We start from the raw sequence: 72,089 nt of genomic DNA, 5'->3' as shown, positions 1-72,089 counted from the left end.
AAAAAAGACCCAAAAGGATAAAATCACAAATGAAAGAGATCACAACCAACAACACAGAAATACAAATAATTATAAGAGAATACTGTAAAAAATTATATGCCAACAAAACTGGGCAACCAGGAAGAAATGGACAAATTCCTAGAAACTTACAAACTACCAACACTAAAACAGGAAGAAATAGAAAGTTTGAACAGACCCATAACGAGCAAAAAACCTGAATCAGTAACATAAAATATCCCAGCAAACAAAAGTCCTGGGCCAGATGGCTTACCAGTGGAATTCTACTAGACATTTAAAGAGTTAATACTTATTCCTCTTAAACTGTTCCAAAAAATAGAAATGGAAAGAAAACTTCCAAACATAAGAAATAAACATTCGATAATCAAGTTAAGCATCAGCAAAGTTGGAATACACATATACTTGGTAAGCACACCTTACTGAATGATATCTGGCTTTGACTCAAGAAAACCCATGTAGTACTAATTTAGATTAAGATTTAGATGAAGGTGATTGGATATTTGTGATTTTTAAGAGTCTTTTTTTAAAAGATTTTATTTATCTATTTGTCAGAGATCATAAGTAGGCAGAGAGGCAGGAAGGCGGGGTTGGGGAGCAGGCTCCCTCCTGAGCAGAGAGCCCAATGTGGGGCTTGATCCCAAGATCCCAGGACCCTGGGATCATGACCTGAGCCAAAGGCAGAGACTTTAACCCACTGAGCCACCCAGGTGCCCCAATTTTTAAGAATCCTATATGAGATTATTTATACAAAATGTAGATGCTTTTGTTTTCAAAGAAAAGAAATTTAATGATTTATTTAACTTAGAACCCAGTTTTTTTAAATACTCAATTACAGTAACCCTTGAACAACTGGGTTGAACTGCCTGGGTCCACTTACATACAGATTTTTTGGTAAGTACAATACTGGAAATTTATTTTCTCTTATGATTTTCTTAGTATTTTCTGTTTAATTCTTTTGATCCATGGAAAGACATTTAACAAGCTATACAAAAACATTGTTGTCCTATTTCTCACTTGCTTCATCTCTATTTTTGAGGTAGCACAATTATCTTTATATGACACTAGGAACTCTAATTTGGAAGAAAGCTCATACACTTGTGTATATCCCCTGGCCATAGAATGCACGTCAGAATGTCACCTCTTTTCTGTAACTTCTCCTCACCTCCCACAACTGGCTAAAGAAAGGACTCCTAAAAGCTCTCCACAACATTTGATGAGTACCTACTGCAGTATACTCCATTTGTTTGTCTAGATGTCTATCTCTTCTTCTGAAGCATAGACTTTTTTTTTTCAATTTATTTATTTTCAGAAAAACATTATTCATTATTTTTTCACCACACCCAGTGCTCCATGCAAGCCGTGCCCTCTATAATACCCACCACCTGGTACCCCAACCTCCCACCCCCCCCGCCACTTCAAACCCCTCAGATTGTTAGCATAGACTTTTTAATGGCAAGGATTATGTCATATCCATCTCCATATTTTCAGTTACTAATTTCTAATTAGTAACTATCATTACTAATGTAACAGTAATAATGTTCCTGACATATAGTAGTCACTCAATAAATATTTGTTAAATTGTGTTAAGAGTAGATCAACACAGTGAAGGCTGCTTTATCTGTTTTGGTTTGGTTTATACAGTGAAGAAATTACTATGGCAATTTTTCTCTTCCATGTTGTAAGCATAGCCTTTATGTTGTACAAACATAGCCTGAACTTAAATTTGTTTTGATCATTCAGGGGGAAAAAATAAAAAGAAGAAGAAGAAGAAAAGAAAACATCTGTGACAGGCTAAAGAAGGCAAAGACTATTTTTCCTTAAGACAGAATATATTTATGTATATTTTAACCACTAAGATTTTGCATTTTTACATCTGAAGGGATGTTATAATAAATTCATTTTTGTTAGTTACTTGTTGGTCTCTTAGGCACTATTTCTTAAAAACAAATAAATACAAGAAACATAATTTTTATTTCATTCTAAAGCTCATTAGGGGGCCACCTGGGTTGCTCAGTTGCTTAAGCACCTGCCTTCGCCTCAGGTTATGATTTCAGAGTTCTGGGATTGAGCCCCACATTGAGCTCCCTGCTCAGTGGGGAGTCTGCTTGTTCCTTTCTCTCTACCCCTCTTCCAGCTTGTGCTCATGTGATCACGCTCTCTCTCTTTCTCTCTCACAAATAAATAAAATCTTTAAAAAAATAAATAAATAAAATCTTTAAAAAAATAAAACTTACTAGGAATAGAAGAACAAGGATGTTCCGAAAAACACTTCTCTTGGCTACACTCAACAGTAGAGTGCTGTGTACATATTATGCAGCATCATTTAAGAATTCAATTTATTGCAGCTTTTTTGGCCTGGTAACAATTCTAAACTTAAAAATAACAGGGTAATATATAAAATATTCATGTTTTTCTTTTTATACTGTTTAAACCTAAGGAGACAAATCATCTAGCCATCAAGAGAGAAGGTAAAGATGTATAATTAGTTCTGCACCCACGTCTTTCACAATCCCGATGTGACTTTCTCCAAACAAGCCTCTTAGATTCATTGATTACTTCAGTGATGAAAATCAAGACAGCAATCCTTTTTCCTTTGTATTTCAAGAAATACAATAATGATTAATATTTATGGGAAAACAAATGTAGAGAAAATTAGTGATCCAAAAACACAAATGTGGTTGATAGATCCTAAACAGCAACCACTTTTTAAAATCACACCTCCTGGTATCCAGACCTTCACACTAAATAAGAGCTGTCTTGGGGTGCCTAGTTGGCTCAGTGGGTTAAAGCCTCTGTCTTTGGCTCGGGTCATGATCCCAAGGTCCTGGGATCGAGCCCCACATTGGGCTCTATGCTCAGCAGGAAGCCTGCTTCCTCCATTCTCTCTCGCTGCCTGCCTCCCTGCCTACTTGTGATCTCTATCTGCTAAATTAATAAATAAAATATTTATAAATAAATAAATAAATAGGAGCTGTCTCTGTGTATCAACAGAGTGAGGGTGAAAAGTGACAAGGTAGGGCTTGCAAGGTTCTAAGAAGCCTTGAGGCTTCTGCTTTGGTCTCTTTTGGAATACTCTCTTAGGAAAAAGCCAGGTACCTGTGGAAGTCCTACTTCCCTGACATGGCTCCAAGCCAGTCATGTGGAGAGAATGTGTAGAGAATGAGATGCCGTGTCAGCCTCAGCTCTTAGAGGTTTCCCAGCCCAGGTTCCCAGACATGTGAGTAAAGAAGCATTTGGACATTTCACCCCAGCAGGCTGATGTGCATATGAATGAAGGAACCCATCTAACAGAAGCAAGACTCCAGAGATGCGCAGCTGTCTCCAACAGTTTTAAACCATAGTCGTTATGCATCAGAGATATGCTGCTCTTGCTGAGCTCTGCCCAATTTTCTGACTCCCAGAACTGTGAGTATAATAAAGTTGTTGCTTCATACCATGATGCTTTGGAGGGTTTGTTAGAAATAGAAAACTGGAAAAAATCAATAAGGGAAAAGAGCAGGTAGGCATGAATAATAAATTTTGATAAAGATATTATTCTAGTGCCAGTGATTATTTTCCAAAATAACATTCACCAGTTATTTCCTTCTGGTGGTCTAGAAAGGAAGCTAACTTTTCAGAAGTATGGCACATATGCTGGATCAATTGACCTACCTATACAGGAAATGAGGCTTCTAGGACACCTGAGATATAACAGATGGCCTGCCAGATCCAATCAAGGCTTGTTCTTGCCTACACACCAGGACTAGTGACCTCTGAAACTCAGCTTGTTGTAACAAGATTTGGTTTCATGTGTTTGACAAAGTCTAAGGGATTTCTACATCCTCTTATTCTAGAAAACAAAGCAATTATTTGAGAACACATAAAGATGACTTGGTAAACCACATAAAGTGTGAAATAATACACATATAAACATTCCAAACATCTGGGTATTTCTAAATCCTTCACATGTTAACATTAAAATACAGTGGTAATAACTAGTCCATATCACCTATACTTATGGGAAATACTGTATTCCATGCTTTTCTAATTTAAAAAAAAAAAAGGAGAAACCTGAATAGGTCTTTTATTGACCTCTTATTTTCTCTGTAACAACTTATATTTAAACTATTCAAAATGTCAGAGTAGTCCCTGTGTATGTAAACACGCCCTCCCTTATGTATCTGTTTAGTGATTATGTCAATAAGTTATGTCATTCTGATACCTGATTAAAAATAAACATTTCATAGACCTTCTAGATTTTTCCAACATCTGGTAGTATATAAAGAACATTTTCCATGACTGAGAAGATATTTTAAATACTCTCCATATTTAAGCATCTTTGCAACAATTATTGATTAAGTACTTATTATTTATTGACTAAGCATGGTGCCAGGAATTGAGAAAACAGCTAGGAGAAAAATAATGCTCTTGTCCTAATGGAGTTTAGAGTAGAATCTAGTCATTGCCTATAACCCATGAAAAAAGTGCTACAAAGGATAAAGAAAGAAACAAAGAGCTTTGTAATATGGGTGCCAGTAAAGAATTCTTACAGAAATGACTTTTCATCTGAGTTCTGATGGATAAGAAAGCATGTCCTAACCGGAGCAGGTAGTGAAGTGACTCATGTTCTGGGTCAGAAAAGAGTATGTGGAAGGCCAGTAAATGGGAGGGTGTGCAAGATACTCAAGCAACTCAAGGAGACACAGGCTGATGGATAGAGGACAGTGGTATGGAACAGGCCTGTAGAAATAGACAGGCCAGATCTTACATGACTGGTAGAGCCTATTAATGTAAAAAATGTGAGGCATCAGAGGATTTTAATCAGAGAGATGACAAGATTTGGATTAAAAATGCAATATTATTGGCTATGTTGTAGAAAATAGATTGTGAATGAATGAAAATTCAGAAGACTACTATAATAGCCCATGCGATAAATGATGGTAGCTCCTAACATGTGTTATATGGAGGATATGGAAATGAACAGATGCAAAATGTTTACAAGAGGAAGAATTATCTGCATTTTGAACTGAATATGACAAGAGGGAAAGAACAGCATAAAAGGGTTTGAGCTTGAACAACTGTAAACATAAAGGTTGATGGAGGTCAAGAACTCTGGAGGAAGACTAGGTTTATTGTGGGAATATTTGATATAATGCCATCTTATATTTGTGGTGCCTCTGGGTCAACCAATTAGGGATATAAAATCAGCAATTGAATATGTAAATAAGAACTCAGAGGCATGCTTAGAACTGGGCATAAATATTTGGGAGTTACTATATTGGTAATTGAAGCTATGGTAACAATAAGAGCCCCTAGAGGGAGAATATAGACTGAGAGAAAGGGACTTTGAATAAACTGAAATTCAAAGGCTAGATAAAAGAGCATAGGCCAGCAAAGAGACTGGCAAAGTGCAGACAAAATTTGGAACAAACCCTGGAAAATGACCTGGAATCCAAAAGAAGAATTTCAAGGGAGTGTCAAATGCTGCTTGAGAGGTTAAAAATGCATTGGCTACCGTTATATGGAAGTCATTGTTTACCTTAGTGAGAGGCCTGTTAGGGAGGCCAAGGAGCGGTGGTAATGTGAGATCTAGATTACAGCGATTTGGAGAATACATCTGGGGTTCATGTTTGAAGAGAGAATACACAGATAACTCTTAAATCTAGATAGGGAAAGAAAGCAATGAATAGAGGAATACTGAAGGGAAATGTGGTATTGAGGAGGTTGTGGGCATTTGTATGTATTTGTGGAATGTGTTTTTGTTTTGTTTTTTAAAGGTGAAAAGAGCTGAGCGTGCTTGAATACCTTCCCCCAAAGGGGACAATCTGGCCAAATTGTTCCAGTAATGCAATAAAGGCATTGTAATAAAGAAAGAAAAAAAGAAAAATGAAAAAAAACAAGGACTTAGTAGGAAGGGATAGGCTGATGATAGGAAAAAAAAAATAAAAATAAAAAGAAGTAATTCTAGAATAAGGATCCAGCAAAACACAGGAACCAAAAACAGGGTATAGATAAATATCTAACAGAGAATAATCACATCAACCGGTATATAAATATTTTCAGATAGTGTGTATTTCCAGTCTTCTGTCCAAACTCTCTAGCATCAAATCAGAAAACTAACATATTTAAATTGCTATGAGTAAATTCACATCTCCATTGTCAGAGAAACAGATTTAATTCACAAATAAAAGAAATAAACATGTTCAATTGTAAATTTTCTCATAAAACAATTTGATGATTTGATATTTAGTATAATGAATTATAGTTCTATGACATGTAAAATTTTGGAAAATTCCTACTGATTTCTAGAAGTTTGTATTTCTCATTAACTCACACCTAATTAAAATTTATTTTTATTAAAAATATTTTAAATCCAATTTACAGCAAAATTACAGAAGCATAATGCTTATTTCCCTTGTTACTCAAACTAAAATTAGTTATATTGGGGGACCTGGGTGGCTCAGTGGGTTAAGCCTCTTCCTTCAGCTCAGGTCACCATCCCAGGGTCCTAGAATCGAGTCCTGCATCGGGCTCTCTGCTCAGCAGGGAGCCTGCCTCCCCCCCTTCTCTCTCTGCCTGCCTCTGCCTACTTGTGATCTCTGTCTATCAAATAAATAAATAAAATCTTTAGGAAAAAAAAATATTTTTTTTTTAAAAAGTGAGTTGTATTTTTCTTTTACTTCTTTATTCTACAAAGAAGACAGATTAAAACTGCTTTTTAGCCTGCAACAAAAAGGAATGAACTATAGCTACATGAAACATCATAGAGGAATCTCAAAAACATGTGAGCAAAGAAATGCCAGACAGAAAAGAGCTCTACAGTTTGATGTGTTGGTTACATAGCATATACATTTTTATTATCAAGCTATATACTTAAGATCTTTGCATCTTATTGCATGTAAATTACATATCAATAAAATTGCCCTTAAGTATTTCCATTAGACTTCAATAACAAAAGGAATTTTCTATGTTTAATTGATACTGTTTTGTCCTATTACTTTTCAAAAGAGATCAGTCTCCCTTCAGAGTTGGGGTTATTTTGAGGGGGGTAATCCATTCTTCCCCAGTTCGCATTATCTGGGGTTACATTTCTACAGTAGGCATTAAGCCATTTCAGAGTCCCCATGTATATCAGAGAATCAAGCAGGGGACACTCTGTTCTATCTGGTACAAACAAAGGCATCAGTCTTGTTTTATCTCCCTCAGCCTCCACACTCAACCACCGTTGTGACCATCCTGCTTCCCTTCAAGAAGAGTCTGACTATTGGAGGTCAACAAGAAGACATAACCACTAGTTGACCCATGAGCTGGACTTGGGCAATTGGAGGCTCCCCATCCCCTCCTGTGTCCTTGGAATGTCTATTTCACTTCCCTTCCCTGCTCCCAGAAGCTACACCCAGGATACAGCCTTGACATAGAAATGTCGTGTTGAGGCTATGCAGACGGGGTATGTAACTGAACCCAGTTAAGGCCTCTATATAACTTCTGAGATTCTGGAAGGTGGGTCCAGAGATTTATTCATATTGTGGCTGCCCAGGACAAGCCTCATATATAAATTCCCTTGCTTAGTTGAACCTGCCACCTGCCAATCTGGAGTGGTCTGCCTCTTTCTCAGGCCTCTTCCCATAGTATACCCAGGAAGCCCCTGGGACAGTGAACTAACAGTGACTATAGAAAGGTGGTTTATCTGGAAGGAGGTAAAAGAGCAGTACCCTCCTCTTGCCACATTTCCCAATCGGAGCAGGCTCAACCCTTCAGTTCCATATCATGGCTGAGATTTTCTCACTGTGTACTTACTGCCCTAAGAGCCTAGTGATCAGCCTTCCCCTGCCAGATCTAAACATCCCCAACAGGAGAGCTCCGAGTATACTAATAATTATCCATATCTTCAGCCATCAGTTCCTACCCAAAGATAAGCCTCATCCCAGTTTGTTTATTCTGTGGGAACAGTTGTTGCTTTGGGGAAAATCTGCAACCCAAAAAGCAGAGTTGTGTACTCCACATGGACCCAAATAAGACAAGTGCATCAGAGCTGAAGAGTCTAATGGCAGGACAGTTTCTTTTATCCAGATATAAGCAGCTACTTACTAATTGGTGTTGAACTTGGCAGATTAACAAATTCTTTTTTAGCTACTTCTTCAGCAAAAGATGATTATTAAATCTAAGCATCTCCTTACTTTTCCAACTCTTCTACCTCTTCATCTTTCTCTCTCTCACACACACACCAGAACAAGCAGACTTTTACAAGGGCAGTGCGTTATAATCCGTACAAGGGTAATGAAAAAGTCTCCAACATGTAGCTGTGGCATAGCCATTAAGAATATTCCACATTATTGGGTGAGAAAACTGGTTTCTCAATCTAAAATACAAGTGCCTATGATTTATTTCACTATTTATTCATTAATAATGGATGGTTTTATTGGCTTTAAGAGTATAAACAGGGCCCCATATAACACAATTTCCCCTGAGCATCCAACCCCATTCAAAAGACAACTTTTTCCCAAAAACAAAATTCAAGGTTCTCTTTGGAGAGACAAAGCTTCTTTAAGTCTTTAAACCATAGTGCTTATCAGTGTCTGCCTTTAAATATTTTTAAAATTTTTAGGGATGAATTGGAGATAGAGCATTCTTTTGCCCACACAAAAAATCATACTAGAATGTCTTTCACAACTTTTTCAAATACCACAAAATATGAAAACTTAATTTGAATATATTAGTGAGTATATCTAGGCCCATTCATATCCTCCAAAATAGAACATTCATTTAGTTTGTCAATGTTCTAAAAATGAGATTTTGAAGAAAAATGGAGATAATAATAATAATAACAAAAGAAATCAATGTAAAAAGGGGAAAGGGAAATGGGTGGGAAAAAAAGGGATAATGAAAAAGTGGAGACTAAGAACAAATGGTGAAAAGAGTAGGAAGATGACCATGACTGAAACATATTTAAATTTGTATCACTCTTTACAATATACTGCATAGAGCATCTTCACAACCTGGTGGTTTTCAGAAAAACTTCTAAATCTACCTTGTAGATTTTGCTTTCCTTTATTCAATAAAACAAGCAACAGAACATGTCATTTTTAAAAATGAACATACTTTTCTCAAATTTAGTCTTCATAAATTAATTACATGCTCCATAGTGTTTTCACAGCACAACGTCTGGGAAATGACTGTATTTCCACAGCCACAACTTGTTCTTCATAGACCTGACTTCTCATTGTTGTTTTCTGCAGCAATGTCAAGAGATCTAACTCCATTCCTGAACAAAGGAATGGAGAGGAGGGTAATGATAAGCATATTCATAGCAATAATAACTTAGTAACTAACATGCTGTCAGATACTGAGTCAAGCACTTTATAAGCCTTATCTTTCATGATCTTATCAATAATACTGTCAGGTTGACATTACAGTTGAGAAAACTGAGACTCACAGAGGTTAAGAAACTTGATCAAAACTCTCAGAATCCAGTCTGTTTTATGGTCTAGTCAGCACAGTTTGCACTACACCACTGGAGGTTTTTCGAAAGATTATCAACCATGACTTCCCTTACCCACTGGGGAATTTCCACACCATGTCTTACTTTTCACTCTGCCTCTTCTACAAATCCCTCTTATCATTCATCCTGAAAGTCTAAAATTTCCCTAGATTTGTTTATTCTATCTGCTCCTATCTAAAGTTGGGTTGATTTTGAAAACAATTGTGAACATGATTCAGTTTGTGTATGGTAACCCTGTATTACATAGACAGTGGACTCTTTCCATTTATTATGGGCCACAAAATCATGTCTAAATTGCTAGTCACATTATTGATAAGACTCTTCTCACTGCAAACATTCCCTAAGAATGTTCCCAGTGGACTACATTCTTGCCTGGATACACAGTTTCTTGAATGTGTGGGACTCCTGAGGTAGAAGTCTTCTGCATGACAGAAAATTGTGGTCTCATGAAACTAGTTTCTACAAGGCTACACAGACAGACATATAAAGATAGACAGCAGGACTGGAGATGTCAAAAATCATTTCTGAGGGAAAAAGTCTTCTCGGGTTTATATATCTGCCTGGCCAAATTTCTATTCAAAACTCCAAGAAATGAATTGTGAGCTCTTGGAAGACAGCCTTTGAATGCTGTTCAGCCAATTTTCCAAGATAATAGCAGGCATTGTATCATGTTTGTTTGGTCCTTAACACACAAAAGCACAAAACTTGTTTTATTTTTATTTTTTTTATAGAAAAGATGGTTAAATGAAAAGTTCCTGTCTTGTTTTGCTGAAAAGGAAAAAGGGATAAAGGTTTTTAATTTTCTTTTATGAATTGAAAGCTATTTCAAAATATAGAATAGTCCAAGTATAATAGGAGGGAAATGAACAGAGGCCTTAAACTTCTCTCTCTTTTTGTTTTGACACATCCACAATTGAACATGGCATTCAGTGTATCTTACAATGGTGAAACAGAAGAATACAGTAGTAATGAACAGTGCTTAACACTGTCTGTTTCATTTTTTGAGACATAAATGTCCTGTAGAATGAGTTTAAAGAAATAAAATTTTATAAAAAGGAGATAGAAAGGAAATATGGGCATAAACTGTGACCCTTCTAAGTTTCTGAAGCTGTAATACAGAGAGAAGAGAAAGAAAAAATAAATCTATAGAAATGTAATTGTCATGCAACCTGTTTAGAGAGAAAAGATGTTTGAACAAGTGTTGTATTAGCAATTACCTGGATCTTGCTCTTGTAACAGGGTTTAGAAATGAACAAAAAAGATAAAAATAAATTTTTAAAAAAGGAAGGAAAACTAAAGGAAGGAGAAAGAAAAAAGTTGCAAAAAAACATGAGAAAAAGTTCAGACTTTTTTAAAGAAAAATGTGGGTTTTTTCTTTTTTTTTTAAGATTTTATTTATCTATTTGACAGAGATCACAAGTAGGCAGAGAGACAGGCCGGGGAAGGGGGTGGGAAGCAGGCCCCCCACTGAGCAGAGAGCCCGAAGCGAGGATTGATCCCAGGTCCCTGAGATCATTACCTGAGCTGGAAGCAGAGGCTTAACCCACTGAGCCACCCAGGTGCCCCAGAAAAATAAGTTTTAAAAAAATGTGCACACGGTGAGAAATTGGGATAACACATCAACATCAGTTGCCTACAGGTATATCATCCAACATTAAAAAAGAAATTTGGGGGCGCCTGGGCGGCTCAGTGGGTTAGGCCGCTGCCTTTGGCTCAGGTCATGATCTCAGGGTCCTGGGATCAAGTCCCGCATCGGGCTCTTTGCTCAGCGGGGAGCCTGCTTCCCTCTCTCTCTCTCTGCCTGCCTCTCCATCTACTTGTGATTTCTCTCTGTCAAATAAATACATAAAATCTTTAAAAAAAAAAAGAAATTTGGACAACTTCACTAACCCTGCAGATAATTCCTAATTGTGCCAAAACCAAACACCAAAACCAAAAAAGCAGCAATTATTCCTGTAAACCTTCATGTTAATGGTCTACTCCTGAATGAATACACAAAATTATTAATACAATAAAGTTATACTTTATATTTAATCAAGTAGGGGCTTTTAAATTTCTTCTCATGAACCATTTGAATACTTACTAAGTAAAGTATTCAACTGATATAGACTTTAACTGAAATAGACTGCTAAGAATTAAGACATTTTAGATCTGGAAACAAGCTTGGAGTTCATATAGTCATAAAATCACACAAAATTAAAATGGAAAAGAGAGATCATCTTATGTATACTCCGATATGGGGATAGATTTCTCCATATAATTTTTCCATTAGATAATCATTAAACCTATGTTTTAACTACTCACTTATTTTCAGATCCTTCATTTTATAGGTACCAAAAATACCACCCCAGGAAGATTAATATTTTGTTTCAGTTTCAAAAAAGTATACTGATAAATATATAATTCTTGGGGCACCTGGGTGGCTCAGTGGGTTAAAGCCTCTGCCTTCGGCTCAGGTCATGATCTCAGGGTCCTGGATCGAGTCCCGCATCGGGCTCTCTGCTCAGCAGGAAGCCTGCTTCCCCCCCTCTGACTGTCTCTATGCCTACTTGTGATCTCTATATGTCAAATAAATAAATAAAATCTTTAAAATATATATATATATATATATATAATTCTTGATTCAAATAGATTTTGAAGATGTTGAACTTTAAACAGCAGTAGAGATGCTAATCCACGGCAGAGCATTGTAGGACTTTATTTTACTAATTGACATTATAATTCCCCAAGAGAGAATACAGTGTGATGGGTTTCTCAAGACCATCAAATATTTGTTCTTGTTTTCATGAAGTTGGGAGTAGAGAGTGACATATAACTTGAAGGGTAGAATTTGTGAGACTAATTTTCCTCTGAATATATTTTGAAAACATTGATCTAAGTGGCTTTCCCAAGCACATAGTTTCTGTAACCTAAATCTCAAAATTCTTGGGTATTAGTTTCAAGCCCATGAGTTTCTGTGCTTACATTAGACATAAAAATTAGCTTTTGATCATTTTCTACATTAAAGATTTTCTAATTTCTATGATTTCAATGAATTTCCTCCTATGACTCTTCATAGATGGTTAAGCCACACACATTGGTTTGATGAAAATAAAAGAGGGGGCTGGAAGATTGCTTATGTGTTTCTCACTCTCAGATGATCTGCCTACACCTATCTGAGCTTGACTAATCAGAGGTTGATTTGAATGCACTGGAAGATAGAATTTGTACCCAGAAAGCTTTAGCTTTATGTGTCATTCTTGCCTCTGTTTTTCAACTAACAAATGTTTCTCTAAACAAATTAAAGTTCTGTTAGGAGACACTTGAGTAAACTGTCAAAATAGGAGTTAATGAGTATCAAGAAAAAAGCCTAAGGAACTACACATAGGACAAAGAAGTAGAATCTAGAAACTGGAAAGGAAACAAAGAAAATATCAGCCTAAATTCTGTCTAGACCATTAGATAACCCGACACTGCTCCATTAATGATAATTCGGCTCTTCTAGATCCTGCAGAAGCATTCTGTTGTATGCAGTGTTCAGTTTGAGGACTCCAAAATTTTTGGAGTTTTATTAGGACTATATTAGGGTTTTTTTTTAACTTTTTTTTTTCATTTTTTTCCACAGGCATGTGTCATTTTGGCATTGCGAAAAAAAATGTTCTAAAATGCCAAAAGATGCTTAAGAACAAAATCTATCCAATATTAGAAAACTATAATGGGCCACTTACATGACTCTATATCAGAAAACTTCATTAAATTTTCATGATCCTATTCCCTAATAAATTATCTGTTGCCCTTTCTCTTTAACAATTGGCCATAATGGCAGTCATAGAAAAGAACAATTTCCTCAGAAACAAATATTAAAAACCCACTTCAACCATTGTTTAGAAATGTGAATTGGTGACCAAAGACAAGTATAAATCAAAGATTAGAAGTCTTAGTATAAGAAACTGTGGCATTAAACATGTAATGATAAAACATTTTATATCAAATGATATAATTATGAAAAGTGGCATCCTTGCCCATGTAGATAAATCTCAATAAAAAATTTCCCAAGAAGAAGTTTATTTGATTTGTACTACTCTCATTCTATTATAAAGCCTAACAATGTCATCTAGTGCCAATAAAACCAACTACTGGGCATTCCCTGTTTGGGATCATTATTGCCAAAGGAATAAAAAGTCATTGAATGACTTTCTATTCAATAACTCAAAATATCAAAACAATGTGTCTAATTCATGCACTGCTTGACTCTTCCACATGTACCTTCCCTAATTTTCCTTTAATTCAACATTCACTAGTTAAACACATGATCTCACCAAGGCCCAACCCTCAGTCTCCACAACTTACTGATGATTGAAAGCTACTCTAAGGGCTCTGAGTGAAAAAAAAAAAAATGCTGCTGTAATTCCACTTAAAATGAAAACAGCTAACCTGTAATAACAGTCAGAGCAAATCGTGTGTTGACAAAAAGTACTTTACTTCAAGATTTAATTTTGACCCCAAATCATATCATTGTCAAGTGTCTAAAAAAGGACTCACTCCAGGTGTCAGTAAACTGACTTCACAAGACATGGTGACATTCAAGTACCTGGCTAAGTGTAGAACTTACATCTCCCCTTCCACCATGCTTTACTGAGAAATAATTGGTACACATCCCTCTTTAAGTTTAAAGAGTATAGCATGATGGTGTGATTTACATATATTGTGAAATGATTACCACTATAGGTTCACCTAACATCCATCTTCCCATATAGTTACAGTAACAAGAAAGAAGAAAAGTGAGGAAAAAAATTATCCTGTGATCAGAACTCGGGATTTAATCTCTTAGCAACTTTCCTGCATGTCATATGGCAGTGTTAGCTATAGTCATGTGCTATACATGACATCCCCTAGTACTGACTTATATCCAGAATTTTGTACCTTTTGACCACTTTCCTCCAGTTTCACCACCCCCACATTTCACCTCTGGCAATCATAGATGTCTTTTTCTGTGAGGTTTTTTTTTTTTTTTTTTTCTTTTTAAAGATGCCATGTATAAGTGAGATCATAAGTGAGTATTTATCTTTCTGAGTTATTTCACTGAATGCAATACATTAAAGTTCCCTTTGTTACAAATGATAGGATTTCCCCCATTTTTTATGGTTGAATAATACTCCATTATATATACACACACATACATATATACTTCTATATCTATCCATCTACCAATGGACACTGAGGCTGTTTCCACATCTTGGCTATTGTAAATAATGTTGCATGAACCTGTGAGTGTAGATGTCTTTTCAAGTTAGTGTTTTCATGCCATTTGAATATATTCCCAGAAGTGGAACTGTTGGATCATATGCTATTTCTATTTTTAATTTTTGGAAGATCCTTTGTGTGGTTTTCCATAGTAGCTGTACCAATTTACATTCTATCAGCAGTAGATAAGTGTTCCCTTTTCTCCATAGTCCTGCCAGCACTTACCGCTTGTCCTTTTTTATAATGGCCATTCTAACAGGTGTGAGGTAATAGCTCATTGTGGTTTTAATTTGCATTTCCTGAATAACAAGTGATGTTGGCCTTTTATATATCCTCTCTGGACAAATGTCTATTCAGGTCCTTTGCCCATTTTTTAATTGGGGTGCTTTTCTGTTATTGAATTGCATGAATTCTTTACATATTTTGAATATTAATCCCTTATCAGATATTTGGTTTGCAAGTATTTTTTTCCCATTCTATAGGATGTTTCTTTCACTTTGCTTATGTCTATTTTGCTGTGCAGAGGCTTCTTAGCTTGATGCAGTCCCATTTATTTTGTTACTTGCGCTTTAGGTGTCATATTCAAAAAATCATTGCTGAGACTCATGTCAGGGAGGTTTATTTCTCTTTTTTTCAGAGTTTCATGTTTTACGTTTAAGTCTTTAATCCAGTTCAATTAATTTTTGTGAGTGGTGTGAGATATGGATCTACTTTAATTCCTTCACCTGTGAATATCCAATTATCGCACCACCACTTATTGAAGAGATGGCCTGTTCTCCACAGAGTGTTCTTGGCTCCCCAAACATTAGTTGACCATAGACGCTTGGTTTATTTCTTGGCTCTTGATTCTGTTCTGTTGTTTTGTCTACTGTTACACCAGTACCATACTTTTTTGATGACTACAGCTTTACAGGAAAGCTTGAAATCAAAAAGGGTGATGCTTCCTGCTTTGTTCTTCCTTCTCAGGATTGCTTTGGCTATTTCATGTCTTCTGTGGTTTCATATTAATGTTAGGAGTGTTTTTTTATTTTGGTTTTGTTTTTCCTGCTTCTGTAAAAAATGCCATTGGAATTTTGATAGAGATTGCATTGAATCTATAGATGTTTTTTGCTAGTATTGAGATTTTAACAATATATTTTTAAAGATTTTATTTATTTATTTGACAGAGAGAGAAAATACCTTTCCATTTATTTGTGACTTCTTTGATTCCCTTCATCAATATCTTGTAGTTTTCAGAATAGAGATCTTTCACCTACTTAGTTAAATTTGTCCCTAAGTATTTTATTGGTTTTGATGCCACTGTAAATGGGATTGATTAATTTCTTTTTCAGAAAAGAAAAATTGCTCATTCTTCTGCATGATTAAGTCTACTTCTGAAACTATTAAATTCTTCAGTTCTTATATTTTTCTTTTTTTTTTTTTAAGATTTTATTTATTTATTTGACAGAGGGAGATCACAAGTAGACGGAGAGGCAGGCAGAGAGAGAGAGAGAGAAAGGGAAGCAGGTTCCCTGCCGAGCAGAGAGCCCGATGCGGGACTCGATCCCAGGACCCTGAGATCATGACCTGAGCCAAAGGTAGCGGCTTAACCCACTGAGCCACCCAGGCGCCCAGTTCTTATATTTTTCAACTGTAGGATTTGTTTGTTTTGATGGTTGCTATTTTCTTGTCCAATTTCCCATTTTATTCGTGTATTATTTCCTTCATTTTATTTAGTTGTCTGTGTTTTCTTGTAGTTCACCAGACTTTAAGAAGATTTTTTTTTTCCTGAGTTCTTTTCCTGACAGTTCATAGTTCTCCATTTCTTTAGGCTCAGTTATTAGAGCATTATTAGTTTCCCTTTGTGGTGTCATAGTTACCTGATTTCCCATGATCCTTGATTCCTCCTATTGGTAATCATGCCTTTTTGTAATTGGGCTCCTCTTCCAGACTTTACAGGTTTGCTGTGGTAGAAACTATTCTTTACCACTCGGGCCACTTTGGGTGTGTCTGCTGGCAATGTCCTTGGACAGGTGGGACGTGCTATTATGGCTTATTTGGGGACAAGGCAACTGCTTGAGCTCTGAGGATGGGGATAGAGGAGGAGTGTGCCTTTGGCTGAGAATAGCTGGAAAAGACTGCTGGTTTAGTTCCCTACCTGAGAGAGGCTATAGGTTGGGCTCCGCAGTTGACTGGATTCTTGGGTCAGGCATACTGGATATGGACAGGTTACCATATTTTTAGTCTAAATGGACTATGAATTAGTTTCCCTGTCTGGGTAGGGAAACAAGCCAGGCCCAAGGGTCTATAGAGTTTGGGGTTTAAGGGCTCAAATCAGGACCGAGTATACACTGAATTCCCTAGCCAGGTGAGACCACCAGTTTTGATTTGCAGATGGGGGAAGCCTAGGCTGTGTTCTCTGTTCAAGTGGCACTAGACATAAGGCTGTTGCATGGGCTATAGCTTCCCATTTGCTCTGGTTAGCTTCCCTGGTTTGACAGACTTAAGGCTGTATTCAGTGATGACTAGGGCAACAAATTAGATTTCCCGCCCAGGTGCAGTGGAAGAAGAAGCTTTTAAGCTGGGAAAACTCTTTGTTTCTTATGCCAACTCAAGCCAACCTGCACCCCAATTTCCCTGGCTGAGCCAGGGACACTGGCTTCATTTTGCAAACTACTGACTCTGCTTGTCCTTTTCTAGATTGGAATACAATGGCTTGCACAGCTTCCAGGAGTTGTCACCATCCCTTCTGGTCAGGTGGGACTGGAAGATACTCTCCACTGTAGGAAGGGCTATGTTTCAGCTCTCCAGCCTAGGCAAGAGGCGAGGGGCCACTCTAGCTACACTCAATTTTCCAAACAGGCTCTGTGACGGGAAGGGGCTGAGAGCTACCCTAGGTCTTGGCTATGAATTAAACCTACTGCTTGTGATAGCATGACGAGTCTCCATGCCCAGTACTGACTTTGCTCTAGGGGTGACTAATTTTGTCTGAGTGCCCCAGAGCCACACAGCTTCCAGGAGTTGTGGCCAGCCCTTCTGCTCATAAGGGTCCAGAAGATACTCTCCACAGCAGTGGGACTGTGACACTTCTCCTTGTGAGGGTGTGGGCAAAACAGGCTTGAGGGTAGGCAAAATTTCTCTTTTGAGCATCTGAATCAGATACAACAGCACCCCACCAAGTTCCCTATTCAGAGTGCATCCCATCCCTGTTCTCCAGATGAGCAAAACCACTGGCTGGGGCTACTACTGAGAACTGCAGATATGAACTCGGTCTACTGAGATCTGTGTGCTGTTTGTTCTGAGCTCCTCCCTACTTCTCTATCATAGAAAACCAGTGGTTGAGCCCCCAGATATTTCTCTGCAATCCTCATGGTGTGAGATCAGAGTAAATGTAAATGTTCTCACAATGTCACCCCAATGCTGCGTGGAGGGAGCTGGTTGTACGGGCCCTGTTTTCTTTCCCACTGGAGACACCAGGGGCTCAGGGAAAACCTCTCAAGGTGCTGGGCTGGGCTGGCCTGGGGGAGGGACAATGCAGTCAACACACAGCCACTCCTTCCACCTCTATAATGCAGTCCATCTTGGTCTCTGTGGTGCAGGTTTGGTGGGGGAGGTGCTTCAGCCTCAGCCCCGTGTTTGAGGACTCTTCGAGTGGTAAGTGGTGTCTTGTTCTTAAATAGTTGTTCTTGTGAATAGTTGTTCTTATGAAGGAAATAAAGTCAGTAATCTATGTCACCCTCTTATGGCATCACTCCCACAACTTAATAAACTAGGGGAAGCACTGAAAGTCAGCCTTCAAATCTGACTATACTTTCATTTCCTATCTTTACTACCACAGGATTTATGGCTCCCATGGCATACATGAGAAGAATAAAGGCAATTCTGAGCCAACAGTCTCTCACAGATGGCATCTTTTCCGTCATAATTAGGCAAAGTGTACATCATGAGAGAGGAAAATATAATTTTTTTGCATATTCTCCCTTGAGTTTTTGCTCCTATTCTTATGTTGTTTACATTACCAGCATGGGGGAAGGAAACTGTCATTATGCATGTGTTATGGGTTGTAGGAGATACTTTTTTTTTTTCCACAAATCAAACATTTCAGAAGTTTCCTTCTAGCAGATTTTTTTCATTTTCCTGGTAAATCTTGAGTCCCAGTTTGAAAATAGACACTGACATTAAAATTACTCTTTTGTGACCATGGCTGTGTTTTGGACAAGATTTTTTTGGTATGGAAAAAAAAGAAAACAAAAATAACACAAAAATATTTGATCAACAAAACAAAATGAAACAAATTTATGTTTAGAAGTCATTTAGAGAAAATATTTCACCATCAAAGAAGAAAAAAGAGAAAGCAGTTATAAGAACACACAGATTATATCTAAAAACACCTCAAAAAATTTAAGTTTGGTTGATATTAGTAAAATATTTTCCATGTCTCTCTTGTTCTGTTCTTTGGACTTAACTTCCCCCACATACAGTCCTTTGCTTAGACTTGGATCTCCACATTTCTTAAAATACACTCTGGAATCACAACAAAAGAATCAGAGTCTATCTTGTCCAGGTTTGAGAGTAGGTCATATTTGGTAGCAAATGCTCTCTATTAAAAAGCCTTTAATGGAGGCCTAATGCTGTGATATATGATATCTTTAGCCAGAGCAAAAAGTATCTGAAGCCATCCTACCTCTGATGAAAATGATATGGTAAGAAAAGGAACTGATAGAATTAGAGATCATTTTGAGCTTGAAGCAATGATGGGAAATACCAAATAGAGACATGAATAAGGACTATAGATAGTTATACTCCAACGAGATCTGCAAAAAGGAGAAATTGAAGTAAACAGAAGGAGTTTGAACTGGTTTGAGCTCCAACAGAAGTAGATCTTGAGACAGGATTCAATGCACATAGTTTTATTAAGGTTGATTCCAGGAAATACCTATAAATGAGGAGGAATATAACAAAGGTGAAGGAAAACAATCAATATAGGATGCATTGCCCTGAAACTCTGCTGGGGAATGATGGGCGCCATTTTAGAGCACTGACATCTAACTTACCTGGTGAGAGATGAGGGATATGGTGAATTTATGCAGCAACTACTGTCACTAGTTGGTCAAACGCAGCTGCTAGGGAAAAAATTTCTTGGCACTTCTGGCTCAAGTAGAAACAGATCCCACATATACAGATAACTCTTAGAGAGATGCAAAAGCTAGCAGTTGGAAATTAGGGAAGGATACAATGAAACTGTATTGTCTTAAGAAACATGGATAAGACAATGATAGCTTCTGCCAGAAGCAGTGGGGTGCTGTAGCCGGCTCACACTCGCTTCCCAGATTTTTACCATGCACATCTTTCCCTAAGTTCCTATTCAGTGACTTCACATGGGTAGCTCGAAATCAGCTGTGGCAGAAGGATTTATACCATGGCAATCAGCAAATGCTACATATCAGTCTTTTCTAAAACTATTTTCTATTGAGAAACCTTCTTTTGTTAAACATTTACCAGCTCACCACTATATAAAACAATGTTTACTGAAATATAAAAAACACAAAAAACTTGCTAGATTTTTTTTTTTCTTTAGAGAGGGAAGGTGGGAAAGGGGCAAAGGGAGAGGGAGAAGAATTTTAAGCAGGCTCCACGCCCAATGCAGAGCCCAACGCTGGAGTCAATCTCACAATCTGGTGATCATGACCTGAGCAGAAATCAAGATCAAATGCTTAACTAACTAAGCCACCCAGGCACCCTCCTCCCTTTTTTCTTTGCTAGATAATTTTTTTTTTTTTTTGGTAAGTTATCTGCAGAAAAAAAAAAAAAAGTGTGACTATATGAGTTCCAATGAGATTTAACACTTTTACAAAATATCTTCAAATTTTGTATAACATAACTAATGCCTAAAATGACTACAAAAATCAGGATTTAGATAACCTTGCTCTGTCTGGGTGAAGTGCTCTGCTAAATGTAAAGTGATTAGGTAGGCAGTGGAAAAGTAGTAAGAAGCAGCAAAGAACAAGGCAGGGAGATCCAAATGGTGACAGGCAGCGCATCTGGCCTCTGGAACGTATAAGCAGATAGGAAGAAAATTCGATCAATAATACTTGGCATTTCTAAGATATTGCTGGCCCCTTTCAGAAGTTCACAAGCAATAATAGTGAAGCTGCATAACATCAAAATGGATGGCCCAAATAGATGATCTAATATTAAAATGTCACTCTTTTCTTTAATGTCACTTTTTTGGACTAGTGCTTGCCAGACATAGGTGGGATGGGTGAAGGTGATCACAAGGTACAAACTTCAGTTCTACAATGAATAAGTCATAGGGATCTAATGTGACTATAGTTAATGATACTATACTGCATGTTGGAAAGTTGCCAAGAAAGTAAATCTTAAAAGTTTTCATCACAAAAAAATTTTTTTTCCTAACTGTGGATGATGACAGATATTTACTAGACTTACTGTGGTGATCATTTTGCAATATATACCAATATTGAATCATTGTGTCATGTTGTACATAGGAAAATGACATGCTATATGTCAATTATACCTCAATAAAAGGAAATCACTTACTTTTTTCTTCTCTCTCTCTTTAAGTTAATGATATAAAAGCTTCCTTCTCACTTTAAGTTTAAAAATAGCCATAGTTCATAATTTTCTATTTTTTTTCAGCATTTGAGCCAGGTGTATTTTACAATTTCAATCTCTCAACAGATATCATTACCATAATTATTATTCTGACCTGCTCACAATCATCACTGGGAACTCACTTCACCAACAAAAACAACCACATTGCCTGTTACATTCTGAGTCTCAGGAGAGTAGCTTTCTGCAAGCAGGAAACCCCTGTATGCTCGATTCCATTCTCTGCTTCAGACAAATCTTTGTAATCTTTAGCACAACAATTTTAGCACTCAATATTAATTAGGCAGAAACTAATATTATATTAAATTTCAAAATATCCAATAAACGAGAAGCAATAGCAGGACATAAACAGTTTCTCAAATACATTTAATTAATTTTTAAACATCTAGGGTACTTTCGAAGTCTGTTTTGAATGATTTCCCCACAAGTTATTTTAATCCACTATGTACTACTTTAAAAAATATTCAGATGCTAGGATCTCAAGGTCTGGGATGGAGCCTGATGTCTGGCTCCCAGCTCAGGAGGGAGTCTGCTTCTCCCTCTCCCTCTGCCTCTCCCCCTGCTTCTGCTCTCTCTGTTTCTATCTCTCTCAAATGAATAAATTTAAAAAAAAATTTTTTTAAATACTTAAATGCTAATACCACATGGCATTTGACACAGGATATTTTAAAAAAGAATTCTTGGGGCACCTGGGTGGCTTACTGGGTTAAGCCTCTGCCTTCAGCTCAGGTCACGGTCTCAGGGTCCTGGGATCGAGCCCCGCATTGGGCTCCCCACTCAGCGGGGAGCCTGCTTTCCCCTCTCTCTCTCTGCCTGTCTCTCTGCTTACTTGTAATCTCTATCAAATAAATAAAATCTTAAAAATAAATAAATAAATAAAAATAAAAAAAAGAATTCTTAAGTTACCTCTAAAGCAGTACCTGGCAACAATTTAAAGCTCAAACAAAAGAACCCACGAAAGGGTAACGGTGAATTTAGGGTTGACAGACACTGACAGGGTAAAGCATACAAAGTTCTGAAGGCAGAAAGACTATTTGTAGCAACAACAGCAGCAAGAGGGACTAGTGACAGATTGAGAAAATGCAAGTCAGCTGGTGTCCCCACTGGAACACTAAGGAAATAAGAATCTGTAGCTTATTCTTGTGCAAAAGATCAGACACTGCCCTTTCCTTATGAGAAATACTTAGCTGAAGAGGGTCCTAGCTTCATATTTGACTACACTCAGGACTTAACTCATCTCCAAAAAATCCATAAGGATCTCAGTTATTCATTTCACTTTGCCCCTGGATATATCAAACATTGGGCAAAAAATACCTAGTTGTTCACAGAAAATAATTTCTACTCTCAGACAGCTAAACAGCTGCCTTCTCTGAACGAGATATCATTAAATGCATCTAGTTTTCCAAAAGTCTTTGCATGTGAATTGTCTGGGGATAGGCATCTCACAGTTTTAGTGAGGTGAATTCATTGCAAGGCACTGTGCTTAGTACTGAAGAGGATTTTAAAAAAATGGAATAAGAACCAATTTAATATTACAAGCTAATTTGATCTTGGATTTCTTTGGTTTTTTTTTTTTTTTTTTTTTTGCACATATGGAGTGGGGAAGAACGATTAAAATCACCAGTGTGGTCTAAGAATTTCATAAAACCTGAAGATCGGTGATGAGTTCTATCAAAACAAATTAATTTTAGAAATTCAGACTATAGATTATCCATGTTCTTCACATTCAGTATTGTTGAGACATCATCAGTTTATTTCAGAATATGCTTAAGATATCTTTTTTTTCTATTTCAAATTTTAGTTTTTCATTGGTTTACAAAATAATTATGAGCAAACATATTTCTTTTTTCATTATTCCATATAGTGTTATACAACTGGAACCAGACTCCAACGGAAAAACAAATTCCCAGTTAACAGTAAGCTTTTCCTTTGTTGGTACAATTTGAACAGAAAGATTTTTCCAGATAATTTTATTGACAGGAAAGCACTAAGAGCTCCCTGAAAATAAAGGAAAACTAATTAAAATATGATTCATATCCAGACTTCCTTAAAGCTTACTAGCTTTTTTTTTATATTTCTCTGTGTAATAAAATTTATTAGATTGAATTCACTTATAATTATCAGTTCCCCCATAACCTTTTTGATTGCTTATTTTCGGTCAGCTTTGCCAATCTCTCTTTTTCTCACTTCACTGTGACATAATATTGTGGTTCAACCATCATGACCTTAAAGGAGAGAAAAAAAAAAATAAAGATGCAAAGAGAAAAGAAAGGAGAGACTAAGAAGTAGAGAATAAAAAGGAAAAAGAACCAACAGAAAGAATGAGGCAGATGTGTGTGTGAGAGAGAGAGAAAGAGAGAGAAATAGAGCATACACACATGAAGAAAAAGTGGTATGAGAAAACAACAGCAAGTAACCAAAGCCAGAGACATCAAGAGACCAGAGCCTTCCTAAAGAAACAGTCCCTTCTTGGATCATTAGGATCTTACTGCTGATAGTATTTTAAATTTTGAAACATGTTTACAACCCTTAGTATGGAGATCAGATATTAAACCCCTGTCTTACCTTTCCCTCATCCCCTCGACCTGAACTCTTTATGTAAGAAGTTCTTCCTTGGACTCCATTTGGCCTTCATCTATTAGTGTAAGATCTCTAATTCTGCCTCTCACCTATACACCATTCTAAGTTTCCAAAACCTATGTCAAATTTTCCAGTAAAAGATCCACGATGCCATTCCAAACCCTGTTTTGCTGTATTTAGCAAATCAAATGACCTTCCAGAATCACTGATATAACAAATTTGAAGCTATGTGCAGCCAAGTATAATGTTCAAATGAAATAATGTGATTTGTTTTTATATATTTAACATCTCTACATGTATTGAAAGGAATTTTATTTTTGCCAGGAAATGTTTTTTTCATAAGTGTGTGTGGGGGCCATGAAAATAGACCATTCACATCTCCTGCTATGGGGAACATAATTGACAGACAGCCTCAGCTGCTGTACTCTGAAGCCATTGCAATTGTACTGAGACCATGCTTCCCACAGCTGCTCCCAGAAAATTACTGAGTATGGCAGGGATACTAAAGCAGGTCCATTCTTATGAGAAGTGAGACTCCTCTGTCAAGTGACTTTGGTTTAAGGACTCCCTATGGGCCTGGTCAAAACTTCCCTAGAAATGTATTGCACTCTGAGACTCCTCCTCTATAACCCTTCCTTCTCTACCTTGCAGAGGTCATTCCTGCATTATGGTCTCATAGTTTTACCCACCACCTCCTCTGGCTTCATCCCATTTTCCCTGATAGGCATTTTCCCCAAATAAATCCTTAGATATACAATCCCATCTTAGCACCTGCTTCTCACAGGACCCAAACTAACACTAGTGGTACTGGGAGTGGTCCAAGAAAACACAGGCAATAAAATTTGAACTTAGGACTCAGCACACAGTGGACAGAAAGGATAGATGAGGTATGATGAGTCCCTGGCATAAGACAACAGCTAAAACTTTCACTGGTAGTGACCTGGGAAAATGTCTCAGTGGATGGGAATGCCACTCTAGGTCTAGTGATCCAAGCATTTAGAAAATAGAGTGGAGGGACGCCTGGGTGGCGCAGTTGGTTAAACGACTGCCTCCTGCTCAGGGCGTGATCCTGGAGTCCCGGGATCGAGTTCCACATCAGGCTCCCAGCTCCATGGGGAGTCTGCTTCTCCCTCTGACCTTCTCCTCGCTCATGCTCTCTCTCACTGTCTCTCTCTCTCAAATAAATAAAATCAAATCTTAAAAAAAAAAAAAAAGATTATAAAAAAAAAAAAGATTATAAAAAAAAAAAAAGAAAATAGAGTGGAAAATGGGGGGAATCCCCACAGACAATGACAGTGAAGTTGACTGGTTGTTGCTAATTTGTTTTAATGGCTTAAAGAGAGATTATGAGAAACTGAAGACGACTGACAAGTAGTAAATCATTCATCTGGAGAAAGATAATCAAGGAAGTGATGACCTGATAGAGTTGCAGAGCTTGAGAGATGTTTGAATCTCGGCCATGGCAGGTCTGTTTTGTTAGCATCAGGGCCCTGGTTATGAGTAATGTGCGATTTTGAGACATGACATAAAGACCTCTGGATGAACTCCCCGGATCATATTGGCTCAGCAGATGCCCCTCAAGCCTTCAAACCTGACAAAGGCAGTTCACCTTTCTCCATTCTGGAAGATGTTTCAGATCTATCTTCCCCAGAAGGAAACAAGCAGTCCAGATCATTCATTAAGGTCATTATGTATGCTCTAGTGAATGAAGGACCAGTATAAGTAATAAGTACAATATGGTCTCTTCCATAGTTCACGTTGATGGAAGGAGAGGCAGCCATAGAGCTGACCTCATTAAAATCCATGGGGATAATGGGGTGAGGGGTTACTACTTAACTACAAGAATCCAGGAGGCCCTAAGGTAATATAAGGCTAGGTAAGAGGAGCACTGAAGCAGGCTGTACCGACTGCACAGATGGTTAATAAAGCACGGTGGCATCCCTAGCAGCAAACTAGACAATATTTTACAAAAGTGCTAATTAGAATCCAATACAAAAATTTAAGAGACAAGAATGAAGGAGAAGGGATCTAAGGAAAGTTGTCCCAATATAAAAGTCATGATCTATTGCTAAGTTCCCAGACCTAAGTTTATTTTCAGATCTAGAACACATTGATACATATAGTGATACATATGATGGTTTCTCCAGTCCTTCCCCAAAGGAACCCCAAACCATTTACTTGGTTTGAGTACACTGTGAAAAGAATACTCAAACATTTTGAGTACTGTTGGAGATAGGTTATCCAAAGCATCATTATGGCCCCCTTTTAGAATGGGAGCTAATGGGCACCATATAATAGAATGGAATTGTGACTGAAATCCAAATAGGAGTGGGCTCATACCCACCCAGTGGTCATTTCTCCAGTCTCCAAGTAAATAATTAAAATTACAATACTTAGCCATTGAAGTATAACCCACCAATACATAACTGATCTATAGGGTAAAATCTTTCATAGTGGGAAAGGCCAAGTGGAAACATCTGAAACTTCTCACCACTGGCCAGATATAAAGTTAAAATCAACACTGCATGCCAGGGGAGATGGAGGAAGGAGATTGGTACCACCATTAAGGTCCACTGGGAGGGATACGTGGTAGTTTCTATCTTATCTCCAATTAATCTTACCATACGTGCCCCTGCAGAATCTGTATGGATCCTGAGGAATGATTGAAGACTGTAGGCTTAATTAATCAGTTGCCCCAATATCAATTGCTATGTCAGACATGATACAGTTGTTAGGGTAGTTTAATAAAACTTTGGGTACATGCCTTATAATCACTGACTTGGTGAATGCATTCTTTTTCATTTTGATTAAGAAAGAGGGCTGGAAAAAGTTCATATTCTCATGGAACAGATGATAGTATTCATTTACAGTTTTCTCTTAGATCTACATCAACTCTCTCACTTTGTCATAATATAGTCCAAAGAAATCTGGACTGCCAAGACATCCCACAGAACATTACACAGATGATACATTACATCAACAATATCATCTTGACCAAAAAGCATGAACAAGAGATGGCTAGTACACTGGGGGCTTTGATAAGACACATGTGTTACAGTAGAATATAGGAAAACCTTACAAAGGCTCAGGAGCTACCACTTTTGTGAAGATTTTATGGATCTAGTGCTCACAGAATACCAGGATATTATCTCCAAAAGTTAAAGAAATATGTTGCATCTTGCATCAGCAGTGTCTAGTAAGCTTTTCTGGGTTCTGGAAGCAAAATAGTCCATGACTAGGAATACTTCATTAGATGTCAGTCCTGGTGATACATATGTTTGCCAGCTTTGAGCGGGACCTAGAGCAGGAAAGAGCTCCACAGTGCGTCTAGGTTAATTGCAATCAGCCCTACTACAAGGACCATGCATGTAACCACGATCCAGTGGATCTTAGTATTTGTGGGGAAAGAACGTGGAGTTTTTGGCAAATGCCTCTAGGAGAATCACTCTGAAATAAAATTGTATAGAATGAGGTGCTCTATCTCTAGGCTCTGGTAAAGACAAGCCATTTAACCACAGCCATTACTTGATTTTACATATAAAACTGCTCAGTTTGAGTTGTGTTCTGTTGGATGCATCAGTTCCTAAAGCAGGATGGGCCCAATAACAATCCTTAATAAGAAGAAAAAGTTATGTCTGGGATAGATCCTGAACAGGACCAGATGTAAGTAAGGAGCATGAGTAGAAAGCACAAATGTCCATGTCACTCACCACAACTGTCCCAGCACCACTCCCCAGTTGGAACCTATGACTCATAATATAAGATGTCCCATAAGAACAAATGAAGGAAAAAGAAAAACCTGAGCTCGAATTTTAGATATGCACGCAAGCCAAAAAATAGACACTAGCTGGATTACAATACATGTCTGTAATGGAAAGACAGCTGGAGGGGGAAAATATTCTTTATGGACAGAGTAGTGAATGGTGTACTTAGACATTTACTTTATATGCAAAGGGAAGTGGCTCAAGGCAAAAAATATATAGAGATTTGTGGGCAGTCACCAACTGTATGACCAAATGAACAGAAGTAAAAAAGAAAAAAAAGAAAATTAGAAGATTCAAGATTAGAGGTCTTAGAAACAAGATGGAGAAATGAAAAGAGGCAAAATGTGTGACGGTTTTTGTATCACAGTATATTTTAGCCTACCATTAAAAAATTCCCCTCCATGGAAAAGGCATCACATAAACAAGCAGACAAAATGACTAGGCCTGTTGATGTTACCTGGCCTTCCCGACTGGCAAACTCCAGTACTGGCCTGACAAGCGCTTGAGAGAAGTGGCCATAGCAGCAGAGATAGAGGTTACACATGTGTCCTCTCGCACACATTCTAGCTACTGCTGACCCCGGATGTCCCATCCGCTACCCACAGACATCAGTGCTGAGCCCCTAATGTGACACTACTTAAACTTCATCAAAATGTAAAGTGTTTTCTCTCTGAAAGATACTATTGAGAAAACGAAAACATAATCCATAGACTGGGAGGGAATATTCTTCACCTAAATGGCTGACAGAGAACTTGGATCCAGAATAACAAAAAGAAATTTTAAATCCAATAAGAAGAAGATAATCCATAGAAAATGGACAAAGATTTGACCACTTAATAAAAGAAATATAAGAATGGTCAATAAGCACATGAGAAAGTGAGAAGCAGCAGATCAGCAGTTGTCTGGGGACAAAAGCTCTGGAGAGAAAGAATGTAAAGAGTATGAGGAAATTCTTCAGGGTAACAGGAATGTTTTATTTCTTTTTTTTTTTTCTTTTTTTTTTCCAATTTATTTATTTTCAGAAAAACAGTATTCATTATTTTTTCACCACACCCAGTGCTCCATGCAAGCTGTGCCCTCTATAATACCCACCACCTGGTACCCCAACCTCTCACCCCCCCGCCACTTCAAACCCCTCAGATTGTTTTTCAGAGTCCATAGTCTCTCATGGTTCATCTCCCCTTCCAATTTACCCAAAAGCACATACCCTCCCCAATGTCCATAACCCTACCCCCCTTCTCCCAACCCCCCTCCCCCCAGCAACCCACAGTTTGTTTCGTGAGATTAAGAGTCACTTATGGTTTGTCTCCCTCCCTATCCCATCGTGTTTCATGGATTCTTCTCCTACCCACTTAAGCCCCCATGTTGCATCACCACTTCCTCATATCAGGGAGATAAGTCAAGCAGAGGAATGTTTTATTTCTTGACTGTGGCAGTGGTTTCATGGGTGTATATATCTGTCAAAACTCATAAAATTGTACACTTAAAATAGGATGCAGTTTTCGTAGATAATAATTTTACATATATTATACCTCCACAGAATTGACAAAATAGCATTACTAGGTAATTTGAAAAGAAAAATCTATTTTTTTTAAATCCTATGTAATCTACTGGGATAGACGGGACAAATACAGGGTTATTATTTATTATTTCAAATTATTTTTTCCTGTTTGATTTAACAGCAAAATAATTCTTTCTACTTATGCAAATAATGAGATAATACTAAAAATTGTTACTTTCTCAATTTGATTTCTCAAAGGAAAGATCACCTGAATGAGAAATATCAGAATGTTTGTTGAAAATGGAAGTTTCTGGGCTTCAACCCATGGCACTAAATTAAGATTTGCAGGATCCATGTGAAGCATTACCAGTATCTACAGACAGATGTATTTTTATCTGTTGTAGCAATTCACATGTTTGGCCACGTGGGGAGAAGCAATCCCTGCCTCCCACCTCTAAATCATAGAGTCACAATATTAGAGTAGCCCTCAAGCCACAAAAGCTCCCTTCCACTTTGAAGTTTCTGCAGAGAGCAAATTTATCACTTTATCCTCAAAACTGAGCATGTTGAGATTTCCAGTGGTTTCCACAGGTTTCCAGTGAAACTTTATTGTGAGAATCATGTTGAGATTTCCCAATACCTCCTGGAATTGGGAGGAATTCCACCATGACCACCAAGTATGGAGAACTCTTCAAATCCCACTCCCTGACATGGGTTTCTAGGGTTTGGGGAATATGCTGTGTGGTGGGAATGACACAGGGTCCCACCGAGAAGACTTACACTCTCCCACTTTCAGTCTCTATTCAACTTTAGGCAGGATCTTCATGGAAGGAAGAGTGCAAGGATTCAAGAGTTCTAATGAGCAGAAGCCCTCGGATCAGGTTGTAAAAGCAAAATAGCATGGCACACACATTTTTAATGTGTGTTGTTGATTTCCTAATTTCAAAAAAAATAAGGCATGGTAATTAGCATAAATCACTTTAATTATGTACAGATTACATATACAAATTACATATAAAATACAACTAAAGTGATATTCTATACAAAACCAATAATAGATTTTTTAAAGAAATCAATTTAATATTTTTACCGAGATAGAAGAGAGGAGTGATGAGTAAATGTTTACATGTATACAGAAGTATGTATTTACTCAGACATACAAGTAAATATCTAAAAAATATTCACTATGTAACATGGAATCCTGGCATTTCTTAGTACAATTTGGACCAATAGCTACAAAATGCTGGTTGTACAATTCAATGTAAGTATTTTGTTTAAATTGTTTAGACAGCTATAACTCTGTAAGCTAACTCAGAAAAAAAGCTAATATTTATCTTTCTGGTAAAACCACAGTGCAGAGAGAAGGCTGGTCAAACTAGGTTGAAACAGTTACTTCAGATGTGTGTTTTCCTCTGGTCTCTAATAAGATAATGCATTTAAAAAGATGATGAACTCATGTATCACAGTCGGATGTTTCAAAAATAGGAATGCTGTAGTTAAACAATAAAACTCTAGGTGGTGGCGGCTAGGAGGAGACATTCAATATTTTATCACAGGAAATATAAGTAAATCAATGACATCTGTTCAGTGGATGAAACTTTCTCAGTTTAGATTCATCTTGGTAGCGGTTCTCCTCTTGCCAAAATCAAGGAGCTATGAAAGTCCTTCTACCAAGTAGCTTAGCTTAGCTTAGCCAGAGGCCAAGCCCGTGTCACAGAGCAGAGAATGGAGGCAGGAGGCCAGCATTTTGTAAAGACCATGTTTTGGGAAAGGGGGAATGCCTGGATAGATTCAGTAGAGAATACAGTTCATAGAAACCTTGAGAAATTGTTTAGTGATCCTGAGAATTCCCTGATAATGACATTAAGTTCCTTAATAAAAGAAAATGGCTGGGGCGCCTGGGTGACTCAGTGGGTTAAGCTTCTGCCTTGGGCTTAGGTCATGATCTCAAGGTCCTGGGATCGAGCCCCATATCGGGCTCTCTGCTCAGCAGGGAGCCTGTTCCCCTGCCCCTCTGCCTCTCTGCCTACTTGGTCTCTCTCTCTGTCAAATAAATAAATAAAATCTTAAGAAAGAAAGAAAGAAAGAAAGGGAAAGAAAGAAAATAAATGGCCATCCAATAGATCAGAGCATAAATTAAGGAGATCAGAGAAAAGCAGACTCCAAGGACAAGATTCAGAATATCAGAATGACAAGGACAACAGCAATCACAGCAGACAAATAGAACTAAACTAAACAGGCCGCTTTGACTTGAGCTACCTGGTGACTAGATTCCCAAAGTATAAGACAGGAATAGATACTAATGTGTCACAGTGCATATTTACTTTGCTGCAGGAGCTCTTATGAATGCTTGCTATACACTTCTCATCGCTTGTTCTAGATTTCATTCTTAACCTTTTTTCTCTTCTATTATCTTTCCAACGTCCCACTTTAAAGAATCCTACCATGTGTTACTAGAAAAGATACCACAAAAAGATAGACCCTAACTTGTAGTGGCTTTTCAAAATTCTGGTTCCGGAGTGTGAAGAGGGGAAATCTCTATCTTAACAGGATCTTGAAGTGTCACACATTATAAGACATAAGCCATTTGAACTAAAAGTGTACTTATGAAGGAAATAAAATCTTCTCTTCTTTGAGTTACTGATATTTTGTAATGACATTCATCACCTTTTACCTTTTATTACAAATATCTGCACACACATATCCCTTGATACAGAGGGAGATTAATTATTTATATAAGCATACATGTCATATAATATACACATATTTATAGAATTGAATAACTGAATGAATGAATAATGTGTGATATTGTTATTATTTTTGTTCCTCAGGGCAATTGAAAGAAACAGAAAATATACTTGGGGCAATAAATTCTGGATTCACATCCTATTTCTGTGGGTATTAGACATTTGGCCTTGGGCAAATCATATAACCTATTTAGGCCTCTCTCAAATTAAAATTTTTATTTTTTTATTTTTTTCAAGATTTTATTTATTCATTTGAAAGAGAGAGAGAATAAACAGGGAGGAGAGGCAGAGAGAGAAGCAGACTCCCCACTGAGCAGGGACCTCAATGTACAGCTTGATCTCAGGACCCAATTGGTTCTTGATCTCAGGAACCAATATCGGAACTGAAGACAGACATTTAATTGACTGACCCACCCAGGCTCCCCTCAAATTAATTTTATTTGAGATGAGGATATTAGAGAATTCTACTATTATGAGTTAAATTGTATCTTCCCTCCCCAAATTAATATATTAACATCTGAAGCCCCAGTACCTCAGATTGTGACATTATCTGGAGATAGGATCGTTATGGAGGCAATCAAGTTAAAATGAGGTCAGTAGGATGGGTCCTTAATCTAAGATGATTGGTAGGAAATGGGAAACTTGGACCCAGAGACACATACTGAGGAAAGACTGAGTGAAGAGATACAGGGAGAAGATAGCCACATATGCCAAGGAGTAAGACTTAGAAGACACTCTTCCCTCACAGATGTCCAAAACAATCAACTCTGACAACATCTTGATTTTGCACTTCCAGGGAACCTCCAGAACTATGAGAAAACAAATTTCTGCTGTGTAAGTCACCTAGTTTGTAGTACTTTATTATGGAAAGCCTGTGAGAGTGTTTGTAAGAGAGATCTTTATAAATTTTATAACTAGCCATGTGGTTCTCAGCAAACTGTCCTACCTAGTTCTAGAGCAGAGATCAGCAAACTATTTTTCTGTAAAGGGCTAGACTTCAGGCTTTGTCGGCCACAGGCAAGTTCTGCTGCATATTCTATTTCAATCCTTTAAAAATGTAAAAACCATTCTTAGCTTATCCACTATGCCAAATTGAGCTGTGAACTGCACAGGCCCACAGACTCTAGTTTGCTAACCGCTAGAGCAATGTCTCCTGTCACAGGTCAAGTTTTAACAAATTTTGTTTGGTAAATCCTAATGCGTCATTCAAATGCATTTTACAAATAGTACCTAGTTCAATAAAAGCCTCTCAGTTATTTCCAGTAAAATGTTATTTTTTATTCGACCTCTTGTCTTCACTCCTCAAAAGTTGTCATAGGGCCTTAAATTCCTTTTTCTACCTTTCATCAATTATAAAACTTTATTTTTTAAAGAAGAACTTCAATATTAGGTTCTCATTTCAAGTGATATGAGTGACAAATAGAAAACTTTCCATGTACCTATTTAAATAGACATACAAATTTGACAGTGTGATCCTCTCTACCTGAATACGCCATGATTAACAAGTTTAGTATCAATACAGTACTAGACATTGCCCTCAATGCAGAATTAGCTATAACGATTCCTCATTGATGTCAAAGTATACTTGGGGTTAAAAAAAAAAGTTATTAATACAGCCTGTAAAAGAGCTCACAGACCAAAGCCCCAAAGCCACTTCAAAAATATATAGTCCAATAAGCACAGGCGAGGCAGTTTGCTTGCTAATCACAAAATCGAATTTGCTCCTAAATGCCAAAATGTATGTGCTGGAGTTATAACTACAGCCCCAGTGCTCACTATTTCTTAGGAAATCAGTTATTAGGTTTGTGAAGTGATAAACAGGTCCTTGTTTTGCTAAAGTGACTAACCTTTATTCTTTATAGATCCATCTCTAGGCATTAAAAAAATTTTTTTTTCCTGTTGAATGCACAAACTTTCTGCATTTAATTCTAACCAAGCTTCAATTGTGAAAATGAAAATAGAAACTTATTGTTGGCAGATGAGTAAACTAGCACACAATATTTAAACCAGCAGATATTTCCTCCTTTATCTGTGAACATCTTGTCTTATTTCCTTCCAATTACATTTTTTTTCTTCCATGAACAGCAAATATGTCATTTCTATCATTCTCCTGCTGGTGGCCTTCTGGAAGATGATTGAATTACCCAATCTTTGGAAGGAACAAGCTGTTTTATGTCTCGAGTGCCATGGATTTTGTAGATTCTCTAGCTCTGGGGTCTTTCTCAGGTTTTTACAGATTTTTAAGCTCTTTTCAGTGAATAATGTTCTCCTGAAGGAAATGAAGGAATGAAAACTCTGGCTACATGCAGTTCTCCAGGGCACAAAATCACAGTGATGAGCTTTTCCCACATCTTAATGAAAGATGGAAATTGTGAGAAGTCAGTCAGTGTTTCTCCAACTAGTTAAGAGACTATCTGCATCACATTTCCATGTATGATTTGTTAAATTACAGATTTTGGATTCTGATCCCAGACTTTCTGAATCAAGATCTACAGAGGTGAGTCCCCTGTATAAGTTTTCTAGTGCTGGATAACAAATCATCACAACGTAGTTGCTCAAAACAAAACACATGTATTATCTTGTACCATTTCAGAGTTCCTGTGGGTCAAGCATAGTTCAGGATCTTACAAGGCTGAAATAAAAATGTCAACCAGGCTATCTACTTTTCTGAAACTCAGGGTCCTCTCCCAAGCTTGTACAGTTGTTGGTAGAATTTAGATTCTTGAGGTTGTAGTTATAGAACTGAGTCCTAACTTATTAATGACTGTTGACTAAAGGCTAACCTCAGTTCCTAGAGGCTGCCTGTGGTTCTTGGCCATATATCCCTCTCCATAGGCAGTTCACAACATGATTGTTTGCTTCTTCAAGGCCAGTAGGAGGCTCTCACCAGTCTGCTAAGATGGAGTCTAAATTATAAATTTAGAACTCAGAGCCAGAATTCTGAGAATGGCTCCCAAGATTTCATGTCCTAATCTCCTGTATTGGTAATATAGTGAGATATATCACTTCCATGAGTGTTACTTTATACAGCACACATTTACTTCAACAAGGAAGGCCATGTACTTGATTTAAAGCACACAGGCCCTGTTAAAAATAAAAAGTGAAGTGGAAACACAAGAAGGGACTTCAACATGTCACTGGTGGTCTGAAGATGGATCAGGCCATGAGAAAAAAATGAGGCCAGCCTCTTGGAGCAAAGACCAGGCTCTGGCTGATTGCAGGCAGAAATGAGAACTTCAGCCCAACAACTGCAAAGAACTGAATTCAGCCAACAGGGAGAATGATTTTGGAAGTGAATTCATTCCCCTTTTTCCTTCAGTTAGAAGCAAATCACAGGTTCCACCTGCACTTAAAAAGAAGGGATTATTCCATTGGGAACAATTCCTATCCTGGAGCCTCCAAAGGGAATGCAGTCTTGCTGACAAATTGATTTTAGCCCAGTGAGAACCATTTTGGACTTTAAAATTATAAAACAATAAATTCATGTTGTTTACAGTCACAAAGTTTATAATAATTTGTTACAGCAGCAAAAATAAATTATGTCATTCCTGCCAATTAGGATCTCAATTTTTTTTTCAATCTTTCACATTTTCTTTCAGATTACTCTTCATCTATTCTTATAAATCTTAGTTAATAGTCATCAAATGATACTTAGTATATGATGTTCTCCATCATGAGACAGGAACAATATATAAACAACTGTACATCCAACACAAGGCCCTGCTGGCCCCTGTTGTTCTGTAATGCCAACTGAAAAAGTTGCAGTTGACTATGACACAGTAAAAAATAATTCTTTAAATAAAATCTAATGATGGAGCACCTGGATGGCTCAGTCTGTTAAGCATCTGCTTTCAGCTCAAGTCATGATCTCAGGGTCCTGGGATCTCCTGGGATCTAGCCCAGGGTAGGCTCTCTGCTCAACCGGGAGTCTACTTCTCTCTCTCTCTCTCTCTTCCCTCTCCTCATGCTTGCTCTCTTCTCTTAAACAAATAAATAAAATCTTTAAATAAATAAATCTAATGACAAGACAGTGATAAATTTATCTCTAAAGAGAAGGATTCAATGTTTCTTTGATACGGCATTATTCAAACATTTGCTAGAGATCTGCATACAAAAATGAACGACCAAGTATATCTGAAATATAAATATTATTTCTGCCAGTTGCTGGTATCTAAGAAAGGAATGCATTCAACTGAGAAGATGAGAGATTTACTCAAATAAGGGAAGTTCAGATATCTTAATTTAGTTTGAATCTTCATCCTGTATGACTGTAACATGTTGTGTCTTTTATAGAGTTCTGTTCTGAGAGTGACCAAGACATTTTTGGAAGTATTTTACAAATTTACTCTGATGGTCCCTTCTCTCTTGTGTTGGGGCTCTTTCAGCAAGTTTAATGTTAGTTTTTTCAAGAAATTTTGCAATCCATATGCCAGTTAGGGAAATTCTGTTCACTAAGATAGATACAACATTGTTTGAATCTTATTCCAAGGGGTTTTTTAAGGATTTATACTCTCCCCTTAGGGTGCCTGGGTGGCTCAGTGGGTTAAAACCTCTGCCTTCAGCTCAGGTCATGATCTCAGGGTCCTGGGATTGAGCCCCACATCGGGCTTTCTGCTCAGCAGGGAGCCTGCTTCCCCTTTCCCTCTGCCAGCCTCTCTGCCTACTTGTGATCTCTCTCTCTCTCTGTGTCAAATAAATAAATAAAATCTTTTAAAAAAAGAAGATTTATACTCTCCCCAGATTGCCGGATTCCTAGTGATCACACATAAATTTGATATATAGAAAGTACTCAATATATAGTCATTGAATGAATGAATCATTCACCTCCGGTTTTGAACCAGATTAATCATCTGAAAGATTAGTTCAGTATAACATCCAAATGTTGTTATTTCCTGAATCCATTGCACTTTCCACTTCACATCACTTCAATGTAAACCAACCTCCTCCACCCTAACACACACACATACCCATGCAAAGCAAGCTTATGTATATAACCAATTTCCCTTAGAGCCTGAGAGAAAATATGGTTTACTTCTTAACAAGGTAACCAATTTTAAATTGCATGCAAAATATCCATACTCATACCAGAAATGGAAATCTGAACCTGAATAAATATTTGATGATGCCAAGGAATTATGTTTTGTTACATTGTGGTAATGAAATTGTGATTTTTATGTATATCAAGAGATCTTATCTTCAGAGATGAAATGATTTGATGCTGGGATTTGGTTTAAAATAATCCAATTGGAGGGAGGAAGAAGCAGAAAGTATATAAATAAAACAATTAGCAACATGTGAAATAGAGATAGGTACATTGGCAGTGGTGGGGTGGGTGGGTGGGTCAGGGGGGACAAGAGTCATCATAATATTTCTTTTTTTGCATGTTTGAAAAATTCTATACTGAAATGTTCTTAAATAATCTTCTTCTACAAAATACAATTTAATGAAAGATATCTCAAATACCATCCCTCTTGAATTATGGTCTCACATGTTTTTTGACCCTTTCTCTCTCCTTCTCTTTAATTCTTCTCTTTTCTTGCTCTTTCTCTCAGTAACAATAGCAACACACAAATGCTTAGATTGTATCATGAAGAACAATATACTTCCTTTAGCCCTTAACTGTAAGCTCAGAACTCCATTTAAATATCCAAAGACCTAGGTCAAATAATGTAAATAGGAGCTAGTATTTAGCACTTACTGTATGACAGACTATTGGGGGGGGGTTATTTTTTAAAATTATTTCTTTAAATTTTTTATTAAATTCAATTTAGTTAACACATACTGTATTATTAGTTTCAGGGGTAGAATTCATCAGCTGCATAAAACACCAAGTGCTCATTATATCAAATGTCCTTCGTAATGCCCATCACCCAATTATTCCTTCTTTTCATCCACCTCTGCTCCAACTCTGTTTCCTACAGTTAAGAGTCTCATGGTTTGCTTCTCTGTTTTCAACTTATTTTATTTTTCCTTCCCTTCCCTTATGTTCATCTGTTTTGTTTTTTAAAATCCACATATGGGTGAAATTACATGGTATTTGTCTTTGACCGACTTATTTCGCTTAGTTGCCCCTCTAGTTCCAGTCACATCACTGCAAAAGGCAAGATTTCATTCTTTTTGTTTGCTGAGTAATATTCCATTGTACATATATGCCACATCTTCTTTATTCATTCATCTGTCGATGGACATCTGGGCTCTTTTCATCGTTTGGCTGTTGTGGACACTACTACTATAAACATTGGGGTGCAGTGTCCCTTTGAATCACTGTTTGTAACCTTTGGATAAATACCTAGTAATGTGATTGCTGGGTCACAGGGTAGCTCTAATTTTAAACTTTGAGGAACTTCTATATGTTTTCCAGAATGCATGCACCAGTTTGCATTCCCACAAGCAGTGAATTTTTCTGACTTATTAATTTTAGCCATTCTAACCAGAGTGAAGTGGTATCTCATTGTGGTTTTGATTTGTGTTTCCCTGATGCTGAGTGATATTTTGCATTTCTTCATGCATTTGTTAGCCATTGGTATGTCTTCATTGGAAAACTGTCTGTTCATGTTTTCTGTCCATTTCTTGACTGGAATTTTTGGTTTTCTGGGTGTTGAATTTGATAAGTTCTTTGTAGATTTTTGATACTAGCCCTTTATCTGGTAAATCATTTGCAGCTATCTTCTCCCATTCTGAAGGTTGCCTTTTAGTTTTGTTGACTAATTCCTTTGCTATGCAAAAACTTTTTAACTTGGGACGCCCGGGTGGCTCAGTGGGTTAAGCCGCTGCCTTCGGCTCGGGTCGTGATCTCGGGGTCCTGGGATCGAGTCCCGCATCGGGCTCTCTGCTCAGCAGGGAGCCTGCTTCCCTCTCTCTCTGTCTGCCTGCCTCTCTACTTGTGATCTCTCTCTGTCAAATAAACAAATAAAATATTAAAAAAAAAAAAAAAAAAAAAAAACAACTTTTTAACTTGACGGAATCCCAACCGTTCATTTTTGGTTTTGCTTCCCTTGCCTTTAGAGACGCGTCTAGCAAGAAGTTGCTGTGGCCAAGGTCAAAAAGGTTGCTGCCTGTGTTTTTCCTCTAGGATTTTGATGGTTTCCTGTCTCACAGTCAGGTCTTTCCTCCATTTTGAGTTTATTTTTGTGTATGGTATAAGAAAATTGTCCAGTTTCATTCTTCTGTATGTGGCTATTCAAATGCTTTTTTACATCATCAGTCCCCACACTTACCTCTGGTAAAGGGACTATTACTACATTCCCTCTTAGTGTTGGGGAAACTGTGGTAGAAAGCAATTTTAAAAATTGGCTAAGTCACACAACGAGGAAGTGGTGCAATTGGGATTTGCATTGAGGCAATAGGGTTCCAATCAACTACTTTTCAACACTGCTCTGTAATTGGAAGACTGTAGATAGCAGCTGATTCCAGGAGAAAGGCCATCACCTCCTGTAGTGCCCAGGTGGAGATAGGGATTGTTTAGTTCTGTGTTTCTAGTTATATATTCATTTCCTTGATAGACACATGACTTGACACATCCTAAGCTTTGTTTCTAAAAACTTCCAACATTTTCATCTCACATTTTTCTAAGTGTGCATGTTTATACTGCATCATGTTCTTATTTCATATATTGCATTAAGACACCTCATGAGGGGGCGCCTGGATCGCTCAGTGGGTTAAAGCCTCTGCCTTCAGCTCAGTTCATGATCGCAGGGTCCTGGGATCGAGCCCCGCATTGGGCTCTCTGCTCAGCAGGGAACCTGCTTCCCCCTCTCTCTCTGCCTGCTTCTCTGCCTACTTGTGATCTCTGTCTGTCAAATAAGTAAATAAAATCTTCAAAAAAAAAAAAAGACACCTCATGAGTGAGGAGGACAATTTACCAGAATAGACAAGCTTTCAACCTCCATTACTTTCAGAGCTATGGAAGGCAAGCCAGCCCTTTAGGTTATACTATTACACTGCAATGCTAATCAGTTTATAATAAGCATAATAAACTCACAAATGTGAAGTGCATGGAGCCATGTTTCATTGAATCAGTTATGCTGTCTGAACATCGATAACTCAATTCATAGCTAATTACATATTTCAGGTTTTATTTGTCTATTTTGAAAATGCTTACATGTGTTCATAATTTTAATAAGCAACCCAAATGAATTTTTGGTATCTTTCTGTAACATTTATTATCTTTAGCCACCCTAAGAACTATCTAAGTCCATAGATATATCTAAAATATATAACTTAAAAGAAGAATTATGAAGGTGGCAGAAGTTTTTTATAGATGTTTTCATTTTAAAGTTTCTGATATTGATGTCTGTCAAAAAAATGAAGTTAAAAATAAAGGATTAGTTGATATTTTGATGAGTTGTACTTTTTGTTATAGGAAACTTTGTAAGTGCTCTTTACAAAGTCATCATTTTCCTTCACATTTACCAGTGAAATTTTCAAAATGTGTGCAATGACTACTGCCTCCATTCTTCACTACCTATTTTATCACTAATCCTAAATCTGATTTAAATTATGGCTAAACCATTGACAGTTTGCCAAAAAGACCAGTGATTCCTTGTGAGATTATTCACTACTCATTTACTGATTCTTTCTATGTTCTGTGTTTCTTCTAATATCATGGAATAAGTGGTATAGTCTCAAAATAAATTCTTAGCTCCTTCAACTCCCATAAACTTTTTTTTCTAATTTCTCCCCTTCCCTCTATTCTTGACTTCCTTTCTGTTGCCATTTTTTCTTTCTGACATAAAATGATGGACAACTTAAAGTTGAAAATTTGACTTCCAGTTTCTAGCTCCACACATATTCATCCAAAATGACAGCTCCTCCATGTGAATGATTTTAGCATTTACTTCCTTTTGACTTCAGCAGCTAAGTTCTTACTCTTTGGTCCTTCATTATCACCTGTGTATAGGTAATCTCCTCTTAGATATGTCCTCAGCAGAAACTCAATTTAGAACTAACATTTTAAAGTAAAATTTATACTAAAGTACAACATAAACACAAAATAAAATGTGCAATCATATTTGCATAAGTTACTGAATTTTTATAAATGGAGCATGAGGATCTGTGGGGCAAACATATAGAGAAATAGTATAACAGTAGCATCCAAGAATTCACTGTTGTGCTTTGTATTAGCTACTATATCTTTAAGGCTATGCATTATCCTGACTTCTAACATGCTCAAATAGTCTTGATTTTATTTGTATTTGATTTAAGTGGAATCATAAAGTATATACGCTTATGTAACTAGATCCTTTCACTCATCATTATTTTTAAGATGTCCATTATGCTGTTGAGGCTAGTTGGAATACATTTATATTCTTGCTAAGTAAAATTTCATTGTATGAATATACTAATTTTTTAAATGCATTTTATGGTGAACAGACTCTTGGGCAGTTTCCAGTTTGGGACTATCATGAATAGTGTGGATTCTTATTTATGGCTGTGGAGTATACAACAATTCTGTTATTTCACTACGTGTTGTACTGGAATGACTGGGTCATGGAGGATATGTATATTTTCCTTCAATAAATACTACCAAACAGTTTTCCAAAGTGGTTGAATTATTTTATAATTCTATCTAATTGTGTATCTTGTATTTATAGAGCTAATATTCTTAAAATATCCATGTTTTTATTCCTCTGTTACTATCAATGACAGCAATATTCTAAAATTACAAATATAGGAACTCAAAGTTATGTTTAATTCCTTTATTTGTGTCATTTTTACACACTAAAGAGTTATTCAGCAAGCATTAACTTTAATCGGACTTCTCAAATTTTGTGATTACCACAAAAGTTACACAAAAGTATTATGAGGAGGGGCGCCTGGGTGGCTCAGTGGGTTAAAGCCTCTGCCTTCGGCTCAGGTCATGACCTCAGGGTCCTGGGATCGAGCCCCGCATTGGGCTCTCTGCTCAGCAGGGAGCCTGCTTCCTCCTCTCTCTCTCTGCCTGCCTCTCTGCCTACTTGTGATCTCTGTCAAATAAATAAATAAAATTAAAAAAAATATATTATGAGGAAAGCCAAAATACTATCCTAGATCCACGGCTCCTGTGCTGGACTGCAGGCTATGCACACTTTGTGACACTGGAGAAAATGTGATAAAATGTTTAAATACTTTTTTAGCAATTTGACGTTACTATAGCTTCCAGCAGGTGATAATTGTTCTAATAAAGAATTTTTATTGAATTTTATAAAAGTATGGCCCACAATAGATTAAAAGAAGGAGGAAAAAAAAAAAAAACAGCCTTCTCCACAGATAGTTTAAGAAGCACTGGCCTAGACAGTAATGTTGAAGCTAGACTGTAAAACAGGTTGTATGGCATTCTGAATTATTTGAATTTTATCCTATTAAAAAAAAGTTCCAAAAATGAGAACAGATATATATGCACATGATAGAGAATTCTAGCAGCTACATAATGGTGGCATCAAAGGAAAAAGACCCTGGTAACCACAAACCTGTTAGAAAGCCATTATAATCATTCAGGTAAGTGACAGAGAATACCCAAAGAAGTCCAGATAGGAAAAAAAAAAAAAAAAAAAGGTAGACCTGAGAATCATTTCAGAATCATTTCAGAGTCAAATTTACTAAACTTGATGATAAATGGCCTGGGTAAGGAGGGATATGTTGTCAGGAAGAAGCGTTATATATAATTACAAGATTTCCATGTTAGAGTATGGTGAGTGCAAAGTTTATAGGGAAAACAAAAGTGTTTCATTTTAAACATTTTGTGCTTGAGTTGACTGTGGAACTCAGAGGAAGAAAATGGAATGAAGGGGCACCTGGGTGGCTCAGTGGATTAAGCCTCTGCCTTCAGCCCAGGTCACCATCTCAAGGTCCTAAAATTGAGCCCCTCTCCGGGCTCTCTGCTTGGCAGGCAGCCTGATTCCCTCTCTCTATCTGCCTGCTTCTCTGCCTACTTGTGATCTCTCTCTGTGTGTCGAATAAATAAATAAAATCTTAAAAAAAAAAAAAAGAAAGAAAATGGAATGAAAAGGGGCATCTGGGATAGAGAATATAAGATGGAAGACCTCAATATATATGAGATTGCTTACAGAGGAGGCATATGTTGTAAAGAAAAGAGGTCTGAATTCAGAACCCTCCTTATATTTCCACTGAAAAGGCAGACACTACTCAAGAGAATGCCAACACTAACAAGTGAGCTGAAAAAGAATAGCCAGGGGGGAAAATGTGGAGAATAAAAAATAATAATAATCCAAATTAGAAGAATAAATAGAAAAAATAAAGAAAAATATTTCCTAAGAAGAAAATGATTTCTAAGAATATGAATACAGTGAGGGTAATTACTCTCTCAAGAAGTATGTTGTAGCAAAAGGGAGGTGTTAAGATCTTGTTTGGGTAGGCAGCACCTGGGTGGTCCAATTAGTTGAGCATCCAGCTCTTGGTTTTGGCTCAGGTCATGATCTCAGGGTCATGAGATGAAGCCTGCATTAGGCTCCACACTGGGCATAGAGTCTGCTTAAGATTCTCTCTCTCTCCCTCCCCACTGTGCTCTCAATCTCTCTCTCTTTCTCAAATAAATAAATCTTAAATTTATAAAAAGGCATTGCTTAGATAAGAATAAAAATTTAAGGAAATGTCTTGTTCATGGATGAAGATGCTACCTGCCTATTATCTTAAGATATCAAGTTTCTTCAAATTTCAGAAATCCTTTGGCTATTCTAAACTAACTGCCACAATCCATCCCTCTGCTCAAAGATCTTTTAGCTTCAGGTTGTCTCCTCAGACTCGCTTTCCTTCCAACACTTGCCCTTCACTTGGTTCTAGTTCAGCCAATATTTCAGGCAGATAGTCACGGAAGTGTACCCTGTGTGAACCTTCATCCTATTTTACTATCTCAATGTACTCTTGTTCTTTATATCAATAAATATATTTTTAATGGTCTAGGTTTTTAAAGCAGTTTTAGGTTTACAGAAAAATTGAATGGAAAGTAAGTGTCCTCAATACCCTACATATAATTTCTCCTATTATTAACATTTTACAGTAGTATGGGGCATTTTTTTAATAATTGATGAGCCAATATTGATATATTATTATTAACTGAGGTCCATAGTTTCAGTGTGCACGCTTTGTGATTATTTTTCTGGTGTAATCTTAGCCAGATTCTTGATCATTTTTTTGCCTGTAATGTGCTATCAAGCAGTTAACCAGGCTTCGCACTTTGTATACTGTGGGCTGCCAGGTACCTTAACAATATATCTCTTTAAAAAAAAAAAAAATTCTAAATTAGCCCCAGTTGTTTGTAACAAAGAAATATGTCTTTGTGTGTCTATGGTACCAGGAGTGGGATTCAAGACCCAGACCCTTAGGGAAATAAAAGAAATCTAGGATGCATTATTTATCTTAAGGTCTCAAATTAGTAAAAATCTATTAATATTCAGGAATCACAATTTCACCCATGCAAAAGAAAAGCCATTAGCTGAATTATAACTTGGGTTTTCCTGGAAGCAAGACCTATGGGGTTGTAAATGTAGCTGGAGTCAAAAATATGTTATGGGTGGAATTTTGCAACCATGAAAAAGATGCATTAAAGTCCTCACCTCCAGTACCTCACAAAGTAAAACTTCTGGGAAATGGGGCCATTGTGTATGGAATCAGTTAAGTCAGATGAGGTCATACTGGAGGAGGGTAGGACCCCAGTCCAATATGGCCAGTGTTCTTATAAGAATACAGCTATAGGAAGACAGACACACACAGGGTGAATGCCATGTGACAATGAAAGCAAAGATTGAACTTACACAACTGTGAACCAGAGAATACCGAAGACTGCCTGCAAACCATTAGAAGCTAAGAAGAGGCAAGGAAGGTATTTTTTCACAGATTTCAGAGGAAGTATGCCCTGCCAACAACTTGATTTAAGACTTCTGTCCTTCAGAACAGGGATACAATCAACTTCTTTGGTTTTAAGCCTCTTTGGCTTTGTGGTATTTTGTTATGGTAGCCCTAAGAGGCTAACATAGGACATTTTTTCAAAAAATGAGAAACTCAAGAAATAGGGAGCATTGTGATTGCTCTTAACACTGTTTGACAGATTTAGAGAGCACAAAATCACATTTCTAAGTTTTTAGCTCAAATAATGGACTTAAATCTGGAGACTTTTTGATGGTGTTAAAATATCTATTATCACCTGTAGTCACAGACAGATAGTTGAAAACCAAATGCAAAGATTAATCCTGTAAGTTGCTGATTTTAATGACAGTTGCATTTGCAGCCAAGCGCTATCTTTTGTATGGGATATGGCACTGTTTTGGAAAACCTAGGATCCTAAAAACTAGAAAGAATATATTTGAAGATCTGAATGGCATGGATACCCTCTGATATTTCTCCAGCATTAAAAGCAGCCCCTTGTCTGAAAATCTTTTTTCCCCTTATTTTAAAACCTTATCAGGAAGAAAGAAAGAAAGAAAGAAAGAAAGAAAGAAAGAAAGAAAGAAGAAAGAAGAAAGAAAGAAAGAAAGAAAGAAAGAAAGAAAGAAAGAAGAAAGAAAGAGAGAGAGAGAAAGAAAGAAGGAAGGAATGCTTCTTAATGCTCCCTTCTCACTCTTACCTCCTATTGACTCCAGAGGTGTAAGTAGAATCAGATTCCCCATGACTGGGATGGGATTGGGTAGAACAGTCAGATCACATCAAGGGTAAATGGTTTGTGTACTAAAGTAATCTCAAAGCTTGCTAATTTTGTCAAGAAATTTGTGAGTAATATAAGAAATAAATTACAAGAGGTGCCCCAGGAGCACCTGGGTGGTGCTGATGGTTAAGAGTCTAACTCTTGGTTTCAGCTCAGGTCATGTTCTCAGGGTCATGAGATGGAGCTCAGAGTCAAGCTCTAGGCTCAGCATGGAGTCTGCTTGAAATTCTTTCCCTGTCCCTCTGCCTCTCCCACTCGTGCACACACTCTCTTTCTCTCTCTCTCTCTCTGTCTCTTTAAAATAAATAAATAAATAAATAAATCTTTGGGAAAAAATAAACAAAATAAAAGAGGTGTTCTAGAAACATATTCGAAAAGCATTTAGGCACCATTCTCTGTAGCCCTTATGACAGTGTCAGGGAATTCTGACTCATGCCTTTTACATTTCCAGTTCTTAAAGAAGATATTGACTGGAAAAATTGTCCTATGAAGGAGAATTATGATGGCAGAAATAACAAAGACAAAGTCCTATGAACTCCTGCTTCCTACCAAAATAATAAAACCAGACGGTATACCACATAACTGGGAAAATGACAGAGTTGAGAACTACCACTGAAACTTGAAAGATGAATGTATCTAGGCAGCTTCACCAGGTTAGTTGGATGAGAATTTGAAAAGGAGAGTAAATTTTTATAAAACTTACTAGAGAGTAACTCTAAATTATAATAACTCTTCCATATGTGGTCCCAATTCCAAAACAACTTAATTCAATTCATGAATCATCTATATATTTTAGACAGCTATATAAACAAGAAAAAGTTAGAAACAAATTCCATAAAAAAAAATTCATGTTTCTGGTTTTAAGCATATCAGGACATCCACTTGAAAATGAAGGGTAAGTTGCTATACCCTCATTCTCCACAATTAAGAAAGAGACATTACATATGTATTAATATGTAATGTTGTTCCTCTTGAACAGTACATATACATTTAAATAGAATAATTATTAAAATTTTACTCCAAAGTTACAAAAAAAAAAAGAAACAAACAAAAAAAACAATATTTAGAGAGTAGTTTCAAATAACATGAACTGCATTTGGTGACCCAGTGACACCTACTTACAGATGCCCTAAAAACCTGCAGTCTTTGAATTGGATCCCACAAAAAAGAAGATTCTCTTGCATGATATAAGCTATTGGGCAAGTATCTCTGCCTCTGACTTTATACAAATTAATTGCGCCCAAAGATCTCTGGTGCATAAGAAAGTTGTCTGGTATCTGTGATAAGGTCAGCGGGTACTCTGAAGTATTTGTTGTATGTCTTCTTTACCAACTATCTTTCCTTTGCAAAATAGTTTTTGATTTGCTGAGAAACCCTGACAGAGCCTGAGCAATTGACCATAGAATAATGTGACCTTTTAACCTGTCTCTAGTCATAAATGGGATGTTATTTTAGCCAGACAAATATTTTAGTAGTGCAAAATATCACTTAATTATAATATATAAAAGTCATACACATGGAACAATGCCCAGTCCTGTGCAGAAAGTACAGATGGTTCACACTGGAAATTCCCTCATATTTCCAAGGCATGCATTCCAGCTATAACTCAACTCTCTATCAACATAAACCAGTGAACCCATGAGGATTCTGTGTCATCAGTTGTCCAAAAAAGAAATAAATTAAACCTGATGGCCTTGCACAAAATGTTGGCATTGCACAGATGTGGATGGCTAGGACATTACAGACCCACTAGCAGTAGAAAAGGTAATTAACCTTATTAGGAAGAGCTTTTAGCTAGCCACCTGATTATACACTTTCTTTATAAGAAGAAGAGGCCTGTACTTATGATATTTATTTGTCCATTGGCAGTAACTAATGTTAGGCTAGATGTTCAGGCATTTTAAAGAAGGAATATTAGAAGATTGTTGACATGGGGGCTTGGAAAAGAATATTGTAAGTGGATCTCTCAAATGGGCCCACTTTTAAAAATATTTAGGTCATGTTTTTGTTCACATTCAATAGATTGCCATTTTGTATAAAGATCTTAATAATCAAATGGAAAGATGAACTGCTCTGTGCATGTTTGCCACCATAGATTTTTAGTATAGCATTATAGTGCATGTTTATTGATTTCATGAAAAAGCATCCCCAGCAGTGGAGATAGTCAATGAATGGGCCCACACAGTGGGCTTGCCCCATTAATCCAATCAATCACTAATATTTAGTATAAAATTTTCCCTTAGCAGCCATCAAAAATGCAGCCCTTATGGGTTTCTCAAATTGTGGTGTTGGAAGAGCCATATAGTTACCTGAGAGCAAGTTGATTACACTCGAACCCCACCCATGAAGCTTGGATAAACAATTTTTCCTCACTAAAATACTTATTCTAGTTGAGGAATTGCATTTCTTATCTGTCATTCTTCTTTTATCATTATTAACCCTAGACCAAGTAAAATTTTTATATGCCATTATATTATCACATACAACACTGATTCTAATTTAGCAACTTAAATTAGTAGCAAGAGTTAAGCAACACTTTTATGTCCAAGGACTTGCCATCTACCGCATCACACAAAAATGCCTGACCTTAGGGAAAGGAGAAATGATGTACTATGTACTATTACTTCAACTATCAACCAATTTAGTGTGGCAAGACACAGTGCTGTAAGCTCTAAGTCAAGAGCCAATATGTGGTGCTGTTTCTCCAATAACTCTAATAGAACCAAGTGGTATAAGTAGGGATCAAAATTTTCATTATATACTAAACACTTACTGAAATTTGTCTTTTCAATCTCACTATTCTCAAGTCTGTGCTTAAGAAGTCTCATGCCCAAGAAGGGTATGCTTCCACCAAGAGACATAAATGATGCCACAGAATTGGAAGCAGAGACTCATCTAGCGTTTTAGGGTTTCTCATGACATTGAATAAAGTGAAGGGGGAAAATAAGGTTTTTGCATTTGGTCTGATAATTCCTTTTGATTGTAAGAAAAAAACATGTGCTTTAATATGATAGGGACAGAAAGCAATACAAATGGAACCCAGCTGATCCCTAGGATGTCTCCTTGTACTAATGTATATGGTTTTACAGTTTAATAGAACACTGTATTAACCCTACACAGAACTACAAAGTTTCAGATCCATCATGATGCAGTAAAGAATCCTACCAACTGTGGTATTGGCCGAAGTAAAGAGGAACTTGAGATGTATAGTAGGCAGGAAAAATCTAAATATAAGTAGAGACCTGAAAAGAAAATGTTTGTGTGTGTACCCAAGATTTCAACAACAGGGACAGGCTTCTGCATATTCTATGCCCCTTCTCCACTCATTGACTAGATTTTCCTGAGCTTCACCTGTTCAAATGATTCCTTAACTTGTCTCTCCGTCTCTGGACTTCTCCTTTAAGTAAATGACCTAATTTTGAAAAATTAACTTTTATTCTTTATTTGTATTATCATATGGTGATCATTTTATTTGATCCACTTATTTAAATATTTTGAAGATTTTCTAGATAATGCATTCTTTCACATAGAAGTTTCCTGAAAGAAATAGCATTTTCATATTAATTTTATATTCACAGTGTTGTGTACAAAATGGATGCTTAATAAATGGTCAAAATTGAATAAATCAATAAAAATTTAGTTGTAGATTTAGAAGGTATGATTAAAATCCACAAAAGAGATAATATCAGTATCTGAAAATGTCCAGAAATACACATCTAAGTTGCTTTTTGGGCTTCCCATCATAGTGGCACTTTGTTGATACAGAGCACTTACTGGATTTTTTTTCAAATAAACAACTATACTCAGAAGGTTTATTTTAACATTCTTCTTTACAAAGAACTAAGGATTCTTCCCTTACAATGATAAATGTTTTGTACTACTGAATTATATCCATCCATGCCACTGATTTCATTGTGATAACTGTCTTCCTCAAATCATTGGTAAAGCATTTGCATCTACATCTCTCCAAGAACATATTGATGAGGAACAAATAATTTGACTATCCTGAATTTGTGAGGTTTTCAGCTTTTAGTTTCTTTGCTGTATTTGTTTTTGTTCACTTACTTTATTTTAGTGTAAGGTAGCATGGATAGATTCAGTCAAACCTAAACAAAATTTTTTGATGATCACTAAGGTACCTTTCTTTCTTCTTTTCATTTTCAAACATCAATAGGACTGTTATGTAACTATACAGTTTTAACTGACTCATCCACTGAAAGAAGATTGAGTGGATACAATCTCTAAGCTTAGGACTTTTTAGCATACACTAAAAACATACAGAATACAGAAAATGATCCTTCAACTCCCTAATCAACCACGTCTAGTAGAAGAAATGCAAAAAAATTATTACAACAATCATTGCAAAGAAGTATGCTTAGAAATGTTCTGAAAGTACAAAGGAACTTTTCTGAATACAATATAGATTTACTAAACTCATTCCTGGAATTAAAAAAAATTAAGTATCATGTTATTAGAAGGTAAGCACTTTTTTTTTTTACTGTTATCAGATCTCCAGAAACTAGTCTAGTGTCTAACTTTTAAAGGGATTCAATGTATTTTAGGTGAATTAATTTATATGAATGATGGAGAGCCCAAGTCATTTTGAAGTTTTATACTTTGAATGGTTTATAATATTCTTAGAACACATTATCCAATCTATAATTCCTACCTTTTAAGAAATATATGGTAAGTCTGGACCCACTAAAATTCTGTCATCCCCATACTGATTTGATAACTACAGCTGGCAGTCTATCTTGAAACCTGGAATTGTGATACATCCAGCCTTGTTTGTCTTTCTCATAATTCCTTTGGTTTTTTGGAATCTTTTGTAGTTCCATACAAATACTAGCATTATTTGTTCTAGTTCTGCGAAAATTACTTGGTATTTTGATAGGGATTGCATTCAATCAATAGATTGCTTTGGACAGTATGGAAATTTTAACAATACTTTCTTCTAATCCATGAGCATGGAAATCTTTTCATTTTTTTGTACTTCTTTCATCAATGTTTTACACTTTTCAGAGTACATGTCTTTTACATTTTTAGTTAAGTTTATCCCTAGATATTTTATTCTTTTCGGTGCAATTGTAAATTGAATTGTTTTCTTGATTTCTCTTTCTGATACTCCATTATTCATGTATAGAAACACAATAGACTTTAGGGTTTTAATTATGTAAGCTATAACTTCACTGAATTCATTTGTTATTTCTAATAGTTTTTGGTAGAGTCTTTAAAGTTTCCTATGCGTAGTATCATGGCATCTGCAAATAGTGGTATTTTCCCTTCTTCTTTTCCAATATGGATGCCTTTTTCTTTTCTTGTCTGATTGCTGTAAGTAGGACTTCTAGTACTATATTGACTAGAAGTGATGAGAGTGGACATCTTTATCTTGTTCCTGATCTTAGAGGAAAAACTCTCAGTTTTTCACTATTGAGTGTGATGTTAGCCATGGATTTTTCATATATAGCCTTTATTATGTTGAGGTATGTTCTCTCTAAACCATCTTTGTTGAGTTTTTTTATGAACAGATACTGAATTTTTTTTTCTAAGATATTATTTATTGGGGTGCCTGGGTGGCTCAGTGGGTTAAAGCCTCTGCCTTCAGCTCAGGTCATGATCCCAGGGTCCTGGGATTGAGCTCCACATCGGGCTCTCTGCTCGGCAGGGAACCTGCCTCCCCTTTTCTCTTTGCCTGCCTCTCTGCCTACTTGTGATTTCTGTCTGTCAAATAAATAAATAAAGTCTTTTAAAAACTTTATTTATTTATTTGACAGAGAGAGACACAGCAAGAGAGGGTACACAAGCAGGGGAAGTGGGAGCAGGGACCCCAGTGTGGGGCTTGATCCCAGGACCCTTGGATCATGACCTGAGCTGAAGGAAGATGCTTAATGACTGAGCCACTCAGGTGCCCTTGGATACTGAATTTTATCAAATGTTTTTTCTACATCTATTGAGATGATCATATGATTTTTATCCTTTGCTCTCTTTATGTGTTATATTACACTGATTGATTTGTAAGTATTAAATCATCCTTGTACATCTGGAATAAATCCCATTTGATCATGGTGAATGATCCTTTTAGTGTATAGTTCAATGCAGTTTGCTAGACAAATAGATCAATAGAATGGAATAGAGACCCCAGAAATAAACCCACATTTATATGGTCTATTAATCTACAACAAAGGAGGCAAGACTATACAATGGAGAAAAGGCCATCCCTTCAATAAATGGCATTGGGAAAACTGGATGGCTACAAGCAAAAGAATGAAACTGGACCACTTTCTAAGACAACACACACACACACACACACACACATTTAAAATGGATTACAGAGACTTAAAACCATAAAACTCCTAAAAGTGAACATGCGCAGTAATTTCTGCTAAAAAATTCTGCTAAAGCAACATTTTTCTAGATATGCCTCTTAAGGCAAGGAGAAAAAAGCAAAATTAAATCATTGTAATAACACCAAAATGAAAAGCTTTTGCACAGCCAAGGAAACTATCAACAAAACCAAAAGGTACCTTACTGAATGGGAGAAGATACTTGAAAATAATATATCTGATAAGGAGTTCATAACCGAAATATATAAATAACAAATATATCACAACACAAAAAATAAATAAATAATCCAATTAAAATAGACATTATTTTTCCAAAGAAGACACACATATGGCCAGCAGGCACATGAACAGATGCTCAACATTACTAATCATCAGGGAAATGCAAACCAAAATCACAGTGAGAGATCACCTTACACCTGTCTACGCTCAAACAATGAAGACATGAAATAATAAGTGTTGGTGAGAATGTAGAGAAGAAGGAAACTTTGTGTTCTATTGGTGAGGATGTAAACTGGTAAATCCATGGTAGGAAACAGTATAGATGTTCCTCAAAAAAAAACTAAAAATATAAACACCATATGATCCAATGTTTCCACTACTGAGTATCTATCTGAAGGAAATGAAAACACTAAATGAAAAGATACACCCACTCCTATGTTTATCGCAGCATTATTTATAATAGCTAAGATACGGAAGCATCCCAAGTGTTTATCAATATGAATGGACAAAAAATATGTGAATTGTGTGTATGTGTTTGTATACAGTGCATATATACATATAAAAATATACATATAATGGAATATTACTCAGCCATAAAAAGGGATGAGATCTTGCTATTTGTGACAATGTAATGGACTTAGAGGGTATTATGCTAAGTGAAATAAGTCAGACAGAGAAAGACAAATACTGTATGATTTCACTTATGCATGGAATCTAAAAAAAACAAAACAAAACAAATGAATAAAACAAAAAGCAGAATCAGATTTATAAATACAGAGAAAAAAAATTGATGGTTGCAAGGAAAGTGGAGCGGGGGATGGGCAAAATGAGTAAAGGGGTATGAAAGGTAAAGGCTTCCTGTTATGGAATGATAAAGTCAAGGGAATAAAAAGTATGGCATAGGAAATATAGTCAATGATATTGTAACAGTGTTGCATGATAACAGATGGTAGCTATATTCCTGATGAGCATAGCATAGAGATATTGAAACACTATGTTGTATACCTGAAACTAATATAGCATTGTCTGTCAACTGTACTCAAATCAACAACAACAAATTCTGTCATCACTATTATACTTTTCTAATTCCTCTGCATTTCTGATAATCAACCAGAGCTTTCTTATTCTTCTAAATTTTGATAGATTAGTCAATCAGAGTTTTAAAACTTGAAATAAATCTTGATTTTTGTAGTTCACCTAGGAAACAATATGATTACTCTCTCTCCACTTTTCCGTCCAATCAATCAGTTAGAAGTCATTAAATACTCTTTTAGTATATTCAGCCTGTATTCTGAAGTTATGGTGAATAAAATACATTATTTATAAACAATAGTTTCAATTTATTTGGATTTATGAAACATTTAAGCAATTTGTGTTAGCTTTGTATGAAGCAAACCACAACATAAATAAACAATAGTTTATTCCATGGTCTCCATAAGTAGGAGCAAATCTTCAATGCAGTTTTTCTGAGGTCAAAATGCTAAGAACCCTAGGTTAATTTTTTGCTATTCTTAGAATTACAAAGACACATAATTATTAGGGCTTCTTATATCAGAAACTAATAATTCCTTTCCAGGTCTTCTATGGCCTGCTCTTGTGAAACTTGAATTAAAAAACCAAAATAACTGATATTAGCTAAACTTTAAAACTCTAGTTTTGCTTGTAGTGACTTAATCAATATTACATTTGACTTTTAAGTGCTATTTATTAAGAACAATCCATAATTGTTCTTCTCAATGGCATATTTTGTCCCTTAGTTGAGTGTTTTAACCTGAGATATTCATATTTCCTTTCAAATGGACACAGAGTGAAGGTTGAGAAAATGTTCTTCTTTTTAGCCTTATGTCAAAGTGTAAATAAGAAAGAATTAAAACTAAGTCCGAGACAAGTATGTACATTATTCACTAATGCATTTTTTTCTGCAAAGACATTTTTATTCCATCTAAGTATTCATTCTGATGTCTCATATTGCATCAAAAAATGAAGAAAAAAAATAGTTGAGTCCCAGTGTTGTTACTTATCCTTTTGTTGCTAACATAACACTTGTTTAAATAGAAATTCTCTTCCTGTCTCTTTTCATCAGTTCTACAATGATGCTAAATTTTAAATGTTCCAGATCAGTGATATTTATTGCTGAGAAGTAAATGTGGCTTGCAGGTTGAACATCCTGTTTTAACTTACATATTAAACTAAAAGGTAACAGCAGATGGAGATGTTGGAAATGTTTCCACTACAAATTTTATCTGAGCAATATATTTATCATTATTGCTTATAGCAAAGCTATGAAAATTGAAAGTTTCCCCCAAAGCAGAGCCCAGAGTTCTCCAGTTTCCTTGACTTTTAAGTGGCTGTATGGTAGATAAAAAGAATGGAAACTATAAATTATTTCAGCATGCATACTGAAAGGGCTTCATTCTGAGCTGTCGAAAATATATGATCCTAAATGTACACCCGGTATCATAAAATCTAATTTATCTTAAAAATAATACTATTTTATAAATCTTATATAATACCACTTAATTTCAAACCAAACTTATTTGAAATCAAACTTATGTGCATAGCTTTACTCCAGTATATGCTCTCAGCTTACATTCATATTTTTGAAGAAGAAATAAAAGATGATTATAAAGATCAAACTATTCTTTAATCTGAGGAAATTACCTACATGCTATGTCAGAGCTACAGATCACTTATAGGACTAAATCATAATATCCCGATATCTGAACTTCATGTTTGCCCTGGGAAAGTTGGATCATTTATTACATTTGAGCTGCATAAACCCAAATACATTCTTCAGGACTGAATCTCTTATTTTTGCTATTTTCCTGAATTATATAATTATTATGTCAAATACACATGTACTACCATCTCTCTTGTATGTACAGATAGCATCCCTAGGAAATTTGGTGACTGTTGCATATTAGAAATTACAGATACACCCAGTTAGGAAAAAATGAGTTTTCTGGCTATATTCAGAATTTTAGAAAAACTTACTGAAAATAGATTAAGGGTACTTGGCATCTCTACTTGCCCCTCCGAATTCCCTCTCTACTGTGTTTCATCTTACTCTGTGTCTCAAGAGGCTGACCTATTGAAATATACCATCAGATCTCCTGTGCCCTCTACTTGTAGCTGGAAACCCCAGGGAAATTTTGGAAGAAGGGATGAGAACAAGGTCAGCTTTAATTCTCCTGATTCCCTTCCTTTGAAGTCACCTCAGGCGGGCTGTCCCTCCTGAAAAGACAGCACTACTGCAGTCAGGAAGGCCCTTCTTATATTTCCTTCCAGTCCTGAAAAACTCTCCTATCACACATTTCAGACCTCTATACCTAGGGAGGGTAACATTTGCTTCTGGTAGCAAGGTTCTGGGATTCTGCACTATCTTTGTGGTTTTCTAAGACTCTAGACATTGCATTTTTTTTAACACCCAAATGCATTTGTTTTACTTTATTTATAATTTATAACCTATGCATAGGAAAAGATATGAAGAGGTTAAAGAAGTTGCAATAAGTTTGTTAAAATAAAAATAGAAATTCAAACCAACATGAAAAAGTAGAAACAAACATACTAATTGCATACACTAATATGATAGCCAAAATTAAGAATCAAAATTTAGACGGGTCCATCTTCAGCATCTGGTTGCACCTGAGGCAATTAGCTTCCTAAGGTGATGAAATCATTTCCAGAACTATCTTGTCTTCCTTCCCTTCCTTCCAGATATGTATCAAGGTTTATACCTCAGCATAGTTCAGACAGTGCCATACAAGGTCTGTTCTAGAGGGAGATAACGTATACATCAAATGAGTTAAAATCATTCATAAATCTAAATTGTTGGGAGTCTGGAAAGCATGTGCAGTAATTGGCTCTAAGTCTATTACACCACAGATATAATTTAAGATTCATTAGGTTCTAATTAATGGCATGGATGCATTCACATTGGTTTCAGAATTCGTTGTGCAGGCTTGAGCACCTGTGCATGACATTGATATTCTGCTAGGTTGGCTAATCTAAGCCTTCACTCAGCAGAGAGCTATGGTTAATGAAACTGAAAGGCAAAAACAAAACAAAACAAAACAAAAAAACCTTCCTGTCATACTTTAAAATAAAATTGCAATTCTTAGGAAAATAGACTTGATGGAATAAATCTATTCAGTGGAACCTTCTCAGTCATTGCCTAGCCACATCCCCCTGGGAGATCTGGGACCATATCCCCTCAATAAGACTTTAAGAAATGCTTTCCTGAGGGAGGCATGGGCATTCTCAATGATGTCTTTGATGGTTATACTCTGTAGACCAGAGATGACAGTGTGAGATGCTACACTAAAAGTTGCCTCTGTGAACTCAGTGGGAATAATGGGACGTTAGATTAATGGCATACAGATGGAGGCATGCAACTACTAGAGAAAAGGTACAAGCCATACAATAAGCTTTAGGAAGAAAATGGTCATCACCACCATACTGTTTCACTCATAGTAATCTGTGGTTATTGCTAATTATTCATAGCTTCAGAAATTAAATAAATGGAGCTCTAGGAGTCAACTTAAGTGCTTCTTTACATATATAGAATGATAAATTCTAGATTTGCTGGGCAAACTTTTGACCATAATTGCCACTTCGGAGATTCACAGCTTAGTTATTATACCTAAGTCAGTTGAAGACAAAACAGAGCCCATGAATAAGGTTGAGGCTGATCAGTTTGACAAAGAAATCTGCATTAGGTTCGCAAATGGACCCATTACCATTTCCCAGAGTGCTTTTAGAAAGGAAATACCCATACTTCAAAATTTATTAGATAATGGCTCTGAACTCATGCGTATTCTCAGACCCAAATGCCATCATGTTCCACTAGACAAAGTAAGAATTGTGTTGTTCTAGCAGTGGTCCTAGAGCCTACAGTGGAAACTAAATACACTGAGCAGGCAGAATTCTTTTTTTTTTTTTTAAGATTTTATTTATTTATTTGACAGACAGATCATAAGCAGGCAGAGGGGCAGGCAGAGAGAGGGGAGGAAGCAGGCTCCCTGCTGAGCAGAGAGCCCAGTGCAGGGCTCGATCCCAGGACCCTGGGATCATGACCTGAGCCGAAGGCAGAGGCTTTAACCCACTGAGTCACTCAGGCGTCCCAGCAGGCAGAATTCTTATATGGGTTCCCTAACACTTGGAACAGAGCTGTTACTACAGAACCAAAGAAAAGTCTCTGTATTTCTGCCCTCCTTGAAAACAGTAAACCAAAACATCATCCCTGGGGGAATTACAGAGATTATCGCTACCATCAGGGATTTAAGATATGCAAGGACTGTGATAACTAGCACATTGTCATTGATTGTTATGTTCAGTCCAAAGCCTGTTGGGTCGTGAAGAATGACAGTAGATCAGTAGACCATCACTTGCAGCTATGGCTCCGGACTAGGTATCTTTACAGGTGCAACTCAACACAGCTTTTAGTACCTGGTATGCAGCAAATAATTGATTTTCTGTTATCATAAACATAAATCATAAACACCTCCATTTGCAAGTCAGAAACAGCTGTGCAACTTAACTGTCTTGCCTCTGGGTTATGTCAACCCTAGCTTTCTTCCCTAATAGACAGTTTGTTGTTTGCTACTTAGCTAGCACCCTGGACAGCTTAGTACAACAAACCTGTGCCAAAAGAGAGGCGATAAACCCCACCACCACCGTTCATGAGTCTGTTTTGTTGGTGTTCCCAGGAGTCCCGTGACGTAGGCCATGGCAGAATATTCTTTCTAAACTAAAAGACAAGACCAACCTCAAAAAAGAATAAGCACATTGTTCTGTGGATGTATTTGTATTTTGGAGACAAAACGTCTAGTAATTCTGTGAGCTTCTTGCACCCAGTTACCAGGTACCCAAGGTGCCTGTGCGGAGTGTGGTCTGGAGCACGAAATTTCATTTCATCAGGTTCAGGTGGTAGCACCATTTCGCTACCACTGGGCATAATTACTCAGTAGTTCACATGGTTTTGGAATTATCTGTGGCATACAGAGGATATATTAAATTTTTGGTAAACCCCAGAAAGATAATAAGCAAAAAAAATCCCTAGGGTTTTTTTAAATAAGGTCACATCGCCCTCTTTTGGCAACTCTTCCACATTTGAAAAGCAGCTTCTGGCTTGTGACTGGGCCCTTGCATGGACTACTAAGTGACTGAACATGAGCTATCTGAAGACCATAAACCAACTTGCCCATTATGATTGTTTGCTGATCTAACACACCTTAGCACTGGTTTGTACAGCAGCATTCCTTTATAAGGCAATGATGAGATATATAAGACAAAGCTCTAATAGGTCCTAAGAGTTGTGAACTGTATAAGCAGATAACTAAGACTCTCAGTACCTGTTCCTACTGTTTCACGGCCTCTTTCTCAACCTATATCTTTGGTCTCATGGAAAGTTCTTATGACAGGTTAATAAAAGAGGAAAATGTGTGGGCCTTATCAGGGATGGATCTGCTTAGTGCACCAAAATTATATGTGGCTAGTGTTCTTCAGCTCCACTGAGAAATGGGTTTGAAGTCAAGAAAGGCAAACCCCTTTGTATGGAAGTGCTTTTCCACATTGTTGGAAAGGAAAACAACCCCACATGGGTCTGCTGGAATGGAACACAGAACAAAGTAGGATAGTTAATGATAGAGTGACTGGTAAAATGTAAATGAAAAAAATTGCTGTAGTCATGAAAAGATTTATAACTTAAAAGGATTAGCAACCTCAGAAAATCAGATTCATTTCCCTTATTCTCAAGTAAAATGAAAACCAAATGTTTCTAAAAATATAGAAAAAAAGTGAGCATCATAAAAAAGAGAATAATTTATTTTTCAAAATTTGCTGTCAATTATAGTAAGGTTATGACTAAGTTAAATTTCCCAGTATAATGACTTTTTATTGTTGTTGTTGTTCCCTTGTTTTGAAGGGAGCAATTATCAACATTTGCTTAAACTTATTGCAACAATACACTAAATCACATTCTTGATCATATAGGAGCATAATGATCAATAATTATTTCTGCCATTTTTGCAAATGCTAGAAATCAGTGTTATATATTGAGTTACTGTATAGGCTGTAGCTCATCACCATAAGGGGCAGGAATTCAAGCCCAATTTAACGTTGAGTTTTTCTTTTCTTTTCTTTTTTTTTTTTTTTAGTCTTTTTTTTTTTTTTAAAGATTTTATTTATTTATCAGAGAGAGAGGGCGAGAGAGCAAGCACAGGCAGATAGAGAGGCAGGCAGAGGCAGAGGGACAAGCAGGCTCCCTGCCGAGCAAGGAGCCCGATGTGGGACTCGATCCCAGGACGCTGGGATCATGACCTGAGCGGAAGGCAGCTGCTTAACCATCTGAGCCACCCAGGCATCCCACGTTGAGTTTTTCTACTCCATGTAGATCCTGGTAAGTGGTTGTCTAGGGTAGTTGCAGGATCATGTCAAGGTTCTTGAGCTCAGAATCATTTCAATGGGCCTACAATCATGACAGACCAATTACTTACTATTTAAGTGCATTAAGTTGTTTGTTTTTTTTTTTTTTTTATCAAGGCCTATGCCGACATCAGTGCATCTTAGCATTTATCTCCTGTAATTAATAATATTATAATTGACTCAGTTTCTTTCTCTTATTATTAAAATATATAAGACCTCTCTGCCAAAGGTCATAGCAACATTGGTCAGAACTCTGCATTTACTATGATAAGAAAACATATCATGTCACCAATTAAAAGTCATAAAGTATTAAGAAATATTATCAAGACCACTTAAAGAGGACTATATCTGTTCATACACAGACTGTCTGGACATATTCCCTTTCACTTATGAATTCAACCGAGAAGTCCTTTGTTTCATAAAAAAGCTTAAGCACAAGGGAAAGCTATCATTATGCTTTTTTAAATTCACTTTTGACATACTCTAAAGAACAAAAAGGACATTCTTAAAGTATGAATATGGCAAATTAGGATTCCTTCATTGGTTTACATAAGTTACTTGGCTTGAACTGTGCATATAGTATAGGAAATGCAGGGGACAAAGCAGGAACACAAGAGAGAGTACACAAAGCCTGTTCCTGCCCTTGAAACTTTTATAAGGCTGTGAAGACTGATTGAATGCCTGCTCTAAGGTAATCTCTAGTGCACAAGCAATTAAGCCCATATAACTCCCTCAAGTATGTGCATTCACAGGTACACACATAGCACTTAGCTCTGCCAGTTGCTAAACCCCAGCACTGCTCTCCTTTAGGTAAGAACAGCCGAGGTGCTTTCTAGCCTTAGAGCTCAACACAAATCCCTAGGACCTGTACATACAACAGCAGATAATCTTAACTGCAATGTTAGAGATCATTTGTACATGGTTTCCCTGGCCCCTGACCTACTTTGGCACTCTGACTATTATCCAGCATTATAATTTGAGAAATATTTAATGACTACTCCAAAGATTACAACAGTCAATATGATAAAAGTAAGTGAAAAAGTAAATGAGGGCTTGCAGCTAACAAATGGTTCTGAATTTGATTAGTCTAAACTGAATGTGGTTAGGGGTTTGGATGAATTGGGAACATTTGAAGATATTAAGGACACCTGATCATATTTTTCAGAGCTCTTAGCATCAGGGCCTACAAATTTGACTGAGGGGGAAAAAATATTTAAAATACTTTGAGTCATCAAAAATTTGGCTTAAAGGCTTTTAGTAAGTGATTTATTTTTAGAATGTGGTTCTTCTAAAAGTCGACAAAATGATACATAAATCAGAAATTTCTACCAGATTATTAATAAGGCTGAAAGTGATATTCTTAGGCCATTTAAAGCAGGGCACCCGAGAAGTTCACTGTGGTGGACACACCACAGTGAGATTAGAAGACCTCAGATCATTCTGTTTCTAGGGATATAATTTGCATATGTATATTATGTATTAAATGGCTAACTTATTTAATGTAAAACACATTAATATATATTAGAAACATTTTCTGAGTCTCCCAATATATTACTTCTTTCTCTTTGTAGCTTTTTCATCTCTGATACTTTGTTCCATAAATTCTAAGCCCTCACCATGCCCATCTCTGATATATCTCTTAACTAATGGAGACCACTGGGCTAATATTTATGTAGATTTATATTTATACTTATACACACAAACACACACACATACACACACATAGTGGGATGTGTTATAGAGGAATCCTGAGTTTAGGATACTCTAACCTTATATATTATGTTTGGTAATTTGTCTACCCTCTTCCGGACAAAAAGTAGAGAATTTATCATTAATTTGGAAACAACTCCAACTTTACTATGTTAGTAAATCTCCTTATATAAACATTTCTTAACTTGGCTGTAAATCCCTTCACTCAGAGGATCCACACTATGCAGAAGAAATGTAAGAAGAATTGTTTCCCAACAATAAACTAATGAAAGATTTCCAGTTATTTAAAGGAAGATATTAACTTAAGGGAAGAAGATAAAGCTGAACAACTAGAATTGCTTTCTATTGAAGAAATAGAACTATTTTACTAAACTACAATTATATCACTGTAAACTTACCAAAACTAAAATAACAATAAACTGAAATACGAAATGGTTAAAACCGGAGAAATAGGTTGCTCTACTTTAGAGAGCTGTCTCAGATTCTTGATCAAAATCTCAAAGAGGTGAGCATGATGAATGAAAAGGTAAGAGATTTGAAGGTTAAAATAAAGATTTTATACTGTATGCATATGTCTAAACTCATCAAATTGGCTATATTAAATATGCACATTTTTGTGCATCAATTATACCACAATAATTATATATACTATATAGGTTCTGGGAATTAATAAAGCTAAATCATGAAATAACTGAAAGAGAAAAATACAGAAAGGAGAAAGCAATAAAGCAGATATCCTGGTATGCTTAATTATGGGGGAAAAAGGAAAACAACTTAAAATAGTGAGAAATTAAAAAACAACATAAGGGGCGCCTGGGTGGTTCAGTGGGTTAAAGCCTCTGCCTTGGGCTAAGGTCATGATTTCAGGGTCCTGGGATCGAACCCTACATCGGGCTCTCTGCTCAGCGGGGAGCCTGCTTCCCCCTGCCTGCCTCTCTGCCTACTTGTGATCTCTCTCTCTGTCAAATAAATAAATAAAATCTTAAAATAAATAAATATATAAATAAATAAATTACCAAAGTTAACTTGAGACAGAAGAGAAAATCTGGGGACGCCTGGGTGGCGCAGTTGGTTGGACGACTGCCTTCAGCTCAGGGCGTGATCCTGGAGTCCCGGGATCGAGTCCCACATCAGGCTCTCAGCTCCATGGGGAGTCTGCTTCGCTCTCTGACCTTCTCCTCGCTCGTGCTCTCTCTCACTGTCTCTCTCTCTCAAATAAATAAAATAAAATCTTTAAAAAAAAAAAAAAAAGAAGAGAAAATCTGGATAAAAAGGACCCTAAATTTTAGCATTAATAAAGTCTCCAATAGGAATAATTTCACAGTTAAATTCTATATAACTTTAAAAGATCAGATAATTTTTATATTATTTAAAATATTCTGGAACATATGAAAACATAGAAATGTTCATAAAATACCACAATTTTCTAAGACTTACTAAAATACATAAAAACATAAATCATTCTTGTGGATATATGTGCAAAAATATAAATGGAGTTTAACAAATAGAATTTAGTACTGTAGTGAACAAATATGGATTTTTCTTTTTTTAAGTAAGCTCTACACCCAACATGGGTCTTGAACTTTCAACCCTGAGATCAAGAGTCACATATTCTACCAACTAAGCCACTTGGGCATCCAAAACTATAGGATGTTAATTCCAGGAAATCAAGGATAATTTTTTAAAAAATCAGCATAATACCCATTTCAGAAGAAAAAAGTCATATAAATATAAGCTGAAGAGTATTTAACAAAATTCCAGAATTATTCCTAAGAAAAACTCAAAGAGGTAAGAAGAAACTTAGATATGATAAAGACTACCCCAAATCATTTTTAGATACTTAAAATAATTATAGACACTAGAGAAGTCATTATCACTATTATATTTCAATATTTTAAAATAATTCTAACAAATTTGACAGATAAAAAAGTGAAATAATTAGTAGCAATAGCAGAAAATAAAATATAAGATATATATGTATATACTTATAGCTGTATTTTATGGCTTATTGTTGTTTTGCCTTCTAATTACTAATGTTAAATGGTTGACTCATTTATTTTTAATCTTTCATAATTAATAAAACTAGTTAAATATAAATTTTCCCAAGACCATACCATTTGTTGTCTCCCATAACTAAGTAAGTTTCTTTTCATTGAGTCATCAGACTTAAAATGCAGGAATTCTACCAAGTTAACTAGGTAAGTCCTTCTTACCTAGAAGTTTGACGTTTGAAATTTTTCTTCAAAATTCTTCTGCTAATTGCTTAATTACTGCTTTCACCTATTCTTTTTTCTTTTTTCTTCTTTTAATATTGAATCTTTTAAAATATGCTCTTACAGGTTTATTGAGGTTTAAGTATATACATATAATAGTTCTATGATTATGATTCATGGATGTCTGCTTCTTTACTTATGCAAATGACTTGCATTTAAACTTAGGATATATTTTCTCCCTTTATCCTGAAGCAATACTGAAGAACTTCAATAAGATTGAGGAAAACTTTCATAAAATTACAGAATATTGAATATAGACCAGCTTGTTTCATAAAATCTTAAGAAAACAAATGTGAAAGGCTTATCAAAAGTTTTCTACTGTTAGTAATGATAATGGAATTATACCGAGCTATTTTTATTTTCTTGACCTATGCCTCTGATGATCAATGTAGCTTGTTGGTAAGAATACAGGATTACATAGAATTATCTGTAGAGTGAGAACTGTCTATATGGATATGAAACCTGTAACCTTGACACACACAGTGTTATATTCACTCAAAAGAATTTAGTAGGCTATGTAAGTTTTAATCTCCACAAATAGAAAGCTTGTCAGAAATTATTAAAAAAAAATCCATTAAAAAAAAAAAAGCTATCATTTATGACTCACCAGAAGATTCAGATTTGACCAAAAAAAGAAGAAAGAAAAGAAGAAAAAAAAAGGCAAGAAAATAAAGAAAAAAGGAAAGAAAGAAAAGATGAGATGGGATTCTCATGGAAAAGGAATCCTGTCCTTGCAAGGTTCAAATGCATTCATTCAAAAATCACATACTACCCAACTTTTGTAGCAACATGGATGGGACTGGAAGAGATTATGCTGAGTGAAATAAGTCAAGCAGAGAGAGTCAATTATCATATGGTTTCACTTATTTGTGGAGCATAACAAATATCATGGAGGACAAGGGGTGTTAGAGAGAAGGGTGTTGGGGTAAATTGGATGGGGAGGTGAACCATGAGAGACTATGGACTCTGAAAAACAATCTGAGGGGTTTGAAGTGGCGGGGGGGGGGGAAGGTTGGGGTACCAGGTGGTGGGTATTATTGAGGTCACGGATTGCATGGAGCACTGGGTGTGGTGAAAAAATAATGAATACTGTTTTTCTGAAAATAAATTAATTTTAAAAAATAAAAAAATAAAACTTTAAAAAAAAAATAAATCACATACTAAGCATCAGAGTATTCCAAACACATAATGACCATGAGATACACGTGGGAAATCTACCCTAAACTTCAGATAGGAAAATGTCAAAGAAGTTTCATGAAAGATGTAAATGGACATGTAGCTTCAGACTCTCAATTGGGAAAGTTCAGAGAATTTAGAAATCACTTGAAATTGAATTTCCACTTCTGAAATTAAAAAAAAAAAAAATCCTTATCGAGGAGAGCATCTGAAGATTCACAGTGGCTCCATAAAGACAACTTGGATGGTTTCAACTTTTAAATTTACATGTAGAAATGAGTTTCAGAGGCATTTAACCAAGCACAAATATGAAAGGAACATGAGCCTGTGAGAACAGTACTGGAAAACCAGAATGGACTGAGGTTTGTGAATAAATTACATAAGGAAAATAAAACTCTTTAAAGTTACAGTTACATCCAGAGCAAGAACAAAGAGAGTTTACCTGTAATATGTCTAGCAGGATTTTATAAATTTGACATGTGGCACAAAATGGGATTCTGAAATTTTTCTTATAATTCCATAGTCTCTGACCAGGAGAATCATTTTTAGCCCAGAGAAGGTAGAATAAATATTGGTAAAAGCAATTGAACCTCAAGATATGTAAAGAGATGATAAGATAGCATTTAGCTTCTCTAAATGATTTCAAGTCTCCAGGCCTAAGAAGATTACCTACCAGAGTATGGTAAAAACTTGCAGATGAGATAGTGAACTTCATGAACAGAAATTTCTTATCTTCCAGCCACTGGGGAAAATAGGAGATGTGACCAGGAATCCAGAGTTAGAAACGTGTAGTCCAAACTTTCGAAGTGAAAGGAAAAGATAGTGTCTTAGAAGAATTTATTGTTATAATTTGTGTGTGTTCTCACTGTTCTAAACCAAGAACAAGGCCATTAATACCTCCTCAGCTTTGAAATGGTCACAAGCAGAAAGCAGACAGGGCTTATGATCAGTGGCTCCTTCGTTCTTTTGTGAAAACCTACATTCCTTAAAGAGAGGATATTGAATTGCAGATGCCACTAGTGCTCACCAAATATTCAAAATATTCTTCTGTAATTCCTAGCCTCCTTAGCCTTTAATTTGCAACCACGTGACAAGGTCAGGCTAATGAATTCTGGATGGAAGCAATATTTTTTTTTTATTTCTACAAGACAGTTTGAAAGCCAGATTCCTCCTCTTTCTCTTTCCCTGCCACAAATTGAGGCAGTGACATCGTAAGAGGAAAGATCCTGGTTCCCTTAGTCATTAGAGAGAGGATAACCTTTGATAATTCACAACAGAAATTATGTGAATAAAATTGACTTCTGTTGTATTAAGCTACTTGTATTCCATGATAGCTTAGGCCAGCTAGCATTAATTTCTCTCTTCTCATTTAATTACTCATATGACTAAAAATTTTAGAGATAGAAAAAGGCTTGGACATTGTTAGAATAGAATTCTAATTTCATTTATAGGATGTTTTTATCAACCGCGTGTTTCAGTTTCATTCTCAGACTGATATCCCTCATGGCTGCAAAGTAGCTATGAGCAGTTCCAGATCTCACATCTGCATATCTTTTTTTAAAAAGCCATGAAATGTACTAATGAGGTCTCAAATATTTGTTAGATTTTTACTCTGTCTTCTTCAAAATGTTCATAATGATTTAATAGCACATTTAGTGTAGTCATAAAGCTTGTCAAGAAAGTCAGTATGTTAGATTACACAAACAAGGTTCACAATGTTAACAATGAGTTTGAATAATAGTTTAAGTCCAATGACATTAATGTTTCTTAAATAGAAATTTCAAAACCAGTATCTAAGATATACCTCCTAAGCACCCGGACTTGGGTTTAAAAGGAGTAATCGTGTATCTATAGGACAAGGATTGATAAAAATGAGTTTTAGCTCCTGTAAAATATTAGAGGGTTTTAGTTAATAGGAGACACAATCAATCAACAATGTGATAAGGTCATCCAAGACAGAATTTTAAATTTTCAAATGAACATTAAAAAAAAACCTACAATGATAGAGTGAAAAATCACATTTTATTTATTTTTTTAAAGATTTTATTTATTTATTTGAGAGAGAGAGAGAGAGATCACAAGTAGGCAGAGATGTGGGCAGAGGGAGAGAGAGAGAGGAGAAAGCAGGCTCCCCACTGAGCAGAGAGAGGAGGAAGCACGCTCCCCACCAAGCCCCCACCAACTGGGGGCTCGATCCCAGAACCCTGGGATCATGACCTGAGCCGAAAGCGGAGGCTTTAATCCACTGAGCCACCCAGGCACCCCAGAAAAATCACATTTCAATTTATATAAATGAGGCTACTCTTAGAATCTATGAAAAATATATGGAAAATCAATGGAAAACTGTGACTCACAGTTTAAGAGGAATACTGAAAAATCAGAATCTATCCAGAAAGAAAAGAACAAATTAATAAAGGAACTCAAAGCTACATCAATTTTGGAGTAATTGAAGAAATTGTGAATGCTTAGTCATGAGAAAGAGGTTTAAGAAGAATTTGTTTACTGCTGTCAGATTGTCTGAAGTGCTGTCATATTGAGAAATGGACAGCTTGTTTAGAGAGAATCACTGCAATAAAATGAACTACAGAGACACAAATCTCAACACTAGACCAAGAAGGCTTTTCTAACCGTCATAGATACTCACAAATCAAAGAGGCTGCCTCGGGGCAGAAAGCTTTCTCATCACTAGGGTGAGTTCAAGCAGAAGTAGGACTTTTACTTGTCAGAGATGATACAGAAAAGATACGACCATGTGATGATAGTTGAACAAGATAATTTTTATAATCCCTTTAATGTCAGTGTTTCTGGGATAATATAAAATAAGCTAGATTTCACTACTCTGTAGAAGTAGTCTATTTTAATGCTTCGTTCCCTAAAGATGCTGCAATTCTACCACATAGTTTCAGAGAAAAAGAAAGAACATGTCAACTTTAAATGATCTCGGCTTTTCTAGTTCATGAGAGATTTCATAAATTTTGTGATTTCTAAGGACACAAAGAACATGCATTATTTCCACTAAGAAAAACCTTCAAGTAAGTTAGTATCAACTCATGAAATGCCATATTCTGCTCATTAACTGCAATGACAATTTGGTTAAAATACAGTGTTTTTTAAGAACTTTATATCATTTGTTTAAGGCTAGAGTGTCTCCAAAGCCATTCACTCTGTCACAGAGAAAGATAAAACCAAGAAGTGAATAATCTTTACTTCGGCAGTGCATTCACCTTGCAAAGTCACAGGCCATTGTCTGATTCTCCAGCTATGACCAACCAGTTTGGAATGGATTTTCTTTCTTTTTCTTTTTTTAAAGATTGTGCTTTTTATTTGTCAGTGAGAAAGAGAGCACACAAGCAGGGGGAGCAGCAGGCAGAAGAAGAAGCAGTCTCCCAGCTAAGTAAGGAGCCAGACATAGGACTCCATCCAAGGGGGGACCATGACCTGAGCCAAAGGCAGACACTGAACCTACTGAACCACCCAGGTGTCCCTGGAATGGATTTTCCTCAGCACTTCTCCCTTAGCCTCAACAAACTAACCAAACCAAACCAAACAAACAAAAAACATAGTATCAGGCTGTGGCATTGTACTTCTTTCATCTAGGATGAAGCCACCAAGCACTAAAGGTCAGATTCTTAGATAGTTTTATATAGCAGGGCTAAATAAAAATACAGTTTTCACCAGTGGAAAATTATCTAATTGGAATAAACAAACAAAAAGTAACTCATCACACATATTTCCTACACTAAGCAGTATCTATAGAAAGTCCTTTACCTAATTATTTGTACCTCTTTAGAGATCTTTAAAATTCACCAATGGTATTCTGGAGAAAGTTCAAGTCCATAAATGTGAATGAGAAAACTTCCCTAAAAATCTGCCTACCACCAAGGTTTTTCAAAGCTACTCTGTTTTTATAAAGTTAAATCTGCCTCTTGTTATACTTCTGTAGAATATCCAAAAGGCATTATTCTCTGAAAGCTTTCTAACAGCCTATGTGAAGTAAACGGATAGATCTTACTCTAAACAACCCTACTGATAATTCTAAAGGAAGCTTTAAAGACTACACGTTTTACAAGAAGTGAATTATTTGAGGTCATTTATAACAAGTTCTCTTTGCTTTTAATAGGACTGATCTAAGAAGCAAAAAAAAAGAGAGAGAGAGAGAGGAGAGGAAAAAAGAAAGAGAGAGAAAGAAAGAAGAGAAGAGAAGAGAGGAGACGAGAAGAAAAGAAAGAAAGGCAGTCTATTCCCCCAGGGGAATCATCCCCATTTCAAAAAAAATTTGCTGGAGACTTTATGAAGTTAAAGGGAATATTCAGTAACTATGCCTTGGTAAGCACAATAGATGAGAACTTTGGCTTTCAAAGAGGAGACATATATTTGGAATTAGACTATGAAGTACATTAAATTACTTCCCAAATTCCTAAAAAGGAATGCTGATTCTATTTTTTTTTTAAGTCTATCCAACTTTTGGGTGAGTTACATTGTTAAATATTTATGTTGAGACATTTTTCAATAAGTAGTTTTATAAAAGTAGTGGAAAATCCATATATTTGACAACTTAATAATATGGACATTTATAAATTTTGCGTTCATTTAGCTAATATCTATCTAGGGTTTTGCTTTTTTGTTTTTTGTTTTTCAGTAATATTATTCACCAGGGTAACAACAAAAATGCAATGTACATCACACAAGACTCAGTTCTAGTATACCTGATATTTAGTCCCTTTGCATCAACTTGAGTCTGGGGTGGATGGGTTTGGGAACTTAGTACCTCAAGGCCAACATGTAATGGAAGGAAATGGATCTGTGCTGAGTGAGACCTTTCAAACCTGAAGGGCTCTTGGCATGGCTAAAGGAAAAGCCACTACCCTAAATTCAAGCAATTGATTCCTGTAGAATCAATCCTGTAGGAATTAAGAATTTTTCCCAAAGAAACCACAACTGAGGTTTGTGGGTAAAATTTCTCAGTTTTGAAATGTTAGAATCTACCTCAAGATTGTCAAAACACTATGTGGACCAATATTAAGAGAATTCAGCACAACACTTTCAGCAGAAGGAAATCTAACTGCTGTCCACAGCTAGGGTTTATACCTCCTGCCTAGAAGAATGCATGGGACATTAAGAAGAGGGACTCACAGCTGTCAATCTCAGTCCCCTCTTCACATTCTTCCCTCCTTTCAGTCCATGATTCTTCAAGTACTATCTCTCTTTCCTTCCTTCCCAATTCACCTCAGTATGTTCTTCTCCCTTTAGGAAAAGCCTGAAGAACTTGAAGAGAACATCATGAGAAGCATAATAGAAAACCAAATTTGAGCTATTTAAATAGGCATTAGAGTATACTTTTTCTTTTATCTCTTCTTTTTTTTTTGCAAAAATTTATTTTTATTTATTTTTATTTTTTTAAAGATTTTATTTATTTATTTGAGAGAGAGAGAGTGAGAAAGGGCAGAAGGTCAGAGGGAGAAGCAGACTCCCTACACAGCTGGGAGTCCAATGCAGTACTTGATCCAGAGACTCTGGGACCATGACCTGAGCCAAAGGCACTGGCCTAACCAACTGAGCCACCCAGGCGCCCTATTTTTATTTTTTTAAAGATGTTATTTACTTGAGAGAGAGTACAAGCAGGGAGAGGGACAGAGGGAAAGGAAGAAGCAGTCTCCCTGCTGAGCAGGGAGTCCAGGCCAGACCCCATCACAGGTGGGATCATAAACTGAACCAAAGGCAGATGCTTAACTGACTGAGCCATCTAGGCATCATAAAGTTTTATTTATTTGAGAAAGAGAAAGAGCATGTGTACTCTCAGGCTTGGGGAGGGGGCAGTGAGGGGCAGAGGGAGGAGAGAGAGGGAGAATCTCAAGTAGACTCCCCACTGAGCACAGAACCAAAGTAGGTACTCAATCTCGGGGCCCTCAGGTCACAACCTAAGTTGAAACCAAGAGACTGACACTCAACCAGCTGTGTTACCCAGGCGCCCCCCAAATTACTCCTTTTCTCCTTAGAAAAGATGTTTTATAGGTGTTCCTCCCTGGACCTAGATGTAACCTTAATTGTTAGGCATAACCTTCAGTTGTATAAGCACAAATGACCAGAAAAATGTTCAGGATGATTAAAACCACTTAGTAGACCTTGACTTTTTTTTTTTTTTTTTTTGAAGATTTTATTTATTTATTTGACAGACAGAGATCACAAGTAGGCAGAGAGGAAGGCAGAGAGAGAGGAGGAAGCAGGCTCCCTGCTGAGAAGAGAGCCCGATGTGGGGCTAGATGCGGGGCTCGATCCCAGAACCCTAAGATCATGACCTGAGCCAACGGCACAGGCCTTAACCCACTGAGCCACCCAGGCGCCCCAGTAGACCTTGACTTTTATATTGATAAATGAATCTTCATATTCCATGTTTTGTTCTTCAAAATGATATTAGACAGATTTTAGATTAGGCAACACCAAAAGTGTTGACCCACTCTAGTAAGAATGTATTCGTGTTGGTTTTCAACTCAGTTTGCAAACAAGCATCATAAAACATAGGGAAATGAGGAACTACTTCCCTTTACCACTTTAACAACTTAGTAAGGCATGCCTGAAGGTTTAGTTGTTAATAAAGCCCCCAGAACAGTGAAAACTGATAGCAAAAGGCCAAAGCCCCGGGGTTGCTGTCTTTTCTTCCATCACACCAGAGAAAGGTCTTGATTATAATGTTTGTTAAGCCAGTTACTTTCCTCATGTCTACTACAGGAATTATGGTAGTCCTAATTTTAACATATCACATATGGTTACAGAATAGTTGCATAAATGAGAATGACATCATTTTTTAAATATTAAAAATTAAATTAATGAAATATATAACAAGGACTAAAGGAGTTTAGAAAAAGAAACAAGAAACAATTTTATTAGCTAGAGTGAGCCAAAAAAAAAAAGTTTTGTATGCAAGAGAGAACTCAAACTAGAATGGGAAAGAAAGTCCTCTCTTACTTACAAAGAGAACTCCATTTCCATTCAGAGAATTGCATGAATTGGCTGTTTGGTTGGGAGATGTAGCTTAGGGGAGTGGAGGGATTTGTAAAGGAGTATAATAAAAGTTTAGGCTGAAATAATGGACCCAGGAACAGTGTGAGGGTTTCGAATGCCAAATTTCAGGCTAAAAAGTTCAAAGTTTATTTAGGCTTTATAAAGTTTAGCCACCAGGACTTTCTCTAAAGAACTGGAAACAATGATGATTAAATTTAAATTTTTAGAAAATATGTGGTGAGCCATTTATCAGAGAGAGAATTTGAAATTTATTTCTCAAACTGATTTGCCAAAAGCACACATCATTTGACCTTTAATGCAGACTGGAGGTCCACCTGCTCAGGGAAGCCCACCCAGAAGGGCATAGTGAATACCACTGCTCCT

Source organism: Neovison vison, chromosome 6 (genome assembly GCF_020171115.1).
Source record: "Neovison vison isolate M4711 chromosome 6, ASM_NN_V1, whole genome shotgun sequence".
NCBI lineage: Eukaryota > Metazoa > Chordata > Mammalia > Carnivora > Mustelidae > Neogale > Neogale vison.
This window is presented reverse-complemented; position numbering follows the sequence as displayed.